This window comes from Peromyscus maniculatus, chromosome 1, assembly GCF_049852395.1.
Source record: "Peromyscus maniculatus bairdii isolate BWxNUB_F1_BW_parent chromosome 1, HU_Pman_BW_mat_3.1, whole genome shotgun sequence".
Lineage (NCBI taxonomy): Eukaryota > Metazoa > Chordata > Mammalia > Rodentia > Cricetidae > Peromyscus > Peromyscus maniculatus.
In genome coordinates, this window is record NC_134852.1 from 4,921,574 (window position 1) to 4,993,662 (window position 72,089).

The 72,089-nt window shown below is 38.4% G+C and overlaps 2 protein-coding genes across 2 annotated transcripts; one reads left to right on the top strand and one right to left on the bottom strand.

Moving 5' to 3' along the window:
- Window positions 1-8,155: 8,155 nt before the first annotated feature.
- On the top strand, window positions 8,156-29,480 carry LOC143267610 (vomeronasal type-2 receptor 116-like). Its single transcript, XM_076546527.1, has 8 exons — window positions 8,156-8,370; window positions 13,295-13,586; window positions 13,903-14,709; window positions 15,630-15,857; window positions 16,870-16,993; window positions 19,548-20,457; window positions 23,360-23,426; window positions 29,394-29,480. Exons 1-8 carry the CDS (start codon window positions 8,156-8,158, stop codon window positions 29,478-29,480), a joined length of 2,730 nt encoding a protein of 909 aa, XP_076402642.1.
- Window positions 29,481-38,635: 9,155 nt separating this feature from the next.
- LOC143267691 (vomeronasal type-2 receptor 116-like) lies at window positions 38,636-52,221 on the bottom strand. Its single transcript, XM_076547157.1, has 6 exons — window positions 52,007-52,221; window positions 45,615-45,906; window positions 44,467-45,273; window positions 43,317-43,544; window positions 42,197-42,320; window positions 38,636-39,561 (listed from the first exon to the last, which is right to left on the bottom strand). The coding sequence occupies exons 1-6, from the start codon at window positions 52,219-52,221 to the stop codon at window positions 38,636-38,638; spliced, it is 2,592 nt and encodes an 863-aa protein (XP_076403272.1).
- Window positions 52,222-72,089: the final 19,868 nt, after the last annotated feature.

A 72,089-nucleotide genomic window follows, 5' to 3' on the forward strand; every position in this document is an offset into this window, starting at 1 on the left:
AAAAAAAAAAAAAAAAACTCCCTTAAAGAAATGGAAGAAAAAATGAACAAAAAATGGGAAGAAATCAAATCAAGCCAAGAAAAAGCAATTAAACAGATGAAAGAAACATTCCAAGATCTGAAAAATGAATTTGAGACAATAAAGAAAACACATGCTGAGGGAATGCTGGAAATAGAAATCCTGACAAAACGAACAGGAACTACAGAAACAAGCATAACCAACTGATTGCAAGAGATGGAACAGAGAATCTCTGACACTGAAGACATGATAGAGAAAATACATTCGTCAGTCAAAGAAAACACTAAAGACAAAAAAGTCGTAACACAAAACGTCCAGGAAATTTGGGACACCATGAAAAGACCAAACCTAAGAATAATAGGGATAAAAGAAGGAGAAGAATACCAACTCAAAGGCACAGAAAATATATTCAACAAAATCATAGAAGAAAACTTTCCTAACCTAAAGAAAGAAATACCTATGAAGATACAAGAAGCTTACAGAACACCGAATAGGCTGGATCCAAAAAAAAAAGTCCCCTCGCCACATAATAATCAAAACTCTAAACACATAGAACAAAGAAAAAATATTAAGAGCTGCAAAGGAAAAAGACCAAGTAACATATAAAGATAAACCCATCAGAATAACACCAGACTACTCAATAGAGACTATGAACGCAAGAAGATCATGGACAAATCTCATGCAGACACTAAGAGACCACGGATGCCAACCCAGACTATTATACCCAGCAAAACTCTTAATCACCATAGGCGGAGTAAACAAAATATTCCAGGATAAAACCAGATTTAATCAATACCTGTCTACAAACCCAGCCCTACAGAAAGCACTAGAAGGGAAAATTCAACCCAAAGAAGCTAAACACATCCATGAAAAATCAAGCAATAGATAATCCCACACCAACATACACCACAGAAGAAACAAGCTGGTGTAGCTATCCTAATATCTAGAGAAAAAGGATGTTTCAAAAGAGAAGAAGTCTTGTGGCAATGCCTCAGTGGTCCAGGTAATTACCAGAACTCGGAAAAGTTGGTTGAACTTGGGATTGACTGGGAGGCCAAAGATTTAAAAAGCAGAAGATTCTCTCAAGATACAAGTTGTGTGATAATAGTGTGTTTTGTGTGGGTGAATGAGAATTTGTAAATGTTGAATTCTAGGCTTCGACAATCATTGTCAGTGCAGATTAAGCTGCAAGTATTTATGTTCTAAAACTTAAATTATAAAGCTAGTTACGTCTTTCTAACAACTAGTTTTAATGTTTATGAGCATATTTTACCTACATTACCTTTTCAGGATGTTGAGAAAGATGCATCACAAGCACAGACTGGAGGCTGGGGGCTAGATGGTTTTGAGGAAGAGGTCTTGGTGGACTCTTTCATAGAGCAAAGGGAAGCAATGCCTTCTGGGAAATGAGCTAAGCTTTAATCTAGTCTTTAAGATTAGAAGTCAAAAACAAAAATATTAAGGAAAGGAAAACCTAATTGATCTTTGAAGTATTGTTATGTGGAATTGAGTGGGACTTTTGAGGCCTTTCTTCCAGAAAACAAGGACTTGGTTGTCAGGTCTATATTAGGCCTAAACCTTGGTGCCATGTAGTTGTACTTAAATCATTTCAATGGAAAGTGTCTTAGTGATTGGAACTTCTAGTGCAGTTTGGAGTTCTTCCATTTGGAAAATGTGATATTTGCATGGGATTGTTTGAATCTTGTTTTCTAGTCCCTCCCCATCACCACCCTCATAGTCTGAAGGTAGATTTTTCTCTTGATAAAGGAACAAAAAAAGAGAACATCTTGTTTGTAAATAGATATCTAGTAACTAGTGGTAAACTTGAAATGGTAGAATTCTTTAAAGCCTAATTTTAGGTAGCCTTAAGAAAATGTATCTTAATTATTTTTGAACCTGTATTCACCTTGTTTTTTTCAAATATCTTAAGTTATATTTTCTTTTTCAGAGCTGCTTCTTATTTGGGGCTACTTTTTTTTTTTTAATTGAAGCGTAATTCATAAAAGGGTATATTGTTTTGATGAGACTTTTTACAACTATGGCTGGATGTCTTTCTTTAGTCTTCCAAGAAGGGCCATTTTACTTTTTTAGAGTTACTTTTTAAAGTCATGAGGTCAACAACTTGGACTACTATGCATGTAAGTGCTAATGCAAATTAAAGCCCAAGTTGACCTCCAGCAGCAGTTCATTCTATGTTGACAGTGAGAGAACACTTTGCCTGTTAGGATACTGTTACTCGTGGACTGATGCTGAAGAAACTCCTCCCCCAATTTTTTTTTTTTGCAAAAATCAAGGTATATTCTAGGGTTTCCTGGTTGACCTCAACAGATAAACTGAGATGATAGTCTTAGTTCAGAAATGATCTGAATGTAGATTTACAGTCCACGTGTACAGCTGGCTAAGTGAGATTGCTTTCATAGTTCTGCATGTATCCCATTGGCTCCCCACTAGTCACTGAACTCTTAAAACTGGTATTGTAACATTATCACAATGTTTTGCGCCAATTTTATAAACTTTACAGTGCAATATGTGTTCCTTTTCTGAGGCAAACCAAAGGTATATTTCTCAAGGTTCTGCTGCTATCAGCAGCGTTGATGGAGGATTTTTTTATACATTTGTAATAGATAGAAATAAACCAGAAAAAAAAGTGGTTGAGGAAAAGGTGAACACTGCAAGAATACTCAAAAGGGCTGAGAGTTGCAAATGCCAAGAATGGCTTTGCATAGTAAATGGAATAGAACAGCTCTGAACTATAGCTTACTTTTCCTGGTTTGGTCTGACAGAATGATTGAATGCTTTTGTACAAAAATCAGAGCCTTAAAAATAAGGATTTGGTGAGATTGTAAAATGGTGTGCCACTTTGGCAAAACAGTTTGGTGGTTGGTCAAAATGCAAAACATTGTTACTCTGTTACTCAACAATTCTACCCTTAGGAATATACCCTCAAACTACTGAAATGTGCACCTATGAAACATGTACATGAATGTTTACAGCAGTGTGTTGCTAATAAAAAAGTTAAAACAACTCAAATAGCTATCAAATACTGGAGAGAAATAAAATGTGGCTTATTCATACAATAGAATATTATTAAGACATAAAAATGAATGAGAAACTGACAGATTAAATGACTTTGGTGAACCTTCATAATTTCATTTGTAGATCTTTCCATTTCTAATTTATAAATACATTTGGAGTTAAAAATTATAAATGTACTGCCTCCTGTCAACATTGTATACTTCTATTTGATGATTTCTGTGTCAAACATTATATGGAAATGTTTCCAAGTATCTTCTGTATTAACTGTGAATGAATAGAACAAAATAAATTGCCTGTGATGGAAAAAAAAAACCATCTGACATTATTATTTTTCTTCAAAGCTTTTGAAATCACTTCTCCTATGCACATATAATCATGGTCATGAGACTCAATATTAATTGTGTCCCTGATCCAATCCTCCAAGGGTACTGAACATGCCTTTCATGGCCTGATAACGCTCTTACATGCTGCATCCATGTTCTCAAAATCCAAATATTCAATTATTATCTGTCTAGCTTCTGAATTTGGTACCATTCTGTTTACTGTTGAAGACCTCCTTTGTAAGAAACCCATGAAGGATTCTTTGGGGCCCTGTATAACTTTGGTAGATGATTTAATTTTCTTACCTGTTTCCTCAGTTCTGACCCACACATTAATGGCTGCCATGCAGCATAGACTGAAGGTTTGGTTATCATATAAACATTGTCTTCATTTATGAGCATAATCACCTTCTCTAAGAAGCTGATCTTGGGAAATTTCCACAACTCCAGGCCTACATCATTGTTCTATAGTTTTAGCCTCCTCTTTCTGCCAGGTTATCCATTGTAATTTTGGTCTGGCCTCTAGGACGGCTGTAACTAATTCTTTCCAGTTTTGAGGGATAATTCTATTACAAATTGACCACAAATTTAACATCTGCTTTACAAATGGAGAATGCATGCCATATGATACTGTAGCTTCTTTAAATATAACATTTCCACTGGAGTTCAGTTAGCTTTTATGCACCCTTGAACATTTGGTAGTTCCTGTCAGGTTACTGAGTAGATTAAGTTTGGGTGTTTGAAAACAGGCTATTTCTCTATATCTGTATAATTCAATCATGAGATAGGTTCACTTTTAAATTCTTTTGTCTTGGTTTGAATTTCTCTATAATTCATTTCAACAGGTTTTTCTAAACTCAATCCTGAAATAAGTTCCCCTTTATATTATTCTATCTGGGTCTGAATTTCTCTATAATTCATTTTATCACGTTTTTTAAAGCTTTTATCTTCACACTCAAATTGACCAAACTTTTTAATGTTAGAATACAAATGAGTAAACAAATAATATTCAGAATTGTTGTTACATATATCCCATCAACATTAATTATTCTCTCATTTAATTGTTCCATTTTCAGATTGCCTAGTGTGATCAAACAGAGTGAATTCCTACCATTGTATAAATATTTCCCATTTTTTATTGTGGAAAACATTTTTCTTTTAACTATTTTTTCCCTTTAAGGTATCTTAATTGACTTACCGAGTCTGTTGGCTGCATAGAACAGAAGTCTGAGGGAATTTAAAGGCAGCTACTTAGTGTGATGGCAGTCCAAGATGGGAATCCAGACAGAACCTTGTAGCTGGAGTTTTTTCCATTCCCACTCAGGCCCACAGCTGCTCAGACCTCAGTAAACACACAGAGAATTATATTCCTTATAAACTGTATGGCCATTGCAAGCTTCTTGTTATCTAGTTTTTATATCTTAAATAACCCTTTTCTATTAATCTGTATGTTGCCTTGTGGATTGTGGCTTACCAGTCCTTTACATCTGGCCACTCATGGTAGCGGCAGCAGACAGCGTCCCCTCACTCAGCCTTTAACTTCCCAGCATTCTCCTCTATGTCTATCCCACCAATACTGTACTTCCTGTCTGGCTATTGGCCAATCAGCACTTTATTTTCCAACAAATCAGAGCAACACATTCATAGCAAATAGAAATACATCCCCAGGACTTCCTCTTTTCTTTTTTTCAAAAAGAAAGTTTTTAACATTAACATAGTAAAATTACATACAACAAAAGAGTTATCAAGCAGGAATTACACTTATAATATCTAGTCTATTTATATTTGGCAAAATTAATGAAGATATCCTATCTATCCTATATTTGTGAGTCTAAGGTTTCATATCTAACTTATCTTTCATTATAACTAAGGAAATTATAACTATCTAATCTTCACCTACACCAAAGAGCTCAGAAGAATACAATATTACCTGAAAAACAGGAGAAGGATGCAAGCAACATTTGGAATCTCACAAGAGTAGACAGAGACAGCTGGCAGCCTGGATAGTCATACAAAGATCCTCTGTAAAGTAGGGACATCTGTATTCAGCTCACAGGACTAGAGTCTCTCAGTCACTTCTCTCTGTGTCTTGTTAAATGTCTGATGGTATCCTCTGGGAGGCAGGAACCTAAAGGACCATTTTGCCAAGCAAAGTTCAGTGGTCATCTTCCCATGGTTCCTGCATGTCCAGTCAACCAAGCAGTCCAGTCAAGAACAGTTTCTTGCACAAATGGCTATTTTTGCCAAGAAGAAGATAAACTCCATATAGAGTGTCTTCAATACCCATCCTCTTCTCTGGAGCAAATCGGGGCTACCAGGAGCAGACATGTCTTACTGTCCAGAAAGTCTAAATCTTTTAAAATATTTTAAATGCCATATCTATAGGTCTTTGAAGTGTTTGAAGATTACCTAACTATCTGAAATATATCTATGTATACCTAGAAAACATGACTATAAGTTTGAATAACATAGAAGACTAATTGTTAATTGGTATTTAATTATCAACAATTTAAGTGAGTTGTATAAGCATAATACCTTAAATACCTTCTATGAGAGTAGAAATATACACATAGTATAACAAAATTAAATTTAAATTTCTATCAATAAACTAAAATCCATAGCAATGTCAAACATCTCAAACAAGCTGCTGCTCTTTAAAAGTAGGTTCTAAAATCTACTCTTTTTTCCTATCATATCTATATTCTATCTCCCTTTCTTCTTTTAGAAAGGTATTGACTTGCCGGGCGGTGGTGGCGCACGCCTTTAATCCCAGCACTCGGGAGGCAGAGCCAGGCGGATTTCTGTGAGTTCGAGGCCAGCCTGGGCTACCAAGTGAGTCCCAGGAAAGGCGCAAAGCTACACAGAGGAAACCCTGTCTCGAAAAACCAAAAAAAAAAAAAAAAAAAGGTATTGACTTTGTGACCCGTCCAGCAGGCCAGGTTATTCGAAGATCTCGAGGAGGGACCACCTGGAAATCAATGGGGGGGGGGGCGAGAGGGAAAGGAGACCAAGCACGTGAAGAAAGACAGAGTCAGTCTGAGTTGCATCAAGGTCTCGTTTATTGACTGGGTGTTAGAGCTTATAAACAGGGCTTCAGGTAGGGAGGGGGAGCAGGAGGAGTGAGGAGAGGACAAAGAAAATTCCTAAGGGAGGGTCAGCAGGAGGTCACTTTGGTCCCAGGCCCCTACAGCTAGCTGATTTAGTACAGGCTCCAAGAAGTTTATTTAGTCCTACATTCCTAGGTTAGACTAAAAGCCTCCTATTTACACGAGGCTTGATAAATCGTGGAAGGTTACACAGGTTCAAGACACAGCTGTCCGGAGTGAGTCCCCAACAACTTTGACCACCCACCAGGAGAAAAAAAAGCCAGAGAGACTTCTCTGGCCCATGTTGGATGAAGATCCAGCCGCGTGGAGCTCCAGCCTGAGCAGTGCAGCACAGGCCTGAGCCAGAGGGCGTGTGAGGCCACAAGCAGCTTTTTATTGAATTCTTGCCACAATCATTGGAGCACTAATTGCAAAATGGTCTTATTAATAAAAATGTGTAGCCTAAATTGGGGTTAAAGCCTGAGAGAGGTCAGAGCAATAGGAAAAGCCACAGCTAACCTCACCTCACCAACTCTGCAACCTCCAAAGCAAGCTATTTTCTGTCTACCAACACCTATATTCCTTTCTGTTCTGTTCTCTCACTTGCAGTCTCAGCCCAGATACATTACTTCCTGTCCTACTTTAGAGATGTCCAGGCCTCTATGGTTAATATGCCTGGGATTAAAGGCCTGTATCACCATGCCAGGCTCTGTTCCCAGTGTATCCTTGAACTCACAGAGAAGCAGACAGATCTCTGACTCCCAAGTGATAGGATTAAGGGCGTGTGCTACCATTGCCTGACTTCTATATAGTAGCAGTCTTTTTTTTTTTTGTGATTTCCTTACGAGATTTACTGGAGGACACAGTATATTGGGAAACACAATAGATCACCACAGTGGACCCAATGTTCAAGGAATAAAGTGTATCATGATAATATGTTGATTCAGTGATTCATAGTGGATAAAAGAATATTTCAAAAGGTCAAAGCTCAGATTCAAACGGGAAACTTGATTTTTTCACTGACATAAAGTTAATCATTTAGAAATCAATTCAACAGAACTATTATTTTCATCAGAAAGAGACAGAAAGTTTTTAGAGTCAGCCATGGACATAATATATTCATTCATACATAAGTTTTGAGAAGAAAGAATATTCAGTGACTTATGGAACCCTGGAAGGCAAAACAACTGATAGTCTCTAATCTACCAGTGCCTGGTATTGTGACTTGGTCAGGCCTGCCATGGGCCTTTTCTGATCCTTTTCCCTTTCATATACTATGGCATCATCTGGTTTCACATGTTTGTATCATCATAAATGGCTTTCTCAAAAGGAGTTTCTTGGTTCACATTAGTGACCAAATCTAACAAAATAATTTCATGCCTTGGGACATGTTCTCTTTGATCTTGGATGAAGTCATGCTGCCTGTGGCTGGAGAAGATCATAAAAATATTTTTCATCTGTCTTGTGATTGTTAATGTGGGGCCTGAGATTCAAAGCCTGAGGGAAGAAATTATTGGATAATTCCACAGGGAAGTGAAGAGTCTTGTCAGGAAGAACTTGGGATGATTCAAGGGATAGCTCCAGTCACCAATAAAATTCTAAACAAACATGCATTCACATATGAGCTCTGCACATCCACACTGGATGCTTGGAGTTCATGCTATGATGCTCATGTGTGGCCAGATACTTTGTAATATGCTGTTCTCTTGGATTTTTATCTCTTGCTTTCTGCAGATTCCTGTCCTTGTGTGCTCCTATAGCAGCAGTGAGTGCTTAATCAGACGGAATTACCGATTAATTGATAAAGGAAATGTGGTGATTACTGGTTTTTTTCCTGCATATGCTGTCTCTCCACTCAACAAAACAATTGATTGGCGGATGTATAAATTTAACAGAGATTATATGGTTGAGTATGTCTTTTTTCCATTTATTCATTATCTAAATTTGTCATTCATATGCACTGAGGGAAGTATGGATTCCAACATCATTATTTCTCTCTTCCATTCCTAGATCTCTTCTCTGGTGCAGTCTTCTTAGTGACTCATCTTGTGCTTTCAAGGGGGAAATGGGAATTTGGGTTTTATTCATTTTCTTTTCTATGATAGACACTGGGAATATCCCTCATATTCTCAGCTAAGCCCCTAACTCCTCAGGATTTGGACGTTTTCAATATTAGCTCTACTGTAGATGGAGTATATAGTAGAAAGATGATAGAGTATTTGATGGAACTCTAGACGTCTAGCTGTGCTCCTGTGAGAAGAAATGAATGTCACTGAAGTTAGTGATCAGGGATTTTGTTGTGTGTAAATGACATGTGTTATTTGTATTTGCTGCTCAAGATTTGGGATCAGGGATGTCAGAAATAGACATTTGGACTAACTTTCTGCTTTAGAAATGCCTTCATTTGCCTCAGATTCTTTCATCTGACTTCTAATAATTGCATTATCTGATAACTTAGATGCTTACCTGTTAGTTCCATGAAAATTCCATGTATACTTCTTCATTATTATGAATGTGTTTCCCTGTGCCCCTTAATGTGATGAGATCTTGGAATACTGCTTTTAGTTATTCTCAAAGATACAAGATTAAGACATAGTGCCAGGCAAGTCTAAGTGAGTATCTAGGTCCTGCTAAAGTTATAAAATCATGTGTGTTAGGGTTTAGAAGAAGTCAAGGATGTTCTACCCAAGCTGACATGCTCATAGCTGTGGGTAATCACACAATAAGTGTCTGAAAATGAAAATGCAGCTTGATCTCAAGTCTGAACTCAACAGAGGCAACATGGAAATACATATTCAAGAGTTAGGTTGAAGGCAATGGGTGGAAAATCACCTAAAATAAACATAGAACTGAGGATGGTTAATTGTCAGTATGGCAGTTCTGTGTCTGCTGAAATGTGGCTGTGGAGAGCAGTGAGAAAGTGTTCAAGCATGGAATGTTATTTTACATGAAGGTTATTGTAATATGGTAATAGGTTAATTCTTAATTTTATACAATGAAGGCACAGAGAAAAATTTAAAAGATAAAATATTCTGTGGAAGAGTCTACTGGCTCCAGAGATGATTGCTTACTTCAAGTTAGGTTAAAAAGCTGTATGGTCTACCAGACATTCGACCTTGTAAGCAAGAAGGAGATTTGTCTGCATTACAGCAGATGGTGTCCCTGTTCCTCCCTGTTCCTCATCTTCTTCTCTGTTCTCCAATCTCAGCAGTTCAGACAACACTGTGCATCAGCTTAAGTCCCTCTTCAGCTTATACAGCAGCAACCCCATGCCTGCAAAGGGACTGTAATAATGTGAGTTCTCTGTGGCTGGGTTGTCTAATATGTAAATGATGAAAATGTTGTGTAAGCTTGATTTTATATCTTATGATGTATAAAAATGAAACTAAAGTAAATTTGCTATTCTAAAAGCTATGAAAGGGCTGGAGAGATGGCTCAGCCATTAAAAGGCTAGGCTCACAACCAAAAATATAAAAGCTATAAAAACCAACATGTTTGATTTAGACAAAACAATTGCAAATTATACTTTGCATAGAGAGTGAGGCTCATTCAACTATATACACTGCAAGGATCACAACTGCTTTCATGCTTTTGAAAAACCTTTTACACAGGTGTGGGAAAGTATGTATGTAATTACAAAAGTCTCTTGTTCTGTCTTTCTCCAGTTAAATTTCCTCATGTTCTAATGGTAGCATTATAAGTATATTTATCTTCATTGTCATAACTACAAAAGATCATGAGTTGTGGGGCTAGCATTATTTTTTATTTCACTACTTTTTGTGGTGACTAATTTTCTAACTGGATTTAATTTTCTTGTTGAAAGGTGGTAAATAAATGTTTGATAGGTACAGAATTATGTCTAATAGGTACAAAATATATCTACCATCTGATTAAAGCAAATTAATCTACATAAGCACATATTGATGAACACTATAGAATCTTTCATGTATGGTGGTTAATTTCCTTGCAAAGTAATAATGACAAAGTTTCTCTCATTGTGTATGAGTGTGCTTTTCTTTAACACTAACTTAGAAATATGGCTGACTTAGTATATCCAAGCTGCATTGTATCAGTTATGTATGCATTTGTATATTAATAACTTGAAACAGCTCATGAATTAGATGAATATGAAAAGTAATATTTTAAGATTTTTTTCTAGTTTTACTGTGGATAGTCACCATTTTTCAGTATTTTTCAAATTGAAGGACATAATATCTGGTTACAGGTTATTTGAAAATCTTTTAGGATGTAAGGTTTATTTTAAATATATATGATACTTCATTCTGAAGGTGTAAAAAGACAAGAACTTTTAATTGTACAAAATCTATCTTTTTTATTAATTTTACATACCAACCACAGATACCCCTATCTTCCTTCCTCCCAACCCTACAGCCTTCCACCTGCTTACCCACAGCCCATTCCCTCCTCCAACAAGGTAAGGCTTCCCATAGGGAGTCAGCAGAGCCTGGTCCATTCAGTTGAGGCAAGTCCAAGACCCTCCTCCTGCACCAAGGCTTTGCAAGGTGTCCCACCATAGGTAGTAGGCTCCAAAAAGTCAGCTCATGCACCACGGATGGATCCTGATCCTACAGCCAGGGAGCCCATTAAGCAGATCAAGCTACACAACTGTTTAGCTCATGCAGAGGGCCTAGTCCAGTACCATGGAGGCTCTACATCTTTTGGTCTAAAGTTCATGAGTTCCCACTAGTTTGGTTTGGTTGTCTCTGTAGTTTTTCCTATCATGATCTTGATGCCCCTTGCTCATAGAATCCATCTTCTCTCTCTTTCTCTTCAAATGGTCTCCTGGAGCTCAGCATGGTGCTTGGCTCTGGATCTCTGCATCTGCTTTCATCAGTTACTGGATGAAGGCTCTATGATGACAGATAGGGTATTCACTTATCTGTTTAAACTTTTATTCTTTTTCATGTTTGGTCATGAATCCCCAATCTAAAATAACAGGGGGAAAAGCATGTTAACTATACTACAGCATTTTCCTTCCATAATAATTCAGACTCTTAATGATTGGGTTTTCTCTGAAAATAAAAAGATCAGGTGAATATCAAATTGTACACTGGGTTATCTTCATCACTTTCATTCAGAAGAATGAGTATTTATTGAATCTCTTTTGCTATAGAATAGAAATGATGTGAGGCTGGAAACACTTATCAACCCACACAGAATATTGTTCCTTTCCTACTTTTCCTACTGACCAGTCTGTGAATTCTGACCCCATTGTCATCCTTCTTAAAATATTATTGTTTATCAATTATCAAGATCATACTTTTTAGTAATGGCACATCCTTTCTGTTTAATATATTTATCATCATGACATCAATATCTGTTTATGGCGTAGAGGATGATAATTCATCATATGTGACAGCACATCCTTTCTGTTTAATCCTCAATTACTTTCATTGGTTTCTTTAAGTTTTGATTTCCCATAGTTCTCAGTAATAATTATACTTTTGAATATATTTATCATCATGACATCAATATCTGTTTATGGCATAGAGGATGATAATTCATCCTATGTAAAAAATGTACAAAGATTAAATTACGAAGTTTAATATGCCCACCTTGCAACTTTAATCATGGTAATTATACATTTTCTGGCAATCTATGTGCTATCCAAACCAAATATGTTGCTGGATATTGTGGTGGTTCACACCTATAATCTGTAAAATTTTATGGCACAGACAGGTTTTCAAGGAGGCATGGTCTATATAGAAAGTTTAAGAAAACCCAAGTATATTTAACAATAGTGTTCTTTTTTTATTAAGAAATTATTTTTCATTGTACATACATATCTGAGATACCCCGCTTCCCTCCTCCCCCTCCCCACATCTACCCCACAACCCAACCCCACTCCTCCCTACAAAAAGTCAAGGCCTCCCAGAGCGGGGCACTTATAGTAAAGGTAAGTCCATGCCCTTCCCTCAAGGCTGCTCAAGGTAGTGGGGCTCCAAAAAGCCCCCTCATGCACCAGGGATGGATTTTGATTCTACCTCCAGCACCCACCCACCAAGCAAATCAAGCTACACAGTTATCTTACCATGCAAAGAGATGACCAAATCAAACTAGTGGAAATTCATGAAAGTACTTTGTAAGTAGACCTAATAAAAACAACACAGTTTGTGAATAGCTTTTAGTGAACAACTCACATTTAATACTGTCGGGCTAGGATATTAAACCCCCATTAAGTTGCCCACAGTGTGCTTGTATCTTGGTTCCCAGCAGAACAAAATGCCAAACTCCAAGTCTCTGAAGTGAAACAGAGAAACACTGTCCCATTATTTTTGCACTGATGGGTATATAATGCATAGTAACATAAAGGAGTCCTTATTTATGTCATCTGAGCTCTATCAATATTTTTAAAGCTTTTAAACTAATAAGTTTTGTGTTGAAACTGTCTTCTCAAAATTTTGGGCATCAATTATACTTTCTGACTTTTTTTGTGGCTGTTCAGCTGTTTATTAGACCATCAAGTGTTTTAGGCAGGCAAAGTAATACAGATTCACAGAGTTAAACAAATGCAACATAAATAAAAGTAACATACATAAAATAATAGTCTACAACATTTTCCCTTTTTTCTAAATAGCGAGAACTGTTTTAACTTTAACACAGTATAACTACATACAACAAAATGTTATCAAGTAAGAATTACATTTACAATATTCCTATTCTACTTATAGTAAATGCTGGGAAGATACTTAAACATGGACTTTGGAAACAGAATCATTCAAACTGTAAAACCCATTGAACTAAACTTACACATATATCACATGTTGTGTGGTGTGAGTGTTTATCATTAATACTGGTCTCCCTTGTGTGCAGGTTTAAGTTGAGGAACTACCAATGTATTTTGGCCATGATGTTTGCCATTGAGGAGATCAACAGCAATCCCGATATTTTACCAAACACATCCCTGGGATTCATTGTCCAGAATGTTTTTGATGGTCAAAGATACACTCTGGCCAATCTTATTGGTACATTTTCGGGCCCTGGTTATGCTCCCCCTAACTACAGATGTGCAAGAGCGGGCATGTCAGCTGCTGTACTTACGGGACCATCATGGGCAATATCAGAATACATAGGGACACTGCTGGGTCTTTACAAATATCCACAGGTGAGAGATATGGGATAGGACATGATGTCAACTCTGCTTGGTGACAAGGCAATTTAAATCACTCTGAATGGGTAGGGAAATGATGCAGACAAATGGTGATGCATCTATATTTCTCTAGCTTAGAATGGAGGGAAAGGAAAGGGTGGAGTAGTGACAAACACTAATGAACCTAGTATTTTCTGTACATTTTGGAAAACCCTTAAGAAGGCAGGTTTTACCTTCAATGTAGTGTTGCCCTACAGGCTTCAAATCATTGCTGTAGAATTGAGTTGAATTTTATGACAATGTTCTTCTCTCTGATTGTTTTTCTCTACAGCTTACTTTTGGACCTTTTGATACTATTCTGAATGAAAAAAGATGGTTTTCTTCCCTGTACCAGGTGGCCCCCAAGGACACATCTCTGAAACTTGGCATTGTATCTTTGATGCTTCATTTCCACTGGAACTGGGTTGGGCTGTTCATCATAGATGATGACAAAGGTGCCCTGATTCTGTCAGATTTGAGAAGTGAAATGGAGAAAAATGGAATCTGCATAGCATTTGTGGAAATGGTCTTAACCGTCAGGGGTTCATTCATGACAACATCCTGGAAAAATCAGGTGCAGATCCTGGAATCATCAGCAAACGTGATAATTATTTATGGGGACACTGATTCCTTATTAAGCTTAATAGCAAATATTAAGGAGAAGTTACTTACATGGAAAGTCTGGGTCCTGAACTCACACTGGGATCATTTCAAATTTGATAACTATTTCCTGTTAGATTCATTGCATGGGGCCCTTATTTTTTCACACCACAAGGAGGAGATCATTAATTTTACAGATTTTATTCAGACAGCCAATCCTTTCAAATACCCACAAGACACATATCTTCATGTATTGTGGCACTCATTCTTCAATTGCTCATTTTCGAGAAAAGATTGTAAAATTGTGGATAACTGTCTGCCTAATGCCTCCTTGGGCTTTTTGCCAGGGAACATGTTTGACATGACCATGAGTGAAGAGAGTTACAATGTGTACAATGCAGTGTATGCTGTGGCCCACAGTCTACATGACATGATGCTCAATCAAATATATTTTCATACTCGTGGAAAAGGAAAAGAGATGGAATTCTTCCCCTGGCAGGTAATGCTACTGTTGTGTATTATAACATCAGCAATATCAAACACCAAAAATGATAAATGCAATCAAACTAGACAATATGTATTTTAGATTATTTTGTGAAAAATCTTTAAGAGAGACTGTGCAAGGTGGAGACTGTTTTAAGTCCTTATGTAGTTGTATTGCAAAGTGTCACACAATATTTCCTAGGGTAAAATTTTCAGCATAAAAGTCCATTTATCCCAGAGATTTCCCACAACAGAAAAGTCAGAGGCAGAGATGGTCTCAATGGATATGAAATCTTCTAAGATGCTTATGTTATGTAAGTTATCACTCATAAAATCATTTATTTTATATAGTAAAATTATAAATATTTTCAAAACTTAGTTGGGTATGACTATACTTTCAACAAAGGGGAAAGTTTTCTCTATGCACACTCTGAGTGCTTGCTTCTAAGTTTTCTAGTGAAACTGATTCGAATATTTTAGATGCATAACGATAATTTCATTATCCTAGGGTATCATTTATTTGATGTGATTGGTACCTATATTAAAGGTGCTTTTCACAATTAGGATTAAAATCATTAAGAGATGTTCCCTGATCTGTCACTGGTCTATGGACTGGCTTCTGGGAACCTGGTGCTTGTGGTGTGACACCTTGCAGAGCTTGCTGCAGTTGGAAGGGGCTTGGATCTTCCTAGGCTCAGTGTGCTGGGCTCTGCTGACTCCCCAGGAGAGACCTCGATTTGGGGGAAGTTGGGATCCAGGGTGGCTTGGGAAAGCAGGCTGGGGGTGGGAAGATGGAGGAGTGGGGATCTGTGTATGGTATGTTGAGTGAGTAAAAATTTCTTAATAAAAATGAAAAAAAGGAGAGATGTTCCCTGAATCTGCCTCTGTTTTACTACTCTGGAGATTATTTAAGATAACAATATGTATCTCTTTTAGCTACACCCTTTCCTAAGGAAAACACTACTCATCAATAATGCTGGAGACCATGTGGTTCTGGATCAGAAAAGGCAATCATATGTAGAATATGACATTCTCAATTTTTGGAATTTCCCAAAAGGTCTTGGGATAAAAGCAAAAGTAGGAACATTTTCTCCAAATGCTCCAGAGGGCCAGAAATTGTACTTATCTTCTCACATGATACAGTGGGCCACAGGATTAACAGAGGTGGGTTTCATCTTCCTTCAGTATTTGACCTATATATAAATTTCAAAAACTATATTTCTGTGTATCATGACCCTTCACTGCTCACAAAGGGCCCATTTATAGGCACATAATGACCACCAATATAATGAATTGCCTTCATACCTGATTTTGCTGAATGAACTGTTTATTTCTTAATCTGCTCATTTATTTAATGTCCTAAATATACTATCTGTTTCATGATTACTTCTATCATTGTCATGAGTCACTTGACATATTTATTTTGATCCCATCTTGAAAGGTTTCAGTCAGGGATCAGATGGTCTTTTGCTTTTTGTAGAAGGACAATTCAATGTAGAAGAACAGGAGTAGAATGAATAGATGTATTAGTTGTTGATTTAGCTGCTGCAGCAAAAACAACTACCTAATGAAAAATATAGGATCATTTTTCTGTGCTCACAGTTTGAAGGTATATTCAATCACTTCAGAGGGCCATGTTTTTAGAGAATCAACAGTCAGGATGCAGAGGTAGCTGAATGCTACTGTTATCATCCTTTCTTCCTTTTCATTCATTCATTGACCAGAGCCAATATCTTGGGGCCACATCCTTTAGAGAGGATTTTTGACCACAAGTAACATAGTCTGGAAAACCTTTTACAATTATCCTCATTTATTGGTTTCCATAGTGGTTTTAAGACCTATGAAGTTGACAAGATGAACCATTACTATGGAAGAAAAATGTATAAGCCTTTGTATCCAGGAGTCAAGAGACAGTAGATTTTTAGTCTCACCAAGACATGCTACCAAGGACCTAAAGTTTTACCTCTATACTTTGCCTCATTATCTTTCAACCATTTTCCAACAAAGTTGTGTTATTAAGGCCAAGTGCTGACCACATGGACCTTTGAATGACTCATTCTACTAGTAGAAACAATTCAACAAAAACAAATTAATGATTCCATATTTGAAAACACTCTGCCTATTACACATTCCCTAAAACTGGAATATTTGCTATCATTTATTTTATTATTCTCAGATTCCGCAGTCTATATGCAGTGAAAGCTGTGATCCTGGGTACAGAAAAACTCACCAGGAGGGCAAAGCTGCCTGTTGCTTTGACTGTACCCCTTGCCCAGAGAATGAAATTTCCAATGAGACAGGTAAATGCCAATCATTTCATAGATAGATATATAGATAGATACAGACAGACAGACAGACAGATAGACAGACAGACAGATATGTGCAATAAGAAGAGAAATCATACACAGATTTATGTTGTTAACATTTTTATGAATAATTATGTTTTTTATACCTGGAATATTTTAATTGAATAGATACTATTTAGAAAATACTTGTGGACTTACATTCTTTACCTCTATAATAGGGACTCTTTAAATTTTATTTTTTTTATAATTGGAATCCTTTCACACTTTATATGTACATAGATCTAGTTCTTTCATCAAATATATTGAGGTTGGCAAGATGGAGCACCTCATCCTTACCTTGAATGTGTATCACTTATACACACTGGACATGTACTACATTCATGTGCTTGTTGGTTTGCACAAAGGAGGAGCACCTCACCCACTATAGTCAAATTCCATAGGGCTACATGTTAATAACTAGATATTAAAGGAAAATGAAGGCCAAGGATGAGAATAATGCACAAATATTAGACAGTTGAAAATTTAATAGCTACTCACTCAAATACTGTAGGGTAATCTGAAACTATTCCATAAAGTAACACGTTTAGTACTATATGAAGTAATTTGTATAGCTTGCATATTAGATGCCTTTCTTTAAAAAGAGATGGAGTTCTGCATATGAAGCTTGTATTATGACCTAGGCCATTAAGAGCAAAAGAAATACTCCAAATAGAGAAGAGAAGGAGTAACAGTGGAGAAGAGAGACATGAAAGTACAGTGTAAAAATATAACTTCAGAAACTATTCATGTGGGCTTGAGAGATGGCTCCAAAGTTCAGAGCACAGGCTGCTCTTCCAGGGATCCAGGTTCAGGTTCCAGGACACACATGGTGGCTCACAGTCTCTGTAACTCCAGTTATGCCCTATACTGGACGCTTCAGGCCCGGGATGCTCATGATTTCTAGACCTGTAGAAACACACACACACACACACACACACACACACACACACACACACACACGAAATAAAAATAGATTTATTTATTTTTAAATAAATGAAATGAGCATAGGTATGTAAGCTGAAGAAATGGAAGAAAATCAAATATATTGACATAGATTTAATGCTACTAAAATTGAATTAATTCTTATATTCAATAACAATATCAACAAAAGTAAAAATTCAGTCTACACAACAGGACTGAGGCATATAAGAACCTACATGCACTGTGGCAGCATGCACAGGGCCTGCCCAGGTAAATCTAGATGGGATCAAAGCATGCAGATGAAATATTGGACATGAGCTGCCACTTCTTACCAAGACCATTTCTGCAATTGATGTCCACTTGTAAAGGAATACTAAGTTTTCCCAATGAACTATCACTGGGTATTGTAAGAACCCTTAATGATAGGACTGTTGCCCAAGGGTAGATGACCAACACAAAATGACCTCAGATGTTTCTTTGTCTATTTGCTTTCATTGGCCTCAGGTTTGTTTGTTTTGTTTTTATTGGACTTTTACTTTATAGTTTATTTTGTACCTTCTTGCTTTATAGTATGAGTGTGTATGTTTGTGTGTGTGTGTGTATGAGAGAGATAGACAGAGACAGAGACAGAGAGACAGAGAGGTAGAGAGAGGGAGAGAGGAGAGAGAGAGAGAGAGAGAGAGAGAGAGAGAGAGAGAGAGAGAGAGAGATCTTGATTGTTGACTTGATTTTTTTTTGTTTTGTTTCCATGTTAAAGAGAAAGAAACTGTGGACTTGTGTGTTCATGGAGGTCAGTATGATCTGGGAGAAATAGAGGAGGGAAAAATCAAGATCAAATGTATTATATAGGGAGCGTGAATGGAAATGTGATGATATAAAGAAGTTTAATATATATTGAAAACAAAAAGCTATATAGAAATATATAATGGAAATATGAGAGAAAAATCCATAGCATGCATGATAATCTAAGAAAAATGATAAGATGTCAGGAACAAAGGGATCAAATATTGTTCCATGGATACTTTAGAAAATATGAGCAGTCTTTCCTATTCATAACATAGATAGTGTTGTACAGAATTATGAGAACAGTGTCACTGGTGAAGTGTTTCAAGGCTTTAATAATTTAAAAATACTAATTCACTCAGGATCCTTCAAAGAATAAGGAAATAGAGAACTCCATGGACTTTAGGAATGTAGGTATATTTGGGACTCATATAAAAGAATACCATTGTAAGATAAGGATATCAAAGTACATTCTGTCTATCACACTGAATTTCCATGTCCTCTTGAAAATGGAGATGTATTGATGAAAAGACAATCTCTAGGTTCATGCAATGTATATCAGTGCTCTAATGACTTATAGAACAGATACCACAGTGTCACTAAGGTGAGGATATCATATGAGTAACAACAGAGAAAGCACTGGGGGTGTTTAATTTCTGTCAGCATGAAGCAGAAGGCAAATGGAGTTTAATCCTTCTGTATTTGTATCTGATGACATTTCAATGTTCTGGAGGAGAGAAGAAAGTGGCTTAGGATAAAAGGGAAAACCTGAGTATGCACTCATGATCACCTGCATTTCTGCCAGATGTGGACCAGTGTGTGAAGTGTCCAGAAACTCACTATGCAAATACAAAGAAGAACTACTGCCTACAGAAAAGTGTGACATTTCTGGCCTATGATGACCCCTTGGGGAAGACACTCACCTTCATGTCCTTGGGCTTCTCCTCACTCACAGTTGTTGTGCTTGGGGTGTTTCTGAAGCACAGAGACACTCCCATTGTCAAGGCCAATAATCAGGATCTCAGTTACATCCTGCTCATCACTCTGACCCTCTGTTTTCTCTGTCCCTTGCTGTACATTGGCCATCCTAGCAGAATCACCTGTATCCTACAGCAGAACACTTTTGGACTTCTGTTCACTGTAACTCTTTCCACTGTGCTGGCCAAAACTCTCACTGTACTTATAGCCTTCAAGGTCACTACTCCACGGAGAATGAGGAGGTGGCTGCTGATAGCAAGGGCCCCCAATTTCATCATTCCCATCTGCACCCTGCTGCAAGTTGTTCTCTCTGGAATCTGGCTGGCAACCTCTCCTCCATTTATTGACAAAGATGTCCTTTCAGAACATGGACACATCATCATCATTTGCAACAAAGGCTCAGCTATTGCCTTCTACTGCATCCTGGGATACCTGGGAACACTGGCCCTAGGGAGCTACCTTATGGCTTTTTTGTCCAGGAATCTGCCTGACACATTCAATGAAGCCAAGTTCCTGGCTTTCAGCATGGTGGTGTTCTGCAGTGTCTGGGTCAGCTTCCTCCCTGTCTACCACAGCACCAAGGGGAAGGTCATGGTGGCTATGGAAGTCCTCTCTATCTTGGCTTCCAGTACATCACTCTTAGGCATCATCTTTGCCCCCAAGTGCTACATCATACTATTAAGGCCAGAAAGGAACTCACTTCATCACATTAGGGAGAAAACATATGCTAGGAGGAAAAACCTTAAAAACTAGCTTCTATGTTTCTTAAATTAAAGAGCTTTGAAGCATGATTGTTCTTCACTGTCTGAACACTCACATATAAAGCTATAATTTGGCATTTGGTCCCATAGGCTGTTATTTCTTTAGGTGATCATATTAGGCTACATTAATTCTGTATCCATCTTTTTGTCGCGCTGAAATACAAGCTGCATTTTGAGTACTTCTCTTGCATTGACTATTGCTTTTGTGTTTTGGTTTCATTTGCTGATGAAATCTAAATTTGTGAATTCTTGCACTTGGATCATTCACAAATTTTATTCATTTAACAACAGAATTGCAAAAAATATTTACTCTATCAACTGTGGGTGATCACAAACATATTCAAGTCATGTGTGTAAATATTCTTCAATGTTTTTCTGTACATTTATTTATTTTTAATTTTTAATTTTTATTTTATTTTACAATACCATTCAGTTCTACATATCAGCCCCAGGTTCCCCTGTTCCCCCCCCTCCCACCCCTCCCCTTCCCACCCCTCCCCCCTCCCATTCCCACCTCCTCCACAGCAAAGCCTCCCCCGAGGACTGAGATCAACCTGGTAGACTCAGTCCAGGCAGGTCCAGTCCCCTCCTCCCAGACTGAGCCAAGCGTCCCTGCATAACCTCCAGGTTTCAAACAGCCACCTCATGCAATGAGCACAGGACTCGGTCCCACTGCCTAGTTGCTTCCCAAACAGATCAAGCCAATCAACTGTCTCAACTATTCAAAGGGCCTGATCCACCTGGGGGCCCCTCAGCCTTTGGTTCATAATTCATGTGTTTCCATTCGTTTGGCTATTTTTTTTCAGTAATTGAGTAAAACTGAAATTTATTATAAGCCACAGTTGTCCTTGGGACCTCCATGCTATATATATAGCCTCCATGGTTCTATGGGTTGTGGTCTGATTGTTCTTTATTTTATATCTAGTATCCACTTATGAGTGAGTACATACCATGACTGTCTTTCTGGGCTTGGGTTACCTCATTCAGGATGATTTTTTTCTAGTTCCATCCATTTGCCTGCAAATTTCATGCTTTCATTGTTTTTCTTTGCTGAGTAGTACTCCATTGTGTATATGTATCACATTTTTTTTCATCCATTCTTCCCTTGACGGGCATCTAGGTTGTTTCCAGGTTCTGGCTATTACAAATAGTGCTGCTATGAACATAGCTGAGCATGTATCTTTATGGTATGAATCAGCATTCCTTGGGTATATGCCCAAGAGTGGGATGGTTGGGTCTTGAGGTAGTTCGATTCCTAATTTTCTGAGAAACCGCCATACTGATTTCCACAGTGGTTGTACAAGTTTGCATTCCCACCAACAGTGGAGGAGTGTTCCCTTTGCTCCACATCCTCTCCAACATTGGCTGTCATTGGTGTTTTTGATCATAGCCATTCTGACAGGTGTAAGGTGTTATCTCAGAGTTGTTTTGATTTGCATTTCTCTGATGATTAAGGATGTTGAGCATTTCTTTAAATGTCTTTCAGCCATTTGTGATTCTTGTTTTGTGAATTCTCGGTTTAGCTCTTTAGCCCATTTTTTAATTGGACTGTTCAGTATTTTGATGTCTAGTTTCTTGAGTTCTTTATATACTGTGGAGATCAATCCTCTGTCAGATGTGGGGTTGGTGAAGATCTTTTCCCATTCTGTTGGCTGCCTTTTTGTCTTATTGACTGTGTCTTTTGCCCTGCAAAAGCTTCTCAGTTTCGAGAGGTCCCATTTATTAATTGTAGTGCTCAGGGTCTGTGTTGTTGGTGTTTTATTTAGGAAGTGGTCTCTGGTGCCACTGCGTTCAAGAGTACTTCCTACTTTCTTTTCTATTAAGTTTTGTGTAACTGGATTTATGTTCAGGTCTTTGATCCACTTGGACTTGAGTTTTGTGCATGGTGACAGATATGGATCTATTTGTAATCTTTTACATATTGACATCCAGTTATACCAGCACCATTTGTTAAAGATACTTTCTTTGTTCCATTGTATAGTTTTGGCTCCTTTGTCAAAAACCAGGTGTTCATATGTGCATGGATTAATGTCAGGGTCTTCAATTCGGTTCCATTGGTCTGTATGTCGGTTTTTATACCAGTACCAAGCTGTTTTTATTACTATAGCTCTATAGTAGAGTTTGAGGTCAGGGATGGTGATGCCTCTAAAGGATGCTTTATTGTATGGGATTCTTTTAGCTATTCTGGGTCTTTTGTTTTTCCATATGAAGTTGAGTATTTTTCTTTCCAAGTCTGTGAAGAATTGTGTTGGGATTTTGATGGGGATTGCATTGAATCTGTAGATTGCTTTTGGTAAGATTGCCATTTTTACTATGTTAATCCTACCTATCCATGAGCATGGGAGATCCTTCCATTTTCTGATATCTTCTTCAATTTCTTTCTTTAGAGATTTAAAATTCTTATCAAAAAGGTCCTTCACTTGTTTAGTTAGTGTTATCCCAAGGTATTTTATATTATTTGTGGCTATTGTAAAGGGTGATGTTTCTCTGACTTCTTTCTCAGCCCTTTTTATCATTTGTGTATAGGAGGGCTACTGATTTTTTTGAGTTGATCTTGTATCCTGTCACTTTACTGAAGGAGTTTATCAGCTGTAGGAGTTCCCTGGTAGAGTTTTTGGGGTCACTTATCATATCATCTGCAAATAGTGAAAGTTTGACTTCTTCCTTGCCAATTTGTATCCCTTTGATCTCCTTTTGTTGTCTTATTGCTCTAGCTAGAACTTCTAGTACTATATTGAATAAATATGGGGAGAGTGGACAGCCTTGTCTTGTTCCTGAATTTAGTGGTATCGCTTTGAGTTTCTCTCTGTTTAATTTGATGTTTGCTATAAATTGCCTTTATTATGTTTAGAAATGTTCCTTGTATTCCTGATCTTTCTAAGACCTTTATCATGAAGGGGTGTTGGATTTTGTCAAAGGCTTTTTCAGCATCTAATGAGATGATCGTGTGGTTTTTTTCTTTCAGTTTGGTTATGTGGTGTATTACATTGACTGATTTTCATATGTTGAACCATCCTTGCATCCCTGGGATGAATCCTACTTGGTCGTAATGGATAATTGTTTTGATGTATTCTTGCACTCGTTTTGTCAATATTTTGTTGAGTATTTTTGCATCAATGTTCATGAGGGAGATTGGTCTGTAGTTCTCTTTCTTTGCTGCATCTTTGTGTGGTTTGGGTATCAGGGTAATTGTAGCCTCATAAAAAGAGTTTGGTAGTGTTCCTTCTGTTTCTATTGTGTGGAACACTTTGAAGAGTAATGGTATTAGTTCTTCTTTGAAAGTCTGGTAGAATTCTGCACTGAAACCATCTGGTCCTGGGCTTTTTTTGGTTGGGAGACTTTTGCTGACTGTTTCTATTTCTTTAGGGATTATTGGTCTATTTAAATGGTTTATCTGGTCTTGATTTAATTTTGGTATGTGGTGTTTATCCAGAAAATTGTCCATTTCTTCCTGGTTTTCCATTTTTGTGGAGTACAGGTGTTTTGAAGTATGATCTGATGATTCTCTGGATTTCCTCATTGTCTGTTGTTATGTCTCCCTTTTCATTTCTGATTTTGTGAATTTGGGTGCTCTCTCTTTGCCTTTTGGTTAATTTGGCTAGGGGTTTGTCTATCTTGTTGATTTTTTCAAAGAACCAACTCTTTGTTTCATTGATTTTTTTGTATTGTTCTCTTGTTTTCTATTTCATTTATTTCAGCCCTCAATTTGAATATTTCCTGGCGTCTATTTCTCCTGGGTGGGTTTGTTTCTTTTTGTTCTAGAACTTTCAGTTGTGCTGTTAATTCATTGGTACAGGATTGCTCCATCATCTTTATGTGTGCATTTAGAGCTATGAATTTTCCTCTTAGCACTGCTTTCATAGTGTCCCATAAGTTTGGGTATGTTGTACTTTCATTTTCATTGAATTCTAGGAAATCTTTAATTTTTTACTTTATTTCTTCCTTGACCCATTGGTGTTTCAGGTGGGCATTATTCAGTTTCCATGAGTTTGTGGGTTTTCTATAATTTTTGTTGTTGTTGAGGTCTAACTTTAAGGCATGGTGGTCTGATAAGATACAGGAGGTTATTCCAATTTTTGTATCTGTTGAGATTTGTTTTGTGGCCAAGCATGTGGTCAATTTTTGAGAAGGTTCCATGGGGTTCTGAGAAGAAGGTATATTCTTTTGTGTTGGGATGGAATGTTCTGTAGATATCTATTAAGTCCATTTGAGTCATAACATCTGTTAGGTCCTTTATTTCTTTGTTAAGTTTCAGTCTGGTAGATCTGTTTTTGGTGAGAGTGGTGTGTTAAAATCTCCCACTACTAATGTGTGGGATTTGATGTGTGTTTTAAACTTTAGTAGTGTTTCTTTTATGAATCTGTGTGCTTTTGTATTTGGAGCATAAATGTTTAGAATCTAGACTTCATCTTGGTGGATTTTTCCTGTGATAAATATGTAATGTTTATGCTGATCTCTTTTGACTGATTTTAGTTTGAAGGCTATTTTATTAGATATTAGGATAGCTACACCAGCTTGTTTCTTTGGTCCATTTGCTTGGAAAGCCTTTTTCCAGCCCTTTACTCAGAGGTAGTGTCTGTCTTTGAAGTTAAGGTGTGTTTCTTGTATGCAGCAGATGGATGGGTCCTGTTTTCTTATCCATTCTGTTAGCCTGTGTCTTTTTATAGGTGAGTTGAGATCATTGATATTGATGGATATTAATGACCAGTGATTGTTAATTCCTGTTATTTTTTGTGGTTGTGTTGTATTGCCCTTCTTTGGTGTATGTTGGTGTGGGATTATCTATTGCTTGATTTTTCATGGATGTGTTTAGCTTCTTTGGTTTGGATTTTCCCTTCTTGTGCTTTCTGTAGGGCTGGGTTTGTGGACAGGTATTGATTAAATCTGGTTTTATCCTGGAATATTTTGTTTACTCTGCCTATGGTGATTGAGAGTCTTGCTGGGTATAATAGTCTGGGTTGGCATCCATGGTCTCTTAGTGTCTGCATAAGATTTGTCCATGATCTTCTAGCTTTCATAGTCTCTATTGAGAAGTCTGGTATTATTCTGATGGGTTTGCCTTTATATGTTACTTGGTCTTTTTCCTTTGTGGCTCTTAATATTTTTTCTTTGTTCTGTGTGTTTAGAATTATATGGCGAGGGGACTTTTTTTTTTTCTGGATCCAGCCTATTCGGTGTTCTGTAAGCTTCTTGTATCTTCATAGGTATTTCTTTCTTTAGGTTAGGAAAGTTTTCTTGTATGATTTTGTTGAATATATTTTCTGTGCCTTTGAGTTGGTATTCTTCCCCTTCTTCTATCCCTATTATTCTTAGGTTTGGTCTTTTCATGGTGTCCCAAATTTCTTGGACGTTTTATGTTACGACTTTTTTGTCTTTAGTGTTTTCTTTGATGAATCTATTTTCGATATTGTGTCCTCAGTGTCAGAGATTCTCTGTTCCATCTCTTGCAATCAGTTGGTTATGCATGTTTCTGTAGTTCCTGTTCATTTAGTCAGGATTTCTATTTCCAGCATTCCCCCAGCATGTGTTTTCTTTATTGTCTCAAATTTATTTTTCAGATCTTGGAATGTTTCTTTCATCTGTTTAATTGCTTTTTCTTGGCTTGATTTGATTTCTTCCCTTTTTTGTTTGTTTTTTCTTCCATTTCTTTAAGGGAGTTTTTTATTTCCTCTTTAATGGAGTTTTTCATTTCCTCTTTAAGGGAAGTTTTTATTTCCTCTTTAAGGGAATGTTTTATTTCTTCTTTAAGGGCCTCTATCATCTTCTTAAAGTCATTTTTAGGATTGATTTCTTCTGTCTTGGTATGTTCAGGTCTTGCAGGTGCAGAATCATTAGGTTCTGATTATGCCATATAGGTCTTTATGTTGTTACCTGTATTTTTGCACTGGCGTGTACTCATCTCTTCCTCTGCTCAGTGCAGGTGGGGTCTGCATCTGAGAGTGCCTCTCTTGGTCTAATTTTCAGTCTTGGTTCACTAGGAGTTCTTGGTTAAATTTGTGCTATTGGGCTGTTTCTTCAGGAGGAGCTGATCTCAGTCAGTGAAGTATATACTTATGATTCTGGTGATCTGGTTTGGTGGCTGGGCAGTGCCTTCTTTTGTGTTCCCAGGTCACGTTTTGTTCATTGGTCAACTCCTCAGCTGATCTTGTTTCTTCAGACTTCAAACTGTAGGCATCTGAATCCTCTCCCAGATGGATTTCAGCTGAGCAGGGGTATTCTCACCAACACCTCCAAGTTGTTGGGTTTTGCAGGATCAGCAGCTGGGCCCTGGGTTGGTCTCAGACGGAGTGTTCAGATTCGTTCTGGTTCCGTCCCAAGGAGACAGCTTCTTTCCCCGGTGTTGGGGTTAGAGGCGTCCCTGTTCCAAGCTTTTGATTAAGAGTGTGTTTTCACTAGCTCTTCAGCAGGTAATAGCTCTGTTTCTGGTCTTTATTGAAACTATGTTTCGGCTGCCACCTGCTGGGCCTACCTGCCTCTGCACTGGGCTTGCCTGCCTCTGCCTGATCAATCTACCTCTGTCAGCCTCAGCCGCGGGCCTACCTGCCTCTGCCTGTCTACCTCTGCAGGCCACCACCAGGTCTGTATGTCTCTGCCGGCTGCCGCAGTGGGCCTACCTGCCTCTGCTTGTCGCTGCTGCTGGGCCTAACTGCCTCTGCCTGTGGCTGCCGCCGCTGCCGGGCCTGTCTCTCAATGTTTTGTATTTGACATTCAGTACAGCAAATTTGTGTGAATATAGTGTATTGTTTCTGAAGCCCTTAAGACACTTCACCAATTTATCATGCTTTCTTATGGTATATTACTATATTCCAATGAAATTCAAATTCTTTACACGCTGTATATCCTTTCATGATTATACTATACCAGATTACTACATACTAAGTTAGGACCTCATTTTATAACCCAACTACAAACATCAACCAGAACAGCCAATTTGCAGTCAATGCATGGAGGCACTCTTTAATTTTGCTGATGTAGACAAAATGTGTAGCTATAACTACTCTCACTTTGTTTTCATTTCTTGTTTTGACTCTAAATATCTAAGCAGCCTTTATCTCCTCACTTCTCGACCGATCATCACCCTTTATTATATTGTTGTGTATTCCTTCAACTCACAACATGGACTTGGAAAAGATTTCAATCCAGAAGGGCATTATCAGCCACAAAAGTGGAGGCTTCTCTGTACCTAGGAATTCAGATGAAATCAGCACAAGATCCTGGGCCCCAGTGCCTGTCTGTGTATTGGGTGTATGTGAACCAGGGTGTTCACATCATGTCTGAGAATGTGAGACCAGTCAGAAAGACTAGTTCAAGAAGTTTAAATTAGAAGTCATAAAGGCAAGGAATAGCTCATACAGGGTCTCCATAAGATTGTACTACTATTGCCTTATCTGTCTCTAAAGACTCAGGACTTTTCCCATGATGTACTCCTATCATGCATAGGGAATCTGTCTTTTTATCTTCAAAACTCAGCTACCTGGTCCCTTCAAATAGTAGCTTATAGACGTTCTAAAATGTCTGCATGAGGGTCATGGCCTCTAGTTAAGCTTCCTTATCATAGAAGTTGCCACACATGTGAGCCCAAACAATGAGGACTCTGCAGAAAGACCAGTGGTGGCAGTCCTCAGCTGGCACCGTCTGGTCACCAGATGTTCTGCACTCCAGACCTTCCACTTTGAAAGTGCAACTCATCAGAGCAGTCACACCTGTTATTGCTTAGAAGGATCATGACCCTGGGAAAGGTGAGCAGGGTGATATCAGTACATAGACATTTATATTCACCTACATAAGACCCCCTCAATTTGGATATATGGAGAATTGAAAATGTTGAAGCCACCACTCATCAGGTTGAAGTGATCCAGATAGGATTCGGATGTGTTCCAAAGCCCCTTTCAAAACTAATTCGACTTGATTACCCTCTACCTTCCTAGTCTCTGTGTGTACTCCTGGATAAACACACTTGTAAACATTCATAACCCGGACCCCCAAATGAGAGAACACATGACACTTGTTTTTCTGTTTCTGGTTTTATTTATTCAGTACAATATTTTCCAAATGCATCCATTTTGCTGTAGACATCAGAATTTTATTTTCCTTATAAATTGAATGATTTTCCACTGTGCATGTTTTGCATGTTTTCATTGTCCATTCTCATGCTGATGAAGATTTATGCTGATTTTAATTCCTAGCTATCGGGAATAGAGAAGAATGATGTGGATGTGAAAGTCTCTCTGTAGAATTATATAGAGTCCATGAGGTACATGTGAAGGTGTCATTAACTCAATTATGTGGAAGTTTTATCTTTATCTTTTGGACAAACTCCACACTGAGTCCCACTGCTGTTAGCACTCACACCAATGGTGAATAAATTTTCCCTTCCCCCACTATTGGAGAAATTATTTTGAAAGGATATTTATTTAATGGTGTAACTCACAAATTAAGTAATGGGTAGGTCGCAGGGTCTGGGGAAGGTGTAACACAGTCCAGCGGTGTTCTCCGGAGCTCTGCACAGTCAATCTGCACCGGTCAGCGTCCCAGCACCGAGAGAGCGCCCAGAGAGAGCGCTGGCCTATCCAGCTCTCGGGTCCCCGGCGCCTCCCCTCACCCCGCCTCGTAGGCGTGACAGTTGCCAGAGTCTCAATGGGGGTTGGAACTTCCAGAACCAAGCTGGAATGGCTACCCACTACACCCCACATTCTTAATATCCTTTGTTGTCATTGTTTCCTCATGGGTAGACACTCTGACAGGAGTGAGATGGAGTTTCATAGATTTATTTTTCATCTTTGGTGTGTAAGAGTGTTGAAAACTATTTTAAATATTTATTAACCTCTGTACTTGTCCTTTGAGAATTTGTTGTTCAGTTCCATACCCAATGGCTTATGTTCTTGTCACTTAGATTCTTGTGTCCTTTGTAGAGTCCTGATATTAACACTTGGACAGATGTACAGCTAGCAAAGCTTTTTCAATATCTTCAGGGTGCCTTTGAAGATCCGCAGCAGTAACCACTGGACTCTATCCACAAATGTCCTTTCTACACATAGGTGTCTTAATTTTGCATTGTTTCATGACCTTCTTTTCTTTTTTTTTTCTTTTTTCTTTTTCTTTTTTTTTTTTTTACTTATTTCCTCTATGGCTAGAATCCTAGTCAGAAAATCCTAATGTGTATGTATTCTTTGAAATACAAGTTTCAGGTGTCTTCAGTTGAAGTACTTTACCCAGCTGGATTTGATTTTTATGCACAGTGGAATATAGGGGTATAGTTTCTTTCTTTTACAGATGTCTGTCTCATGGCACTACTTGTGAAAGATACTCTCTTTTTTCAAATGAGTGTCTTATTATCTTTGTCAAAAATCAGGAGTCTAACTTCCATCTATGCCCACTTCTCTATTTATTATAACTACTTTGTCTGCTATGATCATTTGTTTATTAGGATTCTGCTATATAAACTGTGAGCATGATATTTGTTCATCCATACTGATTATTTTTAAAGGAGATAACTTAGGAGATTGGGAGTATTTTAATCTTTCAAATGAATTACAAGAAAGTTTTTTTTTAAAGAGTAGCACCGCATTTTTCTTTGAGCTATAAGATCCATGGTTTCCTTTAGAAAGTATTCCATTTTCACAATAATAATGTTTTGCACCAATGAGGATTGGAGTTACTTCCATCTTCTAATGTCTTCAATTTATTACATCAGTGTTACAGAGCTTCATTGTAGATAATTGTGAGGCCTTTGATGACCTTTATTCAAAAGTAATTATGGAACCTATGGGTTATGAGATTTCTCTGATGTTTCTGACTCAGTGTGTTATTCACTATTACAGAGGAAGGTTTTTTGACTTTTTATATAATCACTGTAACCAGCCACTACCTGAAACTGCTGTGGAATATTCTTTTATGCTGTGTGAATATATGTGATTGTAGCTGGTCTAATAAAGAAACTGATTAGCAAATATCTGGACAGAATAAGATTAGGTGGAAAAACCAAACTAAGGACAGGAAAGAACAGTGATGTCTGGAGGGAAACAATCCAGCTACCGAGGGAGCAAGAGATACTAGAGGACAGGTAAAGCCACAAGCACAAGCCATGTGGTAAAACAAAGATTAATAGAAGTGGGCTAATTTAAATGTTAGAGCTAGTAACATGCCTCTGAGTGGTTATTTGGGAGCAGGCAGTTGGGACAGGAAAACTCTGCCCACATGAACCTGTTTATCAGCTCTAGGAATTGTTCCATGAAATCTTCTGAATACCTTAAGTATTTAATCAGATCACGTGCAAAGAGGAATATTCTGACTTTTTCTTATTTACTTGTATTTGTCCTTCACTTGCCTTGTTTATCTACCAGAAATTCCCTGGTTACTTGGCATGGAGAAAAGTTCTCTTATTACAATTGTCTTGGTTATGATGTCTTTAGGAATATTTTTCTCTATTAGCATGATGTTTGACTATAGGTCTGCCATACATAGCCTTTATTATAGTGAGATATGTTCCAACCTTAATCTGTAATCCCTCCAGAGCTTTAAACATAAATGGATGCTGAAATTCCATACCTATTGACACAATCATGCAATTTCTTTTTTTCTTTGCCTCTTTTTTTAATTTTATAATTAAATTTAATTTTACAAATCAGCCACTGATTCCCTTGTTTTCCCCCCTCTCACATCCCCCATCTATCCCCCATCACACCCCCCCATTCCCATCTCCTCCAGGGCAAAGACTCCCCTGAGGATTGAGTTCAACCTGGTAGATTCAGTCCAGGCAGGTCCAGTCCCCTCCTCCCAGGCTGAGCCAAGTGTCCTTGTATAAGGCCCAGGTTTCAAACAGACAACTCATACATTGAGTACAGGACTTGGTCCCACTGCCTGGATGCCTCTGAAACAGATCAAGCTAATCAACTGTCTCACTTATCTAGAGGGCCTGATCCAGTTGGGGGCTCCACACCTATTGGTTCATAGTTCATGTGTTTCCATTTGTTTGCCTCTTTGTCCCTGTGCTTTATCCAGCCTTGGTCTCAACAATTCTCACCCATACAAACCCTTATCTTTCTTGCCAACTGGACTCCTGGAGCTCCAACTGGGGCCTGGCTGTGGATCTCTGCATCCAGTTCCCTCAGTCATTGGATGGTGTTTCTGGCATGACAATTAGGGTGTTTGGCCATTCTATCACCAGGGTAGGTCAGTTCAGGATGTCTCCCGACCATTGCCAGTGGTCTAATGTGGGGAGATCATTGTGGATTTCTGTGGGCCTCTCTAGCACTTTGCTTCTTCCTAGTCTCATGTGGTCTTTGTTTATCATGGTCTCTTATTCCTTGTTCTTCCTCTCTGTTCTTGATCCATCTGGGATGTCCTGCACCCCCAAGTTCTCTTTCTCTCAACCCTTGCCTTTTATTACCCCCATTCACGTCCATGCTGTTCATATAGATTTCATCCATTTCTCTGTCATTGGGCAATCCACATGTCTTTCTTGGGGTCCTGTTTTCTAGGTAGCCTCCCTGATGATGTGAATAGTAGTCCAGTCATCCTTGTTTCACATCTAGTATCCTCCTATGAGTGAGTATATACCATGTTTCTCTTTTTGAGTCTGGGTTACCTCACTCAGGATGATTTTTTCTAGATCCATCCATTTGCCTGCAAACCTCATGATGTCATTGTTTTTCTCTGCTGAGTAGTATTCCATGTGAATATGTACCACATTTTATTTATCCATTCTTCAGTTGAAGGGCATCTAGGTTGTTTCCAGGTTCTGGATATTACAAATAGTGCTGTTATGAACATAGCTGAGCATGTATCTTTATGGAATGAATCAGCATTCCTTGGGTATATGCCTGAGAGTGGTATAGCTGGATCTTGGGGGAGAATGATTCCCAGTTTTCTAAGAAAGTGCCATATTGATTTCCAAAGTGGTTGTACAAGCTTGCATTCCCACCAGCAGTGGAGGAGAGTTCCCCTAGTTCCACATCCTCTCCAGCATAAGCTGTTTTCAGTGTTTTTGATCTTAGCCATTCTGACAGGCATAAGGTGGTATCTCAGAGTTGTTTTGACACAGACACCACCTGCACCGCACAGAGGAAGAGATGAGTAGACACCAGTGCAAAAATGCAGGCAACAACATCAAGACCTATATGGCAACATCAGAACCTAGTGATTCTGCACCTGCAAGACCTGAACATACCAAGACAGAAGAAATCAATCCTAAAAATGACTTTAAGAAGATGATAGAGGCCCTTAAAGAAGAAATAAAACATTCCCTTAAAGAGGAAATAAAAACTTCCCTTAAAGAGGAAATGAAAAACTCCATTAAAGAGGAAATAAAAAACTCCCTTAAAGAAATGGAAAAAAAAAAAAAAACAAACAAAAAATGGGAAGACAAGCCGGGCGGTGGTGGCGCACGCCTTTAATCCCAGCACTCGGGAGGCAGAGCCAGGCGGATCTCTGTGAGTTCGAGGCCAGCCTGGGCTACCAAGTGAGTTCCAGGAAAGGCGCAAAGCTACACAGAGAAACCCTGTCTCGAAAAACCAAAAAAAAAAAAAAAATGGGAAGACATCAAAGAAAGCCAAAAAAAAGCAATTAAACAGATGAAAGAAACATTCCAAGATCTGAAAAATAAATTTGAGACAATAAAGAAAACACATGCTGGGGGAATGCTGGAAATAGAAATCCTGACTAAATGAACAGGAACTACAGAAACATGCATAACCAACTGATTGCAAGAGATGGAACAGAGAATCTCTGACACTGAGGACACAATAGAGAAAATAGATTCGTCAGTCAAAGAAAACACTAAAGACAAAAAAGTCGTAACATAAAACGTCCAAGAAATTTGGGACACCATGAAAAGACCAAACCTAAGAGTAATAGGGATAGAAGAAGGGGAAGAATACCAACTCAAAGGCACAGAAAATATATTCAACAAAATCATACAAGAAAACTTTCCTAACCTAAAGAAAGAAATACCTATGAAGATACAAGAAGCTTACAGAACACCGAATAGGCTGGATCCAAAAAAATAAGTCCCCTCGCCACATAATACTAAACACACAGAAAAAATATTAAGAGCCACAAAGGAAAATGACCAAGTAACATATAAAGGCAAACCCATCAGAATAACACCAGACTTCTCAATAGAGACTATGAAAGCTAGAAGATCATGAACAAATCTTATGCAGACACTAAGAGACCATGGATGCCAACCCAGACTATTATACCCAGCAAGACTCTCAATCACCATAGGCAAAGTAAACAAAATATTCCAGGATAAAACCAGATTTAATCAATACCTGTCCACAAACCTAGCCCTACAGAAAGCACAAGAAGGGAAAATCCAAACCAAAGAAGCTAAACACATCCATGAAAAATCAAGCAATAGATAATCCCACACCAACATACACCAAAGAAGGACAACACAACACAACCACAAAAAATAACAGGAATTAACAATCACTGGTCATTAATATCCATCAATATCAATGGTCTGAACTCACATATAAAAAAACACAGGCTAACAGAATGGATAAGAAAACAGGACTCATCCATCTGCTGCATACAAGAAACACACCTTAACTTCAAAGACAGACACTACCTCCGAGTAAAGGGCTGGGAAAAGGCTTTCCAAGCAAATGGACCGAAGAAACAAGCTGGTGTAGCTATCCTAATATCTAATAAAATAGACTTCAAACTAAAATCAATCAAAAGAGATCAGGATGGACATTACATATTCATCACGGGAAACATCCACCAAGATGAAGTCTAGATTCTAAACGTTTATGCTCCAAATACAAAAGCACACAGATTCATAAAAGAAACACTACTAAAGTTTAAAACACACATCAAACCCCCCACATTAGTAGTGGGAGATTTTAACACACCACTCTCACAAAAAAACAGATCTACCAGACTGAAACTTAACAAAGAAATAAAGGACCTAACAGATGTTATGACTCAAATGGACTTAATAGATATCTACAGAACATTCCATCCCAACACAAAAGAATATACCTTCTTCTCAGCACCCTATGGAAACTCTCAAAAATTGACCACATGCTTGGCCACAAAACAAATCTCAACAGATACAAAAAAATGGAATAACCTCCTGTATCTTATAGACCACCATGCCTTAAAGTTAGACCTCAACAACAACAAAAATTATAGAAAACCCACAAACTCATGGAAACTGAATAATGTCCACCTGAAACACCAATGGGTCAAGGAAGAAATAAAGTAAAAAATTAAAGATTTCCTAGAATTCAATGAAAATGAAAGTACAACATACCCAAACTTATGGGACACTATGAAAGCAGTGCTAAGAGGAAAATTCATAGCTCTAAATGCACACATAAAGATGATGGAGCAATCCTGTACCAATGAATTAACAGTACAACTGAAAGTTCTAGAACAAAAAGAAACAAACCCACCCAAGAGAAATAGACGCCAGGAAATAATCAAATAGAGGGCTGAAATAAATGAAATAGAAAACAAGAGAACAATACAAAAAATCAATGAAACAAAGAGTTGGTTCTTTGAAAAAATCAACAAGATAGACAAACCCCTAGCCAAATTAACCAAAAGGCAAAGAGAGAGTACCCAAATTCACAAAATCAGAAATGAAAAGGGAGACATAACAATAGACAACGAGGAAATCCAGAGAATCATCAGATCATACTTCAAAAACCTGTACTCCACAAAAATGGAAAACCAAGAAGAAATGGGCAATTTTCTGGAAAAATACCACATAACAAAATTAAATCAAGACCACATAAACCATTTAAATAGACCAATAACCCCTAAAGAAATAGAAACAGTCATCAAAAGTCCCCCAACCAAAAAAAGCCCAGGACCAGATGGTTTCAGTGCAGAATTCTACCAGACTTTCAAAAAAGAACTAATACCATTACTCTTCAAAGTGTTCCACACAATAGAAACAGAAGAAATACTACCAAACTCTTTTTATGAGGCTACAATTACCCTGATACACAAACCACACAAAGATGCAGCAAAGAAAGAGAACTACAGACCAATCTCCCTCATGAACATTGATGCAAAAATACTCAACAAAATATTGGCAAAACGAATCCAAGAATACATCAAAACAATTATCCATCACGACCAGGTAGGATTCATCCTAGGGACGCAAGGATGGTTCAACATATGAAAATTAGTCAATGTAATACACCATATAAACAAACCGAAAGAAAAAAACCACATGATCATCCGCTGAAAAAGCCTTCGACAAAATCCAACACCCCTTCATGATAAAGGTCTCAGAAAGATCAGGAATACAAGGAACATTTCTAAACATAATAAAGGCAATTATAGCAAACCAACAGCAAACATCAAATTAAACAGAGAGAAACTCAAAGCGATACCACTAAATTCAGGAACAAGACAAAGCTGTCCACTCTCCCCAGATTTATTCAATATAGTACTAGAAGTTCTAGCTAGAGCAATAAGACAACAAAAGGAGATCAAAGGGATACAGATTGGCAAGGAAGAAGTCAAACTTTCACTATTTGCAGATGATATGATAAGTGACCCCAAAAACTCTACCAGGGAACTCCTACAGCTGATAAACTCCTTCAGTAAAGTGACAGGATACAAGATCAACTCAAAAAAATCAGTAGCCCTCCTATACACAAATGATAAAAAGGGCTGAGAAAGAAGTCAGAGAAACATCACCCTTTACAATAGCCACAAATAATATAAAATACCTTGGGATAACACTAACTAAACAAGTGAAGGACCTTTTTGATAAGAATTTTAAATCTCTAAAGAAAGAAATTGAAGAAGATATCAGAAAATGGAAGGATCTCCCATGCTCATGGATAGGTAGGATTAACATAGTAAAAATGGCAATCTTACCAAAAGCAATCTACAGATTCAATGCAATCCCCATCAAAATACCAACACAATTCTTCACAGACTTGGAAAGAAAAATACTCAACTTCATATAGAAAAACAAAAGACCCAGAATAGCTAAAAGAATCCTATACGATAAAGCAACCTTTGGAGGCATCACCATCCCTGACCTCAAACTCTACTATAGAGCTATAGTAATAAAAACAGCTTGGTACTGGTATAAAAACCGACATACAGACCAATGGAACCGAATTGAAGACCCTGACATTAATCCATGCACATAGGGGCACCTGGTTTTTGACAGGAGCCAAAACTATACAATGGAACAAAGAAAGTATCTTCAACAAATGGTGCTGGCATAACTGCATGTCAATATGTAAAAGATTACAAGTAGATCCATATCTGTCACCATGCACAAAACTCAAGTCCTAGTGGATCAAAGACCTAAACATAAATCCAGTTACACTAAACTTAATAGAAAAGAAAGTAGGGAGCACTCTTGAACGCACTGGCACCGGAGACCATTTCCTAAATAAAACACCAACAACACAGACCCTGAGCACAACAATTAATAAGAGGGACCTCTCGAAACTGAGAAGCTTTTGCAGGGCAAAAGACACAGTCAATAAGACAAAAAGACAGCCAACAGAATGGGAAAAGATCTTCACCAACCCCACATCTGACAGAGGATTGTTCTCCACAGTATATAAAGAACTCAAGAAACTAGACATCGAAGTACTGAACAGTCCAATTAAAAAATGGGCTAAAGAGCTAAACATAGAATTCACAAAACAAGAATCACAAATGGCTGAAAGACATTTAAAGAAATGCTCAACATCCTTAATCATCAGAGAAATGCAAATCAAAACGACTCTGAGATACTACCTTACACCTGTCAGAATGGCTACGATCAAAAACACCAATAACAGTCAATGTTGGAGAGGATGTGGAGCAAAGGGAACACTCCTCCACTGTTGGTGGGAATGTAAACTTGTACAACCACTGTGGAAATCAGTATGGCAGTTTCTCAGAAAATTAGGAATCGAACTACCTCAAGACCCAGCCATCCCACTCTTGGGCATATATCCAAGGAATGCTGATTCATACCATAAAGATACATGCTCAGCTATGTTCATAGCAGCACTATTTGTAATAGCCAGAACCTGGAAACAACCTAGCTGCCCGTCAACGGAAGAATGGATGAAAAAAATGTGATACATATACACAATAGAGTACTGCTCAGCAAAGAAAAACAATGAAAGCATGAAATTTGCAGGCAAATGGATGGAACTAGAAAAAAATCATCCTGAATGAGGTAACCCAAGCCCAGAAAGACAGTCATGGTATGCACTCACTCATAAGTGGATACTAGATATAAAATAAAGAACAATCAGACCACAACCCATAGAACCATGGAGGCTATATACATAGCATGGAGGTCCCAAGGACAACTGTGGCTTATAATAAATTTTAGTTTTACTCAATTACTGAAAAAAAATAGCCAAACGAATAGAAACACATGAATTATGAACCAAAGGCTGAGGGGCCCCCAGGTGGATCAGGCAGGCCCTCTGAATTGTTGAGACAGTTGATTGGCTTGATCAGTTTGGGAGGCAAATAGGCAGTGGGACCGAGTCCTGTGCTCATTGCATGAGGTGGCTGTTTGAAACCTGGAGCTTATGCAGGGATGCTTGGCTCAGCCTGGTAGGAGGGGACTGGACCTGCCTGAACTGAGTCTACCAGGTTGATCTCAGTCCTTGGGGGAGGCTTTGCTGTGGAGGAGGTAGGAATAGGAGGGTGGTCTGGGGGGAAGGGGAGTGGTGGGAGGGAGGAGAACAGGGGAACCTGTGGCTGATATGTAGAACTGAATGGTATTGTAAAATAAAATAAAAATTAAAAATAAAAAATAAATAAATGTACAGAAAAACATTGAAGAATATTTACACACATGACTTGAATATGTTTGTGATCACCCACAGTTGATAGAGTAAATACTTTTTGGAATTCTGTTGTTAAATGAATAAAATTTGTGAATGATCCAAGTGCAAGAATTCACAAATTTAGATTTCATCAGCAAATGAAACCAAAACACAAAAGCAATAGTCAATGCAAGAGAAGTACTCAAAATGCAGCTTGTATTTCAGCGCGACAAAAAGATGGATACAGAATTAATGTAGCCTAATATGATCACCTAAAGAAATAACAGCCTAGGGGATCAAATGCCAAATTATAGCATTATATGTGAGGGTTCAGATAGTGAAGAACAATCATGCTTCAAAGCTCTTTAATTTAAGAAACATAGAAGCTAGTTTTTAAGGTTTTTCCTCCTAGCATATGTTTTGTCCCTAATGTGATGAAGTGAGTTCCTTTCTGGCCTTAATAGTATGATGTAGCACTTGGGGGCAAAGATGATGCCTAAGAGTGATGTACTGGAAGCCAAGATAGAGAGGACTTCCATAGCCACCATGACCTTGCCCTTGGTACTATGGTAGACAGGGAGGAAGCTGACCCAGACACTGCAGAACACCAGCATGCTGAAAGCCAGGAATTTGGCTTCATTGAATGTGTCAGGCAGATTCCTGGACAAAAAAGCCATAAGGTAGCTGCCTACAGCCAGTGTTCCCAGGTATCCCAGGATGCAGTAGAAGGCAATAGCTGAGCCTTTGTTGCAAATGATGATGATGTGTCCATGTTCTGAAACGACATCTTTGTCAATAAATGGAGGAGAGGTTGCCAGCCAGATTCCAGAGAGAACAACTTGCAGGAAGGTGCAGATGGGAATGATGAAATTAGGGGCCCTTGCTATCAGCAGCCATCTCCTCATTCTCCGTGGAGTAGTGACCTTGAAGGCTATAAGTACAGTGAGAGTTTTGGCCAGCACAGTGGAAAGAGTTACAGTGAACAGAAGTCCAAAAGTGTTCTGCTGTAGGATACAGGTGATTCTGCTAGGATGGCCAATGTACAGCAAGGGACAGAGAAAACAGAGGGTCAGAGTGATGAGCAGGATGTAACTGAGATCCTGGTTATTGGCCTTGACAATGGGAGTGTCTCTGTGCTTCAGAAACACCCCAAGCACAACAACTGTGAGTGAGGAGAAGCCCAGGGACATGAAGGTGAGTGTCTTCCCCAAGGGGTCATCATAGGCCAGAAATGTCACCCTTTTCTGTAGGCAGTAACTCTTCTTTGTATTTGCATAGTGAGTTTCTGGACACTTTACACACTGGTCCACATCTGGCAGAAATACAGGTGATCATGAGTACATACTCAAGTTTTCCCTTTTATTCTAAGTCAGTTCCCTTCTCCAGAACATTGAAATGTTCTCTGAACCATCTTGCTTTGTTTTAGATACAAATACAGAAGGATAAAACTCCATTTGCCTTCTGCTTCATGCTGACAGAAATTAAACACCCCCAGTGCTTTCTCTGTTGTTACTCATATGGTATCCTCACCTTAGTGACACTGTGGTATCTGTTCTGTAAGTCATTAGAGCACTGATATACATTGCATGAGCCTAGAGATTGTCTTTTCATCAATACATCTCCATTCTCAAGAGGACATGGGAATTCAGTGTGATAGACAGAATGTACTTTGATATCCTTATCTTACAACAGTATTTTTTTATATGAGTCCCAAATATACCTACATTCCTAAAGTCCATAGAGTTCTCTATTTCATTATTCTTTGAAGGATCCTGAGTGAATTAGTATTTTTAAATTATTAAAGCCTTGAAACACTTCACCAGTGACACTGTTCTCATAATTCTGTACAACACTATCTATGTTATGAATATGAAAGACTGCTCATATATTCTAAAGTATCCATGGAACAATATTTGAGCCCTTTTTTCCTGACATCTTATCAATTTTCTTAGATTATCATGCATGCTATGGATTTTTCTCTCATATTTCCATTACATATTTCTATATAGCTTTTTGTTTTCAATATATATTAAACTTCTTTATATCATCACATTTCCATTCACGCTCCCTATATAATACATTTGATCTTAATTTTTCCCTCCTCTATTTCTCCCAGATCGTACTGACCTCCATGAACACAGAAGTCCACAGTTTCTTTCTCTTTAACATGGAAACAAAACAAAAAAAAACAAGTCAACAATCAAGATCTCTCTCTCTCTCTCTCTCTCTCTCTCTCTCTCTCTCTCTCTCTCTCTCTCTCTCTCTCCTCCCTCCTCCCTGTCTTTCTCTCTCTCTCTCTCTCTCTCTCTCTCTCTCTCTCTCTCTCTCTCTCTCTCTCTCTCTCTCTCTCTCTCACACACACACACACACACACACACACACACAAAAAAAAAAACATACACACTCATACTATAAAGCAAGAAGGTACAAAATAAACTATAAAGGAAAAGTCCAATAAAAACAAAACAAACAAATAAACCTGAGGCCAAAGAAAGCAAGTAGACAAAGAAACATCTGAGGTCATTTTGTGTTGGCCATCTACCCCTGGGCAACAGTCCTATCATTAAGGGTTCTTACAATACCCCGTGGTAGTTCATTGGGAAAACTTAGTATTCCTTTACAAGTGGGCATCAATTGCAGAAATGGTCTTGGTAAGAAGTGGCAGCTCATGTCCAATATTTCATCTGCATGCTTTGATCCCATCTGGATTTACCTGGGCAGGCCCTGTGCATGCTGCCACAGTGCATGTAGGTTCTTATATGCCTCAGTCCTGTTGTGTAGACTCTATTTTTACTTTTGTTGATATTGTTATTGAATATAAGAATTAATTCAATTTTAGTAGCATTAAATCTATGTCAATATATTTGATTTTCTTCCATTTCTTCAGCTTAAATACCTATGCTCATTTCATTTATTTAAAAATAAATAAATCTATTTTTATTTCGTGTGTGTGTGTGTGTGTGTGTGTGTGTGTGTGTGTGTGTGTGTTTCTACAGGTCTAGAAACCATGAGCATCCCGGCCCTGAAGCGACCAGTATAGGGCATAACTGGAGTTACAGAGACTGTGATCCACCATGTGTGTCCTGGAACCTGAACTTGGATCCCCGGAAGAGCAGCCAGTGCGCTGAACTTTGGAGGCATCACTCAAGCCCACATCATTAGTTTCTGAAGTTATACTTTACACTGTACTTTCATGTCTCTCTTCTCCACTGTTACTCCTTCTCTTCTGTATTTGGAGTATTTCTTTTGCTCTTAATGGCCTAGGTCATAATACAAGCTTCATATGCAGAACTCCATCTCTTTTTAAAGAAAGGCATCTAATATGCAAGCTATACAAATTACTTCATATAGTACTAAACGTGTTACTTTATGGAATAGTTTCAGATTACCCTACAGTATTTGAGTGAGTAGCTATTAAATTTTCAACTGTCTAATATTTGTGCATTATTCTCATCCTTGGCCTTCATTTTCCTTTAATATCTAGTTATTAACATGTAGCCCTATGGAATTTGACTATAGTGGGTGAGGTGCTCCTCCTTTGTGCAAATGAACAAGCACATGAATGTAGTACATGTGAAGTGTGTTTAAGTGATACACATTCAAGGTAACGATGAGGTGCTCCATCTTGTCAACCTCAATATATTTGATGAAAGAACTAGATCTATGTACATATATAGTGTGAAAGGATTCCAATTATAAAAAAATTAAAATTTAAAGAGTCCCTATTATAGAGGTAAAGAATGTAAGTCCACAAGTATTTTCTAAATAGTAACTATTCAATTAAAATATTCCAGGTATAAAAAACATAATTATTCAAAAAATGTTAACAACATAAATCTGTGTATGATTTCTCTTCTTATTGCACATATCTGTCTGTCTGTTTATCTGTCTGTCTATCTATCTATCTATATATATATATATCTATCTATGAAATGATTGGCATTTACCTGTCTCATTGGAAATTTCATTCTCTGGGCAAGGGGTACAGTCAAAGCAACAGGCAGCTTTGCCCTCCTGGTGAGTTTTTCTGTACCCAGGATCACAGCTTTCACTGCATATAGACTGCGGAATCTGAGAATAATAAAATAAATGATAGCAAATATTCCAGTTTTAGGGAATGTGTAATAGGCAGAGTGTTTTCAAATATGGAATCATTAATTTGTTTTGTTGAATTATTTCTATTAGTAGAACGAGTCATTCAAAGGTCCATGTGGTCAGCACTTGGCCTTAATAACACAACTTTGTTGGAAAATGGTTGAAAGATAATGAGGCAGAGTATAGAGGTAAAACTTTAGCATGTCTTGGTGAGACTAAAAATCTACTGTCTCTTGACTCCTGGATACAAAGGCTTATACATTTTTCTTCCATAGTAATGGTTCATCTTGTCAACTTCATAGGTCTTAAACCCACTATGGAAACCAATAAATGAGAATTATTGTAAAAGGTTTTCCAGACTATGTTACTTGTGGTCAAAAATCCTCTCTAAATGATGTGGCCCCAATTTATTGGCTCTGGTCCCTGAATGAATGAAAAGGAAGAAAGGATGATAACAGTAGCATTCAGCTACCTCTGCATCCTGACTGTTGATGCTCTAAAAACATCTCTGAAGTGATTGAATATACCTTCAAACTGTGAGGACAGAAAAATGATCCTATATTTTTCATTAGGTAGTTGTTTTTGCTGCAGCAGCTAAATCAACAACTAATACATCTACTCATTCTACTCCTGTTCTTCTACATTGAATTGTTCTTCTACAAAAAGCAAAAGACCAACTGATCCCTGACTGAAACCTTTCAAGATGGGATCAAAATAAATATGTCAAGTGACTCATGACAATGATAGAAGTAATCATGAAACAGATAGTATATTTAGGACATTAAATAAATGAGCAGATTAAGAAATAAACAGTTCATTCAGCAAAATCAGGTATGAAGGCAATTCATTATATTGGTGGTCATTATGTGCCTATAAATGGGCCCTGTGTGAGCAGTGAAGGGTCATGATACACAGAAATATAGTTTTTGAAATTTATATATAGGTCAAATACTGAAGGAAGATGAAACCTACCTCTGTTAATCCTGTGGCCCACTGTATCATGTGAGAAGATAAGTATAATTTGTGGCCCTCTGGAGCATTTGGAGAAAATGTTCCTACTTTTGCTTTTATCCCAAGACCTTTTGGGAAATTCCAAAAATTGAGAATGTCATATTGTACATGTGATTGCCTTTTCTGATCCAGAACCACATGGTCTCTAGCATTATTGATGAGTAGTGTTTTCCTTAGGAAAGGGTGTAGCTAAAAGAGATGCATATTGTTATCTTACATAATCTCCAGAGTAGTAAAACAGAGGCAGATTCAGGGAACATCTCTCCTTTTTTTCATTCTTTATTAAGAAATTTTCTACTCACTCAACATACCATACACAGATCCCCACTCCTCCATCTTCCCACCCCCAGCCTGCTTTCCCAAGCCACCCTGGATCCCAACATCCCCCAAACCAAGGTCTCTCATGGGGAGTCAGCAGAGCCCAGCACACTGAGCCTAGGAAGATCCAAGCCCCTTCTAACTGCAGCAAGCTCTGCAAGGTGTCACACCACAAGCACCAGGTTCCCAGAAGCCAGTCCATAGACCAGTGACAGATCAGGGAACATCTCTTAATGATTTTAATCCTAATTGTGAAAAGCACCTTTAATATAGGTACCAATCACATCGAATAAATGATACCCTAGGATAATAAAATTATCGTTATGCTTCTAAAATATTCGAATCAGTTTCACTAGAAAACTTAGAAGCAAGCACTCAGAGTGTGCATAGAGAAAACTTTCCCCTTTGTTGAAAGTATAGTCATACCCAACTAACTTTTGAAAATATTTATAATTTTACTATATAAAATAAATGATTATATGAGTGATAACTTACATAACATAAGCATCTTAGAAGATTTCATATCCATTGAGACCATCTCTGCCTTTGACTTTTCTGTTGTGGGAAATGTATGGGATAAATGGACTTTCATGCTGAAAATTTTACCCTAGGAAATATTGTGTGACACTTTGCAATACAACTGCATAAGGACTTAAAACAGTCTGCTCCTTGCACAGTCTCTCTTGTAGATTTTTCACAAAATAATCTAAAATACATATTGTCTAGTTTGATTGCATTTATCATTTTTGGTGTTTGATATTGCTGATGTTATAATATAAAACAGTAGCATTACCTGCCAGGGGAAGAATTCCATCTCTTTTCCTTTTCCACGAGTATGAAAATATATTTGATTGAGCATCATGTCATGTAGACTGTGGGCCACAGCATACACTGCATTGTACACATTGTAACTCTCTTCACTCATGGTCATGTCAAACATGTTCCCTGGCAAAAAGCCCAAGGAGGCATTAGGCAGACAGTTATCCACAATTTTACAATTTTTTCTCGAAAATGAGCAATTGAATAATGAGTGCCACAATATATGAAGATATGTGTCTTGTGGGTATTTGAAAGGATTGGCTGTCTGAATAAAATCTGTAAAATTAATGATCTCCTCCATGTGGTGTGAAAAAATAAGGGCTCCATGCAATGAATCTAACAGGAAATAGTTATCAAATTTGGAATTATCCCAGTGTGAGTTCAGGACCCAGACTTTCCATGTAAGTAACTTCTCCTTAATATTTACTATTAAACTTAATAAGGAATCAGTGTCCCCATAAATAATTATCACGTTTGCTGATGATTCCAGGATCTGCACCTGATTTTTCCAGGATGTTGTCATGAATGAACCCCTGACGGTTAAGACCATTTCCACAAATGCTATGCAGACTCCATTTTTTTCCATCTCACTTCTCAAATCTGACAGAATCTGGACACCTTTGTCATCATCTATGATGAACAGCCCAACCCAGTTCCAGTGGAAATGAAGCATCAAAGATACAATGCCAAGTGTCAGAGATGTGTCCTTGGGGGCCAACTGGTACAGGGAAGAAAACCATCTTTTTTCGTTCAGGATAGAATCAAAAGGCCCAAAAGTAAGCTGTAGAGAAAAACAATCAGAGAGCAGAACATTGTCATAAAATTCAACTCAATTCTACAGCAATGATTTGAAGCCTGTAGGGTAACACTACATTGAAGGTAAAACCTGCCTTCTTAAGGGTTTTCCAAAATGTACAGAAAATACTAGGTTCAGTAGTGTTTGTCACTACTCCACCCTTTCCTTTCCCTCCATTCTAAGCTAGAGAAATATAGATGCATCACCAACTGTCTGCATCATTTCCCTACCCATTCAGAGTGATTTAAATTGCCTTGTTTTTCCTCACAGCCACCTAAAATGTCACCAAGCAGAGCTGACATCATGTCCTATCCCATATCTCTCACCTGTGGATATTTGTAAAGACCCAGCAGTGTCCCTATGTATTCTGATATTGCCCATGATGGTCCCGTAAGTACAGCAGCTGACATGCCCGCTCTTGCACATCTGTAGTTAGGCAGAGCATAACCAGGGCCCGAAAATGTACCAATAAGATTGGCCAGAGTGTATCTTTTACCATCATAAACATTCTGGACAATGAATCCAAGGGATGTATTTGGTAAAATATAGGGATTGCTGTTGATCTCCTCAATGGCAAACATCATGGCCAAAATACATTGGTAGTTCCTCAACTTAAACCTGCACACAAGGGACACCAGTATTTAGGATGAACACTCACACCACACAACATGTGCTATATGTGTAAGTTTAGTTCAATGGGTTTTACAGTTTGAATGATTCTGTTTCCAAAGTCCATGTTTAAGTATCTTCCCAGCATTTACTATAATTAGAATAGAAATATTGTAAATGTAATTCTTACTTGATAACATTTTGTTGTATGTAGTTATACTGTGTTAAAGTTAAAACAGTTCTTGTTATTTAGAAAAAAGGGAAAATGTTGTAGACTATTATTTTATGTATGTTACTTTTATTTATGTTGCATTTGTTTAACTCTGTGAATCTGTATTACTTTGCCTGCCTAAAATACTTGATGGTCTAATAAACAGCTGAACAGCCACCAAAAAAGTCAGAAAGTATAATTTTGACAGAAAAGACATATAAGGTTGAAAAAATTTAACCTTCAAAAATAACATTGAGCTTTTATTTCCCCCCATCTACTACTGAGCTTGGGGCCTGCCATTAAGAATACTTTGGCTGGGCAGTGGGGCCCTCGCCTTTAATCCCAGCACTTGGGAGGCAGAGGCAGGCGGATCTTTGTGAGTTCGAGGCCAGCTTGGTCTACAGAGAGAGATCCAGGAAAAATGCAAAGCTCCACAGAGAAACCCTGTCTCAGAAAAAAAAAAAGAATACATTGTATACCTAACAAGACTTCCTTGGAGAAAACTAATTTTCTCTTTACCACTGGGTTAGGGATGGAGGCTTGTGATAGCTTTGAGATAGTTTCTGCATTAAAAAAGGGGGCTTGTGTTCACTCAGTTCACTTGTGTTCACCTCTCAGCACAGGCCCTGCATCTGTCTTATACTGGTATTGGTCTTGTGCATGCTTTCAAGTTTATCTGAGTTCACATGTGCAGCAGTCCTGCTAGGTTGAGATGACTTTGTTTCCTCAGCGTTGTCCATCTTCTCTGGCTCTTACAATGTTTCCACCTCCTCTTCCACAGCATTTCTTAAGCCCCAAGGGAATGGGTTTTATGAATACATCCCATTTAGGACTGACTGTGCTACTGTTGCAGGTAACTTCTCTGATGATGGCTAAGTAAAACATGTATCTCGGTATAGAACAAAATAACCTGGATACCTCACCCTTCAGGGCCAACCTGATTGCTGGCAGTTCAGCCATCAGAGCTGTCCTAAGCATCTCAAGGTGTTGCCTGACTCCCCAGGTAGTCAGGGCACCTTTCACAGAGTTGTAAAACTCATGTTTTGCTGCCAAATACAGGACCAAACCCAGAGTTGTTGCAACCAATTTATGTACATTTTTGGTGCTGAAACCCAGGACACAAAACTCACAGAGTTGCAAAACTCATGTTTTTCAACCAATTTACTTACATACATATTATCCAGTAATAACTCTTAATATTTATGATCTCACGGACAAAACAAATAGATTGAATCAGGCCGGGCGGTGGTGGCGCACGCCTTTCAATACTTTCAAAATGCCCTCAAAATAGCAGCATTCTGGCCCAGAAACTTTCTGTTCTATACCATCCAATGGGCATTGATGCTCAAAATTTTGAGAAGACAGTTTCAACCCAAAACATATCAGTTTGAAAGCTTTAAAAATATCTATCGAGCTCAGATGATATAAATAAGGACTCCTTTATGTTATTATGCATTATATACCCATCAGTGCAGAAATAATGGGACAGTGTTTCTCTGTTTCACTTCAGAGACTTGGAGCTTGGCATTTTGTTCTGCTGGGAACCAAGATACAAACACACTGTGGGCAACTTAATGGGGGTTTAATATCCTAGCCTAACAGTATTAAATGTGAGTTGTTCACTAAAAGCTATTCACAAACTGTGTTGTTTTTATTAGGTCTACTTACAAAGTACTTTCATGAATTTCCACTAGTTTGATTTGGTCATCTCTTTGCATGGTAAGACAACTGTGTAGCTTGATTTGCTTGGTGGGTGGGTGCTGGAGGTAGAATCAAAATCCATCCCTGGTGCATGAGGGGGCTTTTTGGAGCCCACTACCTTGAGCAGCCTTGAGGGAAGGGCATGGACTTACCTTTACTATAAGTGCCCCGCTCTGGGAGGCCTTGACTTTTTGTAGGGAGGAGTGGGGTTGGGTTGTGGAGGAGATGTGGGGAGGGGGAGGAGGGAAGCAGGGTATCTCACATAGGTATGTACAATGAAAAATAATTTCTTAATAAAAAAGAACACTATTGTTAAATATACTTGGGTTTTCTTAAACTTTCTATATAGACCATGCCTCCTTGAAAACTTGTCTGTGCCATAAAATTTTACAGATTATAGGTGTGAACCACCACAATATCCAGCAACATATTTGGTTTGGATAGCACATAGATTGCCAGAAAATGTATAATTACCATGATTAAAGTTGCAAGGTGGGCATATTAAACTTCGTAATTTAATCTTTGTACATTTTTTTACATAGGATGAATTATCACCCTCTATGCCATAAACAGATATTGATGTCATGATGATAAATATATTCAAAATTGCTTAAATTTTTATGAGCTTGTATAATTATTACTGAGAACTATGGGAAATCAAAACTTAAAGAAACCAATGCAAGTAATTGAGGATTAAACAGAAAGGATGTGCTGTCACATATGATGAATTATCATCCTCTATGCCATAAACAGATATTGATGTCATGATGATAAATATATTAAACAGAAAGGATGTGCCATTACTGAAAAGTATGATCTTGATAACTGATAAACAATAATATTTTAAGAAGGATGACAATGGGGTCAGAATTCACAGACTGGTCAGTAGGAAAAGTAGGAAAGGAACAATATTCTGTGTGGGTTGATAAGTGTTTCCAGCCTCACATCATTTCTATTCTATAGCAAAAGAGATTCAATAAATATTCATTCTTCTGAATGAAACTGATGAAGATAACCCAGTGTACAACTTGATATTCACCTGATCTTTTTATTTTCAGAGAAAACCCAATCTTTAAGAGTCTGAATTATTAGGGAAGGAAAATGTTGTAATATAGTTAATATGTTTTCCCCCTGTTATTTAAGATTGGGGATTCATGACCAAACATGAAAAAGAATAAAAGTTTAAACAGATAAGTGAATACCCTATCTGTCATCATAGAGCCTTCATCCAGTAACTGATGAAAGCAGATGCAGAGATCCAGAGCCAAGCACCATGCTGAGCTCTAGGAGACTATTTGAAGAGAAAGAGAGAGAAGATGGATTCTATGAGCAAGGGGCATCAAGATCACAATAGGAAAAACTACAGAGACAACCAAACCAAACTAGTGGGAACTCATGAAGTTTAGACCAAAAGATGTAGAGCCTCCATGGTACTGGACTAGGCCCTCTGCATGAGCTAGACAGTTGTGTAGCTTGATCTGCTTAATGGGCTCCCTGGCTGTAGGATCAGGATCCATCCGTGGTGCATGAGCTGGCTTTTTGTAGCCTACTACCTATGGTGGTACACCTTGCAAAGCCTTGGTGCAGGAGGAGGGTCTTAGACTTGACTCAACTGAATGGACCAGGCTCTGCTGACTCCCTATGGGAGGCCTTACCTTGTTGGAGGAGGGAATGAGCTGTGGGTAAGCAGGTAGAAGGCTGTAGGGTTGGGAGGAAGGAAGATAGGGGTATCTGTGGTTGGTATGTAAAATTAATAAAGAATTACTCAATAAAAAAGATAAATAGACTTTGTACAATTAAAAGTTTTTGTCTTTTTACACTTTCGGAATGAAGTATCATATATATTTAAAATAAACCATACATCCTAAAAGATTTTCAAATAACCTGTAACCAGATATTATGTCCTTCAATTTGAAAAATACTGAAAAATGGTGACTATCCACAGTAAAACTAGAAAAAAATCTTAAAATATTACTTTTCATATTCATCTAATTCATGAGCTGTTTCAAGTTATTAATATACAAATGCATACATAACTGATACAATGCAGCTTGGATATACTAAGTCAGCCATATTTCTAAGTTAGTGTTAAAGAAAAGCACACTCATACACAATGAGAGAAACTTTGTCATTATTACTTTGCAAGGAAATTAACCACCATACATGAAAGATTCTATAGTGTTCATCAATATGTGCTTATGTAGATTAATTTGCTTTAATCGGATGGTAGGTATATTTTGTACCTATTAGACATAATTCTGTACCTATCAAACATTTATTTACCACCTTTCAACAAGAAAATTAAATCCAGTTAGAAAATTAGTCACCACAAAAAGTAGTGAAATAGAAAATAATGCTAGCCCCACAACTCATGATCTTTTGTAGTTATGACAATGAAGATAAATATACTTATAATGCTACCATTAGAACATGAGGAAATTTAACTGGAGAAAGACAGAACAAGAGACTTTTGTAATTACATACATACTTTCCCACACCTGTGTAAAAGTTTTTTCAAAATCATGAAAGCCTTTGTGATCCTTGCAGTGTATATAGTTGAATGAGCCTCACTCTCTATGCAAAGTATAATTTGCAATTGTTTTGTCTAAATCAAACATGTTGGTTTTTATAGCTTTTATATTTTTGGTTGTGAGCCTAGCCTTTTAATGGCTGAGCCATCTCTCCAGCCCTTTCATAGCTTTTAGAATAGCAAATTTACTTTAGTTTCATTTTTATACATCATAAGATATAAAATCAAGCTTACACAACATTTTCATCATTTACATATTAGACAACCCAGCCACAGAGAACTCACATTATTACAGTCCCTTTGCAGGCATGGGGGTGCTGCTGTATAAGCTGAAGAGGGACTTAAGCTGATGCACAGTGTTGTCTGAGCTGCTGAGATTGGAGAACAGAGAAGAAGATGAGGAACAGGGAGAAACAGGGACACCATCTGCTGTAATGCAGACAAATCTCCTTCCTGCATACAAGGTCAAATGTCTGGTAGACCATACAGCTTTTTAACCTAACTTGAAGTAAGCAATCATCTCTGGAGCCAGTAGACTCTTCCACAGAATATTTTATCTTTTAAATTTTTCTCTGTGCCTTCATTGTATCAAATTAAGAATTAACCTATTACCATATTATACTAACCTTCATGTAAAATAACATTCCATGCTTGAACACTTTCTCACTGCTCTCCACAGCCACATTTCAGCAGACACAGAACTGCCATATTGACAATTAACCTTCCTCAGTTCTATGTTTATTTTAGGTGATTTTCCACCCATTGCCTCCAACCTAACTCTTGAATATGTATTTCCATGTTGCCTTTGTTGAGTTCAGACTTGAGAGCAAGCTGCACTTTTCATTTTCAGACACTTATTGTGTGATTACCCACAGCTATGAGCATGTTAGCTTGGGTAGAACATCCTTGACTTCTAAACCCTAACACACATGATTTCATAACTTTAGCAGGACCTAGATACTCACTTAGACTTGCCTGGCACTATGTCTTAATCTTGTATCTTTGAGAATAACTAAAAGCAGTATTCCAAGGTCTCATCACATTAAGGGGCACAGGGAAACACATTCATCATAATGAAGAAGTATACATGGAATTTTCACGGAACTAACAGGTAAGCATCTAAGTTATCAGATAATGCAATTATTAGAAGTCAGATGAAAGAATCTGAGACAAATGAAGGCATTTCTAAAGCAGAAAGTTGGTCCAAATGTCTATTTCTGACATCCCTGATCACAAATCTAGAGCAGCAAATACAAATAACACATGTCATTTACACACAACAAAATCCCTGATCACTAACTTCAGTGACATTCGTTTCTTCTCACAGGAGCACAGCTAGACGTCTAGAGTTCCATCAAATACTCTATCATCTTTCTACTATCTACTCCATTTACAGTAGAGATAATATTGAAAACGTCCAAATCCTGAGGAGTTAGGGGCTTAGCTGAGAATATGAGGGATATTCCCAGTGTCTATCATAGAAAAGAAAATGAAAAAAACCCAAATTCCCATTTCCCCCTTGAAAGCACAAGATGAGTCACTAAGAAGACTGCACCAGAGAAGAGATCTAGGAATGGAAGAGAGAAATAATGATGTTGGAATCCATACTTCCCTCAGTGCATATGAATGACAAATTTAGATAATGAATAAATGGAAAAAAGACATACTCAACCATAAAATCTCTGTTAAATTTATACATCCGCCAATCAATTGTTTTGTTGAGTGGAGAGACAGCATATGCAGGAAAAAAACCAGTAATCACCACATTTCCTTTATCAATTAATTGGTAATTCCTTCTGACTAAGCACTCACTGCTGCTGTAGGAGCAAACAAGGACAGGAATCTGCAGAAAGCAAGAGATAAAAATCCAAGAGAACAGCATATTAACAAAGTATTTGGCCACACATGAGCATCATAGCATGAACTCCAAGCATCCAGTGTGGATGTGCAGAGCTCATATGTGAATGCATGTTTGTTTAGAATTTTATTGGTGACTGGAGCTATCCCTTGAATCATCCCAAGTTCTTCCTGACAAGACTCTTCACTTCCCTGAGGAATTATCCAATAATTTCTTCCCATAGGCTTTGAATCTCAGGCTCCACATTAACAATCACAAGACAAATGAAAAATATTTTTATGATCTTCTCCAGCCACAGGCAGCATGACTTCATCCAAGATCAAAGAGAACCTGTCCCAAGGCATGAAATTCTTTTGTTGGATTTGGTCACTAATGCAAACCAAGAAACTTCTTTTGAGAAAGCCATTTTTGATGATACAAACATGTGAAACCAGATGAAGCAACAGTAGATGAAAGGGAAAAGGATCAGAAAAGGCCCATGGCAGGCCTGACCAAGTCACAATACCAGGCACTGGTAGATTAGAGACTATCAGTTGTTTTGCCTTCCAGGGTTCCATAAGTCACTGAATATTCTTTCTTCTCAAAACTTATGTATGAATGAATATATTATGTCCATGGCTGACTCTAAAAACTTTCTGTCTCTTTCTGATGAAAATAATAGTTCTGTTGAATTGATTTCTAAATGATTAACTTTATGTCAGTGAAAAAACCAAGTTTCCTGTTTGAATCTGAGCTTTGACTTTCTGAAATATTCTTTTATCCACTATGAATCACTGAATCAACATATTATCATGATATACTTTATTCCTTGAACATTGGGTCCACTGTGGTGATCTATTGTGTTTCCCAATATACTGTGTCCTCCAGTAAATCTCGTAAGGAAATCACAAAAAAAGACTGCTACTATATAGAAGTCAGGCAATGGTAGCACATACCCTTAATCCTATCACTTGGGGGTCAGGGATCTGTGTGGTTCTCTGTGAGTTCAAGGATACACTGGGAACAGAGCCTGGCATGGTGATACAGGCCTTTAATCCCAGGCATATTAACCATAGAGGCCTGGACGTCTCTAAAGTTGGACAGGAAGTAATGTATCTGGGCTGAGACTGCAAGTGAGAGAACAGAACAGAAAGGCATATAGGTGTGGATAGACAGAAAGTAGCTTGCTTTGGAAGTTGCAGAGTTGGTGAGGTGAGGTTAGCTGTGGCTTTTCCTATTGCTCTTATCTCTCTCAGGCTTTAATCCCAATTTCTGGCTCCACATTTTTATTAATAAGACCATTTTGCAATTGGTGCTCCAACGATTGTTTTCAAGAATTCAATAAAAAGCTGCTTGTGGCCTCACAGGCCCTCTGGCTCAGGCCTGTGCTGTACTGCTCAGGCTGGAGCTGCACACAGCTGGATCTTCATCCCACGTGGAACAGAGGAGTCTCTCTGGCTTTTTTTTCTCCTGGTGGGTGGTCAAAGTCAATACCTTTCTAAAAGAAGAAAGGGAGATAGAATATAGATATGATAGGAAAAAAGAGTAGATTTTAGATCCTACTTTTAAAGAGTAACAGCTTGTTTGAGATGTTTGACATTGCTATGGATTTTAGTTTATTGATAGAAATTTAAATTTAATTTTGTTCTACTATGTGTATATTTCTACTCTCATAGAAGATATTTAAGGTATTATGCTTATACAACTCACTTAAATTGTTGATAATTAAATACCAATTAACAATTAGTCTTCTATGTTATTCAAACTTATAGTCATGTTTTCTAGGTATACATAAATATATTTCAGATAGTTAGGTAATCTTCAAACACTTCAAAGACCTATAGAATATGGCATTAAAATATTTTAAAAGATTTAGACTTTCTGGACAGTGAGACATGTCTGCTCCTGGTAGCCCCGATTTGCTCCAGAGAAGAGGATGGGTATTGAAGACACTCTATATGGATTTTATCTTCTTCTTGGCAAAAACAGCCATTTGTGCAAGAAACTGTTCTTGACTGGACTGCTTGGTTGACTGGACATGCAGGAACCATGGGAAGATGACCACTGAACTTTGCTTGGCAAAATGGTCCTTTAGGTTCCTGCTTCCCAGAGGATACCATCAGACATTCAACAAGACACAGAGAGAAGTGACTGAGAGCCTCTAGTCCTGTGGGCTGAATACAGATGTCCCTACTTTACAGAGGATCTTTGTATGACTATCCAGACTGCCAGCTGTCTCTGTCTACTCTTGTGAGATTTCAAATGTTGTTTGCATCCTTCTCCTGTTTTTCAGGTAATATTGTATTCTTCTGAGCTCTTTGGTGTAGGTGAAGATTAGATAGTTATAATTTCCTTAGTTATGATGAAAAATAAGTTAGATATGAAACCTTAGACTCACAAATATAGGATAGATAGGATATCTTCATTAATTTTGCCAAATATAAATAGACTAGATATTATAAGTGTAATTCCTGCTTGATAACTGTTTTTGTTATATGTAATTTTACTATGTTAATGTTAAAACCTTTCTTTTTGAAAAAAAGAAAAGAGGAAGTCCTGGGGATGTATTTCTATTTGCTGTGAATGTGTTGCTCTGATTGGTTGATAAATAAAGTACTGATTGGCCAATAGCCAGACAGGAAGTACAGTATTGGTGGGGTAAACAGAGAGGAGAATGCTGGGAAGTGAAAGGCTAAGTGAGGGGACACTGTCTGCTGCCGCTACCATGAGTGGCCAGGTGTAAAATTCTGGTAAGCCACAAGCCACAGGCAACATACAGATTAATAGAAAAGGGTTATTTTAAGATATATAAACTAGATAACAAGAAGCTTGCAATGGCCATACAGTTTATAAGGAATATAATTCTATGAATTTATAGGACCGTGACCTATTAAACAATAGAATACACAGATTACCATTCTTCTGACCTCAGATACAAACCACAAACTAACACATGTTTCTGAAAGAAATATTAGGAGGTATTATAAAGAACAGTCACTGGCCATCCACATTGTACAATACTGAGCACAACAACTGCTAATGTTTCAAAGATACCAACAGCTCTACCTTTAAAATAGTTAACAGACAAGCCTGTATGGGTTCAGCAATGGCCTTTAACAACAGAGAAACTGCAGGCTTTAGAAGAGCTGGTACAAGAGCAGTTAAATGCTCAGCATATTGAAGAATAAACCAGCCCTTGGAATTCTCCTGTATTTGTTATTCAAAAAAAATCTGGTAAATGGAGAGGTAACAGATCTAAGAGCAAGTAACAAGGTAATTCAGACAATAGGCTCTCTACAATCTGGAATTCCTTCGCCTAATCCATAACCTAAATGATGGCCTCTTATAGTTATATATTTAAAGAACTGTTCTTCTCAATACCCTTACAAAGAAAAGAAAGAGAAAGATTTGCTTTTATGGTGCCTACTTATAATAATTCTCATCTGTTTAAGAGATATCAATGGAGGGTTCTCCCACAGGGAATGTTAAATAGCTCAACCCTGTGTGAATACTTTGTATAACAGCCATTGCAAGTAATACATAAACAATTTCTAAATCTACAATTTATCATTACATGGACAATATTTTACTAGCTGATTCAAATGCAGATAACTTAAAAAGAGTGTTTGAAGAAGTAAAGAAAATTTTGCCATGTTGGGAAATACAAATTGCTCTTGAAAAGATACAAAGAGGAGACTCTATTAATTATTTAGGTTATAAAAAAAAGGTCTACAAAAACTTAGACCCCCAAAAGTGCAAATTAGGAGAGATCAATTACAGACTCTTAATGACTTTCAAAGATTATTTGGAGACATTTCCCATCTATAAACTGTTGTTGGGGTCAAAAATAATGACCTGAGTACTCTGTTCAAAACCTTAGAAGGTGACAAGGATTTAAATAGTCCAAGAGAATTTTCAGATTGTAGTCAGAAGTTTTTCTGTGTCTCACCCTGTTGCACAGCTGCTCAGACCCAAATAAATATACAGAGGCTTATATTTTTTACAAAGTGTATGGCCATAGCTCAGACTTATTACTGACTAGCCCTTACACATAAATTAACCCATAATTCCTATATATGTCTAGCCATGTGGCTTGGTACCTATTCTTAGTTATGCCTTGTCATCTTTCTTCTTCTGTGTCTTCCTGGAGACTCCTGACTCAGCCTTCCTTTCCCACAATTCTCATCTGCTTATCCCACCTATACTCTGTGTCCTGTGGCAGGAATTCACAGTGAAAAGCCATGCTGCTTAGATCATGGTGAATGGCAGCCAGGTCCATCTTGCAAGCAGCTGCTAGATGAGTCTGTGCTGCTGCTGGCATGAGACTATGAGACTAGGAAGCCTAGTGTGGCTCCTTTTCTGTGCATTCTGAATCTTTAAGCTACCTTACGTCTAAGTGGATCAATGCCCAAAGGTGAGGCAGCAATTGTAACTGAAAGTTTTCCTGTGTCTCAGCTGGCTGGTTGTCAGGACAAATCTCTCTCACTCCCATCCCCCATGTAAACACACAGAGGCTTATATTAATTATAAATGCTTGGTCATTAGTTCAGGCTTATTACTGACTAGCTCTCACATTTAATTTATCCCATCATTCTTATGTATGTTTAGCCATGTCACTTGATACTTTTTCTCAGTTCTGCCTTGTCATCTTGATGCCTCTGTGCCTGGCTGGCTGTTGTGGATATCTTTCGCTCTGTATGCTGTGATTGTTTTGCTCTGATTGATTAATAAATAAAACACTGATTGGCCAGTAGCCAGGCAGGAAATATAGCATAGGTGAGATAAACAGAGAGGAGAATTCTGGAAAGTGGAAGGATGAGTCAGGAGACGCTGACAACCACTGCTGCCATGAGAAGTAAGATGTAAAGATACTGGTAAGCCATGAGCCATGTGGCAAGGTATAGATTTACAGAAATGGCTTCATTTAGAATATAAGAACTAGATAATAAGAAGCCTGATACAGCCATACAGTTTATAAGTAATATAAGTCTCTGTGTGTTTACTTGGGTCTGAGCAGGTGCAGGAGCCGTGTGGATGTAGGAAAACTCCAGCAACAGCTGGCAACTTCTGACTCAGCCTTCCTCTCCCTAGAATTCTCCTTGTCTGCTTATCCTGCCTATATTCCCATCTGGCTACTGGCCATTCAGCATTTTATTTATCAACCAATCAGAGTAACACACATTCACAGCATACAGAATGATATTCCACAGCATCAGCTAAAGCCAAGAGAGAACTGGCCTTGGTGGAAAAGAAATTACAGGAAGGACATGTGGACCATGTGGATTCAAAGCGTAATAGCATTTTGGTTAGTCCACTTTATAAGCATTCTACTACAGGAATCCTAATACACCAGGAAGATATTATGTTGGAATGGATATTTCTACAAAATAAACAGAGTAAAGAATTAAAAACTTATGTGTAAAAGATCTCACTTGATTTTAAAAGGAAAATTGAGACTTAAGAAATTGGCAGGAAGAGACCCAGCAGAAATTGTAGTACCTTTAACTGAGAATAACATTGACAAATTATGGGCAGAAAGTGAACCTTGGCAAAGAGCTTGCAGTAATTTTTTGAGAGATTTACAGCAAATATCCCAAAAGTGATAGAATTCAACTTATAAAGAGACTTGATTGGATTCTGCCTCACATTGTTTGGGAAACACCCATATCTGGAGCCCATACATTCTATACAGATGCAAACAAACAAGTAAAGGCAGTTTGAAAATCAGAAAATTTAAGTAAAGCGCCTCAAAGTTTTTATAATTTGGTTCAAAAATCAGAATTGTATGCTATTCTGATAGCATTAATAGATATTTTGGAACCTCTCAACATAGTTACTGACTCTCAGTATGCTGAAAGCAGGGTCTTACATATTGAGACTGCAGATTTTTTCCCTAATGACTATGAATGAGCATTGTTATTTATTAATGTGTTTCCATTCATTTGGCTATTTGTCCCTGTGCTTTATCCAACCTGGGTTTCAACAATTCTTGCTCATATAAACCCTCCTCTTTCGCACTAATTAGACTACCGGAGCTCCACCCAGGGTCTAGCCATGGATATCTGCATCCAGATCCCTCAGTCTTTGGATGGGGTTTCTAGCAGGACTATTAGGGTGTTTGGCCATCTCATCACCAGAGTAGGTTAGTTCCAGCTATCTCTCGACCATTGCCATCAGTTTATTGGGGGGGGGGGTATCATTGTGGATTTCTGTGGGCCTCTCTAGCACTTTGTTTCTTCTTTTTCTTATGTGGTCTTCATTTACCATGGTCTCCTATTCCTTGTTCTCCCTCGCTGTTCTTGATCCAGCTGGGATCTCCTACTCCCACAGAATCTCTTTCCCTCGACTCTGGCCCTTCATTATTCCCATTCATGTCCAGGTTGTTCATGTAGATCTCAGCCATTTCTCCATCATTGGGCAATCCCTGTGTCTTTCTTGGGGTCCTGTTTTCCAGGTAGCCTCTTGGTGATGTGAGTAGCAGTCCAACATCCTTGTTCCACATCTAGTAACCTCCTATGAATGAGTACATACCATATTTGTCTTTCTGAGTCTGGGTTACCTCAACCAGGATGATTTTTTCTAGATCCACGGCTAGGCCTCTGGTGGAGCTCCAGGAGTCTAATTAGTGAGAAAGAGGAGGGTTTATATGAGCAAGAATTGTTGAAACCAAGGTTGGATAAAGCACAGAGACAAATAGCCAAATGAATGGAAACACATGAACTATGAACCAAAGGCTGAAGGGCCCTCAACTGGATCAGGCCTTCTGAATAGGTGAGACTGTTGATTGGCTTGATCTGTTTGGGAGGCATCTAGGCAGTGGTACCGGGTCCTGTGCTCATTGTATAAGTTGGCTGCTTGAAACCTGGGGCTTATGCAGGGACACTTGACTCAGTCTGGGAGGAGGGGACTGGACCTGCCTGGACTGAGTCTACCAGGTTGATCTCAGTAATCGGGGGAGGCTTTGCCCTGGAGGAGGTGGGAATGGGGGTGTGCTGGGGGAACGGGGGGGGGAGCAGGAGGGTAGAGAACAAGGGAATCATCATAGATGGAAGGAACAAGACATTCCAAGACAAAACCAGATTTAAACAATACTTATCCACAAACCCAGCCCTACAGAAAGCACTAGAAAAAAAATTCCAACCTAAGGAAGTCAGATACACCCTCGAAAACACTGGCAATAGATAAAGCCACAGCAGTAAACCCCAAAGTAGAGAAGTACACACACACTACCACCAAAAAATAATAGTAATGAACAATCACTGGTCATGAATATCCCTTAATATCAATGGATTTAATTCACCTATAAAAAGACATAGGCTTAAAGAATGGATACAAAAGCAGGACCCAACTTTCTGCTGCATACAAGAAACACATCTCAAATTCAAAGACAGACACTACCTAAGAATAAAAGGCTGGTAAAAGACTTTAGAATCAAACAGTCTTAAGAAACAAGCAGGTGTAGCCATCCTGATATCCAGCAAAATAGACTTCAAACTAAAATCAATCAAAAGAGATCAAGAAGGGCATTACATACTCATCACAGGAAAGATCCACCAAGATGAAGTTTCAATTCTGAACATTTATGCCCCAAACACAATGGCACCCACATATGTAAAAGAAACATTACAAAAGCTTAAACCACATATAAAACCCCACACATTAATAGTGGGAGATCTCAACACCCCACTTTCACCACTGGAAAAATCTCCCAAATTGAAACTTAACAGAAATAAAGGACTTAACTGATCCCAAATGGACCTAATAGATATCTACAGAACATTCCATCCTAACAAGAAAGAATATACCTTCTTCTCAGTATCCCATGGAGCCTTCTCTAAAATTGACCACATACTTGGCCACAAAGCAAATCTCAACAGATACAAAACAATTGGAATAACCTCCTGTGTTCTATCAGACCACCATGGTTTAAAGTTAGATTTCAACAACAACAAAAACTACAGAAAACATACAATCTCATGGAAACTGAATAATGCTCAACTGAATCACCAATGGGTTAAGAAAGAAATTAAAGACTTCCTAGAGATCAACGAAAATGAAGACACCACATTCCCAAACCTATGGGACACTGTGAAAGCAGTGCAACGAGGGAAATTCATAGCACTAAATGCCCACATAAAGAAGTTGGAGATATCTCACACTAGTGACTTAACAGCACACCTGAATACGCTAGAACAAGAAGAAGCAAGTCTCCCAGGGAGAATAGACGCCAGGAAATTATCAAAGTGAGAGGTTAAATTAATAAAATAGAAACAAAGAGAACAATACAAAAAATTAATGAAATGAAGAGTTGGTTCTTTGAGAAAATCAACAAGATAGACAAGCCATTATCCAAACTAACCAAGAGAGAGTGAGTGAGAGAGAGAGAGAGAGAGAGAGAGAGAGAGAGAGAGAGAGAGAGAGAGGAGAATCCAAATCAATAAAATCAGAAATGAAAAGGGAGACATAACAACAGACATTGAGGAAATCCAGAAAATCATCAGGTCATATTTCAAAAACCTCTACTCTACAAAACTGGAAAACCTGAAAGAAATGGATAATTTTCTGGATAGGTACCACATACCTAAGTTAAATCAAGACCAGATAAACTATTTAAATAGTCCAATAACCCCTAAGAATATAGAAACAGTCATTACAATCTCCCAACCAAAAAAAGCCCAGGACCAGATGGTTTCAGCTCAGAATTCTACCAGATCTTCAAGGAAGAGTTAATACCAATACTCTCTAAATTGTTCCACACAATAGAAACAGCAAGGAACATTACCAAACTCCTTCTATGAGGCTACAATTACCCTGATTCCTAAACCAAACAAGGATACAACAAAGAAAGAGAACTACAGTCCAATCTCCCTCATGAACATTGATGCAAAAATACTCAATAAAATACTGACAAACAGACTCCAAGAACACATCAGAACATTTATCCACCATGATCATGTAGGCTTCATCCCTCGGATGCAAGGGTGGTTCAACATATGAAAGTCTGTCAATGTTATACACCATATAAACAAACTCAAAGAAAAAAACCACATGATCATCTCACTAGATGCAGAAAAGGCATTTGACAAAATCTAACACCCCTTCATGATAAAAGTCTTGGAGCGATCAGGAATACAGTGAACATACCTAAACATAATAAAGGCAATTTACAGCAAGCAAACGGCCAACATCAAATTAAATGGAGAGAAACTCAAAGCAATTCCAAGAAAATCAGGAACGAGACAAGGCTGTCCACTCTCCCCATACTTATTCAATATAGTACTTGAAGTTCTAGCCAGAGCAATAGACAACATAAGGAGATTAAGGGGATATAATTGGAAAGAAAGAAGTCAAGCTTTCCCTATTTGCAGATGACATGATAGTATACTTGAGTGATCCCAAAGATTCCACCAAGGAACTGATATATCTTATAAACACCTTCAGCAACACAGCAGGATACAAGATCAACTCAAAAAAATCAGTAGCCCTCCTATATACAAAGGAAAAAGAAGCTGAGAAGGAAATCAGAGATACATCACCCTTTACAATAGCCACAAATGACATAAAATACCTTGGGGGTAACACTAACCAAGCAAGTGAAGGATCTATATGACAAGAACTTTAAGTTTCTGAAAAAAGAAATTGAAGAAGATGTCAGAAAATGGAAAGATCTCCCATGCTCATGGATAGACAGGACCAATATAGTAAAAATGGAAATTTTACCAAAATCAATTTACACATTCAATGCAATCCCCATCAAAATACCAACACAATTCTTCACAGATCTGTAATGAATAATAATCAACTTCATATGGAAAAACAAAAAACCCAGGATAGCCAAAAGAATCCTGTACAATAAAACAACCTCTGGAGGCACCACAATCCCTGACTTCAAGCTCTACTATAGAGCTACAGTAATAAAAACAGCTTGGTAGTGGCATCAAAACTGACATGTGGACCAATGGAATTGAATTGAAGACCCTGACATTAATCTGCACACCTATGAACATATAATTTTTGACAAAGAAGCCAAAAGTGATATGAAATTTCTCACGGTGTTTCTGACTCAGTGTGTTATTCACTGTTATAAAGGAAAGTTTTTTGACTTTTTATATAATCATTGTAACCTTGTATTACCTGAAACTGCTGTGGAATAATCTTTTATGCTGTGTGAATATATGTCATTGTAACTGGTCTAATAAAGAAACTGATTGGCCAATATCTGGACAGAATAAGGTTAGATGAAAAAACCAAACTAAGGACACAGAAGAATGATGATGTCTGGGGAGAAACCAGCCAGCCACTGAGGAAGCAAGAAAAGCTGGAGGACAGGAAAAGCCACAAGCACAAGCCATATGGTAAAACATAGATTAATAGAAATGGGTTAATTTAAATGCAAGAGCTAGTAGGAAGCCTCTGAGTGGTTATTTGGGACCAGGCATTTGGGACAGGAAAACTCTGCCTACATGAAACTGTTTATCAGCTCTAGGAATTGTTCCATGAAATCTTCTGAATACCTTAAGTATTTAATCAGATCACCTGCAAAGATGAATATTCTGACTTTCTCTTACTTACTTGTATTTGTCCTTCACTTGCCTTGTTTATCTACCAGAAATTCCAACCCTTGGTTACTTGGCATGGAGAAAGGTTTTCTGATTACCACTTTCTTGATTATGATGTCTTTAGGAATATTTTTCTCCATTAGCATGATGTTTGACTATAGGTCTGCTATACATAGCCTTTATTATATTGAGATATGTTCCAATCCTAATTTGTAATCCCTCCAGGGCTTTAAATATAAATGGGTGCTGGATTTCCATACCTATTGACACAATCATGAAATTTCTAATCATGAGATCATTGAGTGGTGAATTATATTTATTGATTGATGCATGTTGAAGTATTCCTGCATGTTCAGATTAAAACTGAGTTGACAAGGATGAGTTACATTTTTGATGTGTTATTGAAATATGTTGAAAGGTGTTTTACTGTATTATTTATCTATGTTCACCAGAAAAATAAGTCCACAATTTTCTTTTCACTGTGTACCTTTCCTGTTTTGAATCTTAATAAAGGCCTCAAGTGGAGGGACTGGGACATGAACACAACTGCAAATCCTTCAACCTACAGTTGGATCTGCATCCAGAATTTCTGGGACCAAAGCCTAACAGAATCATCATCAAGAGACAAGAGAGACTTCATTCAGCAAGTGATGGGAGCATATGCAGAATCCCAAAGGAGAACATTAGGCAGAACTTGAGGAGTCCTGTGGAAGAGGGGGAGGAAGGATAGGAAAAATCGAGGAATCAGGGACACCAAGGAAACATGGCGCACAGAATCAATTGACCTGAAACTCACATAGGCTCACAGACATCAGAGACCCTATATGAGTCTAACCTAGATCTCCACATATATGTTATGACTGAGTAGCTTTGTGTTCTTTTGGGATTCTGCCAAGAAACAGTCTCAGCAGTTTCAGGGGTCTGAACATAGGATACCTGGAAGGTGCAATGACAACTCAGAGACAATGTTCATCCAAGCTGAAAGGTCACTTCAGGCTTCTGCAGTTGCTAAGTTTCTTTTGCTTCCCTGGCTTCTCTTAGCTTCTCTTAGTTTTTCTTAGTTTCTCTTAGCTTCTCTAACTTGTCTAACTTCTCTCAGCTTCCCTTAGTTTCTCTTTTTGCCCTGGTGACCTCGGTCTTTTATTATCATAAGTAAAGGGAGAACGGAAAGAAAAGGGGAAATCACCCAATACAAAATGTTCTCATGATTCCAAAAATTATTCTTAGAAAATCACCAATATATTCTTCATCATCTTCTACTAAACACAGGAACTATCCCAGACTTAACACCAAAACAAGCATAATATACTTTTATTATTAATGATTATGCAGTCTTTTGAGCACTTGACCCAAATGCTAGCAACATGCAATTTCACAAAAAAGGTAAAAATAAGAACAGTGGTCAATGTACAAGACAGTCATTTCCTTCTCACACAGTCTGTTCCAACCTCAAAACCCCTGTAGCCACCTAAGTTCCTCCTCAGCCCTCTGCAAACACTAAGCCCCATGACTGGTGGGCTACAATGGCCTCAGACAAGAAATCTGTCCCTGCAAGTCAGCAACTTCTGTCCTTCTAAATCCAAAAATTCCAGGGAAGACCTAATCTAATATAGAGCTTCTATGAAAGGAAGCTCACCTTTCTTGGCAGCTCTTTTCAATCTAGAAACCCAATAAAGCTTGTAGCAATCAAACTTGTATAGCCACTTTGGAAGTCAGTATGGTGGTTTCTCAGAAAATTGGGAATCAATCTACCTCAATGTAGGGCCCTGGCTCCCCATATTGAGTAAACTGTTGCCTGCTTGCCGAACTTGACCAGATGTCCTCCCTATGCTGATTCCCTGCCAATTTCCTTCTTCCTGAATGCTCACTGGAGGTTCTTTGTTTGTGTATCCTGCATTTGGTGTAAACAGCTTAGATGCAAGAATGTAGAACATTGGGTAGCAAACTTCTGCCCTCCGGGGATCCTCCATTGTGCTGTAAGTGTGTATTTAAGGTTTCCTCCCTCCTTCAAGAAATGGCATTCGGCATTCTGGTGGTGAATGACTCGCTGTCTCTTGTATCTATTTCTAAATCCATAGCCCCTCGCTTGGACATGGTGAATGGGTAGTGGTAGCACAGGCGCTACCACAACAAATGGAGGTCCCACCGAGACCCTACTGAGATCCAAGAAAGAAGGGACAAGCTGACGGACATCCGGGTGAGGCTGACCAGCAATTTAAAGAAAAAAAGAAAAGATAAGGGTGAGTTTTCATGGGTGCAAATAGGGCACCACTGCAGTTAAGAAAGGGCAAGACAGCTAAAGATTTTAAGTAAAAAAGGAAATCTTCCCAATAGAGAAGAGGGAAGGAAAGGGAATTTCCTGTTAGAAAAGGGAGAAAAAATTTAATCAAGAAAAAAGGATGTTCCCGATAAAAAGGGGAAATATTTTGAAACGAGGCCTAAAGATTGGGGCCCTGTAGAGGAAGGATGAAGGAAAGAGAGAAGCCTCTTTCCAGTGGTAATGGAGGAAGAAAAGACTCTTTCCAATTTTAAAATTTTTCAGGATAGCTGAAACTCTGAGCTTTTTCTGCCTGCCAGCACAGAGCGGCAGCATCTGAATTACAAAGAGTCAGCAGGTTGGCCTGAACTAGCAAGCAGGCACAGAGCTTAAAGTTTTGCTGTCTGTTTGCTTATTTTGGTTTAAATGTTTTTTATTTTTCTCTCCGAGTGGGAATAATTCAATATTTAGGATCCCTTTGTGGGAAATGTTTTTCTGTTTTTCCCTTGTGGTGGGAATAATTCATTATTAGGTAGTCCCTTCATGGGGATAGGAAGTTTAAACATGAGTTCATGAGTGTGGGGTGCAGCCCAACAAGGCAGCGGCAGCAGACAAAGGCGTGGGCGAGATAGCCCAGAGCAGCTGGTGGGCAGGTACACGAGCAGGTACTTGCTAGTGGGAGGGCGGAGCTGCAATGGAGCCGGCCCAGGCAAGCACCAGCACTGGAGCCCGAGCACTGGGCAGAGCCAAAGCGGAAGCTGCAGCCTCAGCTCACTCCAAGCAAGCAGAAGCCTGGGAAGGGACAGGAGCTAAAAGTTTAAAAGGGACCAACTTCTGGTGAAAAATGGTTTCGGTCAGGACATTGAATGCTAAGTCAATGCTGTGTGGATAAAGGATGTTCTGTTCTTTGATTGTCTTAATAAATGTTTGGATAAATGTTTGGATTTTCACGGTAGATAAACTAAAGGAACAGGATTCATAATTTTGAACTGTATATTAGGTATGTTCTTGTCTGTTGATCATTACTGAAAATTTGGTTCTGCTCTTTAAGTTGCTTTCTAGAAATTCTTGGTTTAATTCTATAGAAATATAACACCCGAAATGAATTGGGTTGTTAGCTTATTAAATAATGTTGTTGTCAAGATAAACCCATAAAAAATAATCTCTTACTAATAAAGAGTTACAAAATTATTTTTCCAGTAAAATAAATACAGGTAAATTGTTTGGTCCACATTGTTAATAATTGGCTATTTGTGCTAATGTGTTACTTGGAATCTATAAAAAAAAAAGGATCCTCTTTTTAAGATTTTATAAAAAAATACTCGAGTATTACCTAAAGTCCCCTCTTCAAATCCTGTAAAGATTGTATTTGATGCTTCTATAATTGGCATATGTAAAAAGGATCATGGAAATAAAAGCTGGTGATAGAATTGCTCAATTATTATTGGTTTCATATTTTAAATTCAAAATGGTACCTATATGTAGAACTGGAGGCTTTGGAAGTACAGGGAAAAAGGTGTTTTGACAAACAGTTGTCAATGACAAACAGCCTAAATTAGAAATAAAATTATATGGGATTGAGATTGGAAGATTATTGGATTCTGGTGCTGGACATATCTATAATTTCACAAGAATCCTGAGATCCCAATTGGCCCCTTAAAAATTCTACCTCTAACCTACAAGGTATTGGCACAGCTCAGACGCCATTACAGAGCAGGCTACTCTTAAATTGAAAGGATGAGGAAGGTCATTCAGGAAGTTTTCAACCCTTTGTGCTACCTGACATTCCAGTGAACTTGTGGGGATGGGATGTGTTAGATGGTATGAAAGTAGTGCTTACTAAACAGCCTGTACAACAGATGCTGAAGAGTCAGGGCTACTGCCCAAACAGAGGTTTAGAGAAAATGTTACAAGGAGACCCACTACCTGTGGCAGTGGATGTCCTGGGGATACTAGAGGATTAGGGTCTTTTCCACAGGGGTCACTGCACAGCAGCCTTCCATAATACAACCAATAAAATCACTTGGAACAGTGATTTTGGGTGGAACAGTGGCCCCTTACAAAAGAAAAATTGGAGGCTGTGAACGCTTTAGTTAAGGAACAGTTAGATGCTGGACATATCATTCCTTCCACTTCACCTTGGAACTCACCTATATTTGTTATTAAAAAGAAGTCAGAAAAATGGAGGCTATTACAAGATCTTAGAGCTATAAATAACACCATGCTTCTTATGAGAGCAACACAGCCTGGTTTGCCTGTCCCTGTGGCAATTCCTAAACATTGGCATTTAATAATGAATGACTTATATTTTATGGCTGCTAAAGATAAAAACTTATTTTTGATGCCTTTTCTAATTTACAAGAGGTTCTTAGCCTGGCTAATTTACAGATAGCCCCAGAAAAGGTACAGTTATCTTTTCCCTATCATTATTTAGGTCATGAATTGTTACACACAGGCATATGCCCACAAAAGATTACTCTGCGTAAGGATCAGCTATGCACACTTAATGATTTCCAAACCTTTCTGGGAGATATTCAATGGCTTCACCCACTTTAAAGATTCCAACAGGTCAACTTAGTCCTTTGTATGATGTCTTAAAGGGCGACCCTGATCCTTTATCTCCCCGTAAATTAACAGCTGAAGGGTATATAACCCTACAACAAGTGCAAGAGACCCTGGAACAGGCTCACGTGCAATATATAGATCTTTCTTCTCCCTTATTGTATTTGATATTTTGCTTTACTCATTCACCTACTGGAGTGTTTTGGCAAACAGGTCCTATTCTATGGGTACATTCCCCAGCTTCTCCAGCAAAAACCATTACTCCTTATCCACAGGCTATTGCTCAGATTATATTTAAGGGGATTAAGATCAGTGTTCAAACTTTTGATAAAGAACCAGATATTGTGGTGACCACATACACCCAGTCTCAAATAGCATGATTTCAAGCTAATGATAATGGTTGGGCCATATTGACATGCTCCATGCAGGGTCGGTTTGATACTCACTACCCCTCCAATGATGTGTGTCAATTTTTAAAATTGCATCCTGTTATATTTCCCAAGATAGCACAGATGACTCCTATTCCTCAGGCCCGTGTGCTATTTACTGATGGCACTTCACATGGTTTTGCTGTGGTGGTTTCTGGTAACATAGTGAAGATATTGAAAGTCCAGGGCACTTCTGCCCTGATGGCAGAGGTACAGGCACTGTTGCTTGCTTTACAGATGTTTTCTGATGAGAGTGTAAATATTTATACTGATAGCCAATATGTGGCACATGCCATTATGCCTTTGGAGACAACAGACTACATACCATCTATTTCTCCCATTCATGAGTATTTATTGCAAGTTCAAAGACTGATATGGTCCCACTCACATAACCTTTATGTGGGCCATAGTAGATCTCATACCCAATTACCTGGACCTTTAATCGAAGGTAATCAGAGGGCTTATGTCATTACCCATATGGCTGTCACATTAGTTTGTTCTGCCTTTGAAAAGGCTACTCAGTTGCATCAACGTTATCATCTTAATGTTGGATCTCTTTGTCATCACACAGGGGTAACCCAGGAACAAGTCATCCAGATAGTTAAATCATGTCCTATTTGTGTTGAATTTTCACCTGTTCCTCATTTGGGAGTTAATCCCCGAGGACTTTTACCTAGTCATGTGTGGCAGATGGATGTCACACAATGCCTTCCTTTGGAAAATTACAATATGTCCATGTGTCTATTGATACATATTCTTCTCTAATTTTTGCCTTTGCCCATTCAGGGGAAATGGTTAAGGATGTAAAGAATCATTGTCTTCATGCTTTTGCTTATATGGGAGTGCCAAAATGCTTAAAGACTGATAATGGTCCCGCCTACAGCAGTACGGGATTTTCTAAATTCTGCCAAGATTTTTTATTGTTAATAAGACTGGTATTCCTTATAATCCTCAAGGACAGACTATAGTAGAATGCTGCCATCATACCTTAAAAACATATTTTTCTAAAGTAAAAAGGGGGAGCCGGGGGTTCATCTCTCCTCTCCATATTCTATTCTTTTCCTTGTTTTATATATTTAAAATTTTTTATTGGTGGATTCTGCTGGAGTATCTGCTGCAGATAAGCACTGGAGGGCTCCTGTTGCAAATCATCCTCTGGTGCGATGGAAGGATCTTTCTACTGGCACTTGGAGGGGACCTGATCCGGTGTTGGTGTGGGCCTGGGGATCTGTTTGTGTCTTTCCACAGGACAATGAGGTGCCTCTTTGGGTTCCTGAGTGCTGTGTGCACCCTGTACCTCCTGCTGAGTCCCAACATGGCAGAGACCTATTGGGCCTTTGTGAAAAACTCTCCCCTTCTGATGCCAATGGGAATTGAGAGCCCAATAGGGACAGCCTTGGCAAGCATCAATGTAAGCCTAGCAACTGTAGCCATGTGGTTGGATTCTCCAGAAGATAATGTATGGTAACTGCTTTTTCAAGTATGTTTGAGAACATGTCACCCAGACACCTTGGAGATTAAGGATAACCCTGAAGGTCACTGACCTTCATTTGTTAATAATAGCATGCCAGCTAAGCCTTTTTCCTTTTCATAATCCTCTTCAAGCTGTTGTAGTACCTACTTTTCAGGGTTGGCTCTGTGCAACTTTTATTTGCCTCCTGAAATTCATCTAGCCTCTTTTGAAGATACCTTAAAATTTGTGAGCCTGAATGTAGCCATTTTGAGATCATTAGTTCTCCTCCTTGTTTTCTGTCTGTTTTTTTTTTTCCTTTATGGTTCTTAGTTGTTCTTTTGCAGAGCTGCCAACTTAAGTTGTGCTGGGATCAAGAAAAATAAGCCTTGGCAGTTCATGTTCCTAGAGTTGTATCCATGCCAGTGGACTGTGACAGTAAAACACAGATGATGACTCACATGCTCCAGAAGACAATTTGACATTGCTGTTGCTGTTATATGTGGTGATAATCTAATTGTACTGAATTATTATTTTGATTGTATGTTAATAAATAAAGTTGTCTGGGAGTCAGAGCTATTAGAGCCATAGCAAGAGTGTGGCGGTAGTGGCACACGCCTTTAATCCCATAGATATCTGTGTGTTCAGGGTCAGAGCTATTAGAGCCATAGCAAGAGTGTGGCAGTGGTGGCACACGCCTTTAATCCCATAAGATCTCTGTGTGTTCAGGGATACAGCCAGCATTGGAGACATATGCCTTTAAGACCTAGGGGGCTGTACATTCAGACAGTGACGAGGCAGTCATGTGTTTGGGTTTACAACCAATGAGAAGGCAGAACAACATACTTTAAAAAAACGAACCGACAGGAAGTAGGTCACTTTTCGCGAAGCTGGGACAGCAGGAGGAAGGGTGAGATTTTAGCTCTGAGCTCTGACTTCTCGGCTTTCTCTTTTACATTGTTTCTGTGTTTCTTATTTAATAAGACGGTTGGTTACATCTACATCTGGCGCCCAACGTGACAAGAATCCATTAAAAACCGCTTGGCTTGACGGCAGGTCCGCTTTCCCGCAAGGGCGGCAGGCGGTGGCAGGCGGCGGAGGAAGCGGCAGGAAGCGGCCGGCGTCTTAGTCCGAGCTTCCGGCGTCCTAGTCCGAGCTGCCAGCTTCCTAGTCTGAGCTGCCGGCTTCCTAGTCCGGGTAGCAACTTCTAGCCCGGGCCTAGGTCTGTGAGCAGCTTGCCTAAAGCCGGTGCTACAAACAACTCAGACCTGCCCTGCCGAACAGGGCCCTGCCTGTAAAGCCAACGCACGTGGTCGGAGCTTAAGGAAGCCAGACCCAAGCCTTGACTCGGCACAAGAGGGAACACGTGGCTGCATTTAAGCTTTAGCCGGCTACGCTTTCTTGTGCGTTCTCTCTTTCCTCTCTCTCTCTCTTTCTCTCTCTCTCTCTCTCTCTCTCTCTCTCTCTCTCTCTCTCTCTGGATTTACACCTGGGACACTAGGTGGCTGCTTTGAAAATCCCCTCGGATTTCTACTGTTCTACGCAGATTTGGTAAGTCATAATATATCAGATATTTTAAAGGAAACTATCTAAAAGAGAATTTTTTCCACATTAAAAAACAAATGGGTTTTATGTGTACATTGGAAGAAAATTGGTTTTTGTTCGAAATTTTAGGCAGTCTGGCAATGGAACAACTATATAATATTAGTATTGGTGGAATTATGCACCTTATCACTATAATTATCCACATTTTAATATTTAAAAAGATAGTCAATTTAAGTGCCAGGATAACAGCTTTAGAAGAACTTGTTAAACCTGTAAAAATTCAGACAGAAGAAATTAACAGTGAAGTTGTTTCAAGTAGGGATCATAAGGTTGCAGAAAGAAAGCCTGTTTTCACACAGTCACCCTTAATTTATCCTGTAACTGTACAGCAGATGCCTGATCAAATGGCTACACAAAATACTTGGGCTCCAATTGAAATGTTGGATTTAAAAAGGTTTAAGGAGGCAATAGTATCTTATGGCATGCATTCCCCATATGTAAAGCAAATGTTAAACACTTGGTCAACATATAATAGGATAGTACCACAGGACTGGCGGGACCTCGCACAAGGTGTTCTGGAACCCAGCCAGAGACTTCAATTTCTGACTTGGTTTAAGGAGGAGGCTAAAAACATAGAAAAACAATGGAGGGATAAAGGAATACAAGTTTGCCAGGATCAGCTTATGGGCGAAGGCCAATATGCTTCAGCACAAGCACAATGTTTATATGATGTCCAAACCCTAATTTTATGTCGAACGGCAGCCTTGAATGCATGGGACAAAGTTGAGGAACCAGGAAAAAAATCTGAGTCATTTACAAAGGTGAAGCAAGGCCCAAAAGAGTCTTTTACAGATTTTTTACAAAGACTGGCTTCAGCAGTAAAGAGAATGGTCTCGGATTCAGAAGCTGGTAAGGCAATAATTGAATCTTTGGCCTTTGAGAATGCGAATGCAGCATGCAAAAGAATAATCAGGCCATTAAGGGCAAGATCTGCACCTATGGAAGATTGGATTAGAGAAACAATTAATGTTGAAGCTGATGAGCATGATGATACATGAGTAGGAGAAGTAATTTCAAAAGGTTTGAGGAGTGTTAGATGTTTTGGATGTGGA

Coding starts and splice junctions, on each gene's coding strand:
- LOC143267691 (XM_076547157.1), bottom strand. CDS start 52,221: ATGCTGTTCTCTTGGATTTTTATCTCTTGCTTTCTGCAGATTCCTGTC. Junction 45,907..52,006: donor AACAGAGATTTTATGGTTGA/GTATGTCTTTTT, acceptor CCTTGTGTGCAG/GTTTAAGTTGAGGAACTACC. Junction 42,321..43,316: donor GGGCCACAGGATTAACAGAG/GTAGGTTTCATC, acceptor TATTATTCTCAG/ATTCCGCAGTCTATATGCAG.
- LOC143267610 (XM_076546527.1), top strand. CDS start 8,156: ATGCTGTTCTCTTGGATTTTTATCTCTTGCTTTCTGCAGATTCCTGTC. Junction 16,994..19,547: donor TGAAATTTCCAATGAGACAG/GTAAATGCCAAT, acceptor CATTTCTGCCAG/ATGTGGACCAGTGTGTGAAG. Junction 20,458..23,359: donor AAAACATATGCTAGGAGGAA/AAACCTTAAAAA, acceptor TCCTGATCTTTC/TAAGACCTTTATCATGAAGG.